The sequence below is a fragment of the Triticum aestivum genome, chromosome 5B (genome assembly GCF_018294505.1).
Source record: "Triticum aestivum cultivar Chinese Spring chromosome 5B, IWGSC CS RefSeq v2.1, whole genome shotgun sequence".
In the NCBI taxonomy this organism is placed as follows: domain Eukaryota; kingdom Viridiplantae; phylum Streptophyta; class Magnoliopsida; order Poales; family Poaceae; genus Triticum; species Triticum aestivum.
In genome coordinates, this window is record NC_057807.1 from 135,791,130 (window position 1) to 135,863,218 (window position 72,089).

The 72,089-nt window shown below is 44.9% G+C and overlaps 2 protein-coding genes across 4 annotated transcripts; both read left to right on the plus strand.

The window, feature by feature from the left end:
* Nucleotides 1–29,264: 29,264 nt before the first annotated feature.
* Nucleotides 29,265–39,134, plus strand: LOC123110821 (rRNA-processing protein FYV7). 3 transcript variants are annotated; one of them, XM_044531438.1, is made up of 4 exons: nucleotides 29,265–29,605; nucleotides 30,244–30,347; nucleotides 30,559–30,842; nucleotides 38,540–39,134. In XM_044531438.1, exons 1-4 carry the CDS (start codon nucleotides 29,413–29,415, stop codon nucleotides 38,637–38,639), a joined length of 681 nt encoding a protein of 226 aa, XP_044387373.1. In that variant the 5' UTR covers nucleotides 29,265–29,412; the 3' UTR covers nucleotides 38,640–39,134. The 3 variants fall into 3 exon arrangements, with proteins under 3 accessions (XP_044387373.1, XP_044387374.1, XP_044387375.1); XM_044531439.1 differs by lacking the exon at nucleotides 38,540–39,134 and adding an exon at nucleotides 35,942–36,209 and having other exon boundaries at nucleotides 29,266–29,605; XM_044531440.1 differs by lacking the exon at nucleotides 38,540–39,134 and having other exon boundaries at nucleotides 29,266–29,605; nucleotides 30,559–30,974.
* LOC123110822 (putative glutaredoxin-C14) lies at nucleotides 36,866–38,512 on the plus strand. The gene has a single exon (XM_044531441.1). It carries the CDS (start codon nucleotides 37,781–37,783, stop codon nucleotides 38,090–38,092), a length of 312 nt encoding a protein of 103 aa, XP_044387376.1. The 5' UTR covers nucleotides 36,866–37,780; the 3' UTR covers nucleotides 38,093–38,512.
* Nucleotides 39,135–72,089: the final 32,955 nt, after the last annotated feature.

A 72,089-nucleotide genomic window follows, 5' to 3' on the forward strand; every position in this document is an offset into this window, starting at 1 on the left:
ATATGTGAAAAGCTCGTAGGCATTGGATCAGTGATGGATAATTATGTCAGATTGATTCCTCATTTAATAGTTATAACATAGGGTGACACAGAACTAGCTCCAGTTTATCAATGTAATGTAGGCATGTATTCCGAATATAGTCATACGTGCTTATGGAAAAGAACTTGCATGACATCTTTTGTCCTACCCTCCCGTGGCAGTGGGGTCCTAATGGAAACTAAGGGATATTAAGGCCTCCTCTTAATAGAGTACCGGACCAAAGCATTAGTACTTAGTGAATACATGAACTCCTCAAACTACGGTCATCACCGAGAAGTATCCCGATTATTGTCACTTCGGGGTTGTCGGATCATAACACATAATAGGTGACTATAGACTTGCAAGATAGGATCAAGAACTCACATATATTCATGAAAAGATAATAGGTTCAGATCTGAAATCATGGCACTCAGGCCCTAGTGACAAGCATTAAGCATAGCAAAGTCATAGCAACATCAATCTCAGAACATAGTGGATACTAGGGATCAAACCCTAACAAAACTAACTTGATTACATGGTAAATCATATCCAACCCATCACCGTCCAGCAAGCCTACGATGGAATTACTCACGCACGGCGGTGAGCATCATGAAATTGGTGATGGAGGATGGTTGATGATGACGACAGCGACAAATCCCCCTCTCCGGAGCCCCGAACGGACTCCAGATCAGCCCTCCCGAGAGAGATTAGGGCTTGACGGCGGCTCCGTATCGTAAAATGCGATGAAACTTTCTCTCTGATTTTTTTCTCCATGAAAGTAAATATATGGAGTTGGAGTTGAGGTCGGTGGACCTCCAGGGGGCCCACGAGGCAGGGGGGCGTGCCCCCACCCTTGTGGACAGGGTGTGGGCCCCCTGACACTATTTCTTTTGCCAGTATTTTTTATTAATTCTGAAAAGTTGCTCTGTGGATTTTCAGGTCATTCTGAGAATTTTTATTTCTGCACAAAAATAACACAATGGCCGTTCTGCTGAAAACAATGTTAGTCCGGGTTAGTTCCATTCAAATCATGCAAGTTAGAGTCCAAAACAAGGGCAAAAGTGTTTGGAAAAGTAGATACGATGGAGACGTATCAGATGGCAACACATCATTGGATAATAATATGAAGCATAAAGCACCATGTTCAAGTAGAGAGTACAAGGGGTTGCGGGAGAGTGTACCGCTAAATATTGATGGGGGAAGGTGATGGAGATGTTGGTGAAGATGATGGCGGTGTTGGTGTAGATCACGGTGATGATGATGGTTCCCGGCGGCGTTCCGGTGCCACCAGAAGCAAGGGGGAGAGAGCCCCCTTCTTCCTCTTCTTCTTCCTTGACCTTCTCCCTAGATGGGAGAAGGGTTTCTCCTCTAGTCCATGGTCTCCATGGCGTGGGAGGGGCAAGAGCCCCTCCGAGATTGGATCTGTCTCTCTGTCTCTCTCTGTTTCTGCGTTTTTGGTATTCTGCCCGTTCACAGTTTCTTATATATCCAGAGATCCGTAACTCCGATTGGATTGAAACCTTCGCCACGATTCCCCCCCCCCCCCCGAAAATTAGCTTTATTACGGCCAAAGAAGAGCAGCAACCGCTTTATAGGGTGCCCACGAGGGTCAGGGGCGCGCCCCCTGCCTCGTGGCCCCCTCGGGCACCGTCTCGCGTTGATTCTTCTTCCCAAATATCACAAATATTCCAAAAATATTCTCTGTCTGTTTTTATCCTGTTTGGACTCCGTTTGGTATGGGTTTTCTGCGAAACATAAAACATGCAACAAACAGGAACTGGCACTGGGCACTGGATCAATATGTTAGTCCCAAAAAAATATAAAAAGTTGCCAAAAGTATATGAAAGTTGAATAATATTGGCATGGAACAATCAAAAATTATAGATACGACAGAGATGCTTGCTCGTCCTCGAGCAGGTAAATGATAAAAAAGATAATTTTTGATGTGGAATGCTACCTAGCATAATCTTGATCATATATCTAATCATGGCATGAATATTAATACACAAGTGATTCAAAGCAATAGTCTATCATTTGACATTAAGACGATAATACTTCAAGCGTACTAATAAAGCAATCATGTCTTTTCAAAACAACATGGCCAAAGAAAGTTATCCCTACAAAATCATATAGTCTGGCTATGCTCCATCTTCACCACACAAAATATTCAAATCATGCACAACCCTGATGACAAGCCAAACAATTGTTTCATACTTTTGACGTTCTCAAACCTTTTCAACTTTCACACAATACATAAACGTGAGCCATGGACATAGCACTATAGGTGGAATAGAATATGATGGTGGAGGTTGTGTGGAGAAGACAAAAAGGAGAAAGTCTCACATCGACACGGCTAATCAACGGGCTATGGAGATGCCCATCAATTGATGTCAATGTGAGGAGTAGAGATTGCCATGCAATGGATGCACTAAGAGCTATAAGTGTATGAAAGCTCAAACTGGAAACTAAGTGGGTGTGCATCCAACTTGCTTGCTCATGAAGACCTCGGGCATTTGAGGAAGCCCATCATCGGAATATGCAAGCCAAGTTCTATAATGAAAATTCCCACTAGTATATAAAAGTGATAACTCAAGAGACTCTCTGTATGAAGAATATGGTGCTACTTTGAAGCACAAGTGTGGTAAAAGGACAGTAACATTGCCCCCCTTTTTTGCGGGCTTCTTTGGCCCCCCTTTTTTTATTTAGGCTTCTTTGGCCTCTCTTTTTTCAGGGGGCAATGCTCTAATGATGATGATCATCACACTTCTATTTACTTACAACTCAATATTACAACTTGATACTAGAACAAAGATATGACTCTATATGAATGCCTCCGGCGGTGTATCGGGATGTGCAATGATCTAGCATAGCAAAGATATCAAAAAACGGACAAGCCATGAAAACATCATGCTAGCTATCTTACGATCATGCAAAGTAATATGACAATGAATGCTCAAGTCATGTATATGATGATGATGGAAGTTGCATGGCAATATATCTCGAAATGGCTATGGAAATGCCATAATAGGTAGGTATGGTGGCTGTTTTGAGGAAGATATAAGGAGGCTTATGTGTGATAGAGCGTATCGTATCACGGGGTTTGGATGCACCGGCGAAGTTTGCACCAACTCTCGAGGTGAGAAAGGGTAATGCACGGTACCGAAGAGGCTAGCAATGATGGAAGGGTGAGAGTGCGTATAATCCATGGACTCAACATTAGTCATAAAGAACTCACATACTTATTACAAAAATCTATTAGTCATCTAAACAAAGTACTATGTGCATGCTCCTAGGGGGATAGATTGGTAGGAAAAGACCAACGCTCATCCCCGACCGCCACTCATAAGGAAGAGAATCAATAGATACCTCATGCTCCAACTTCGTTACATAACGGTTCACCATATGTGCATGCTTCGGGAATCACAAACCTCAACACAAGTATTTCTACTAATCCACAGTCTCCCACTAGCATGACTCTAATATCACCACCTTTATATCGCAAAACTATTGCAAGGAATCAAACATATCATATTCAGCGATCTACAAGTTTATGTAGGATTTTATGACTAACCATGTGAATGACCAATTCCTGTCATCTCTCTAAATAGATATAAGTGAAGCAAGAGAGTTTAATTCTTTCTACAAAAGATATACCCACGCTCTAACAAATATAAGTGAAGCAAAATAGCATTCTACAAATGGCGGTTTTCTATGTGAAGAGAAACAAGCAATCCAAACTTCAAATGATGTAAGTGAAGCACATGAAGCCTTCTATAAAGCCATACTCAAAATATTTAAGTGAAGTGCAATGAGCATTCTATAAATCAACCAAGGACTGTCCCATACCAGCATGGTGCATAAAAGAAAAGTGAAAACTAAATGCAAAAGACGCTCCAAGATTTGCACATATCGCATGAACGAAACGAATCCGAAAACATACCGATACTTGTTGAAGAAAGAGGGGATGCCTTCCGGGGCATCCCCAAGGTTAGACGCTTGAGTCTCCTTGAATATTTACTTGGGGTGCCTTGGGCATCCCCAAGCTTGAGCTCTCGCCTCTCCTCCTTTTCCTCATATCAAGACCTCCTCGATCAAACACTTCATCCACACAAAACTTCAACAGAAAACTCGGTAAGATCCGTTAGTATAATAAAGCAAATCACTACTCTAGGTACTATTGAAAACCAATTCATATTTTGTTTTTGCATTGTGTCTACTGTAATATAGCTTTTCCATGGCTTAATCCACTGATAGAAATTGATAGTTTCATCAAAACAAGTAAACTATGCATCAAAAACAGAGTCTGTCAAAAATAGAACAGGCTGTAGAAATCTGAACATTCACCATACTTCTGGTACCCCAAAAATTATAGAAAATTAGTAAAAATAAAAAATTTGTATAGAAAGACAGTGCCAAAAGTTTCAGAACCATTTGACGTTCCACTAAAAAATGTAAAATCGTGCACTACAGCCAAAGTTTCTGTCCTGCACCGTACAAACCAACAAGCATTGTAAACATCCTCAAGGCAAAACTTGGCACATTATTTTTATAATGAAATGGAATGGTACAAGGGGATAATTATTTTTGACAAAAAGTTTCTGTAATCAAGATTCACAAAGTTTCTGTGATCATGAACAAAGTTCAAGGAGCTCCCCCACTTCAACAATGCTTGTCTCTTTCACTTTCGCTTTCCTTTTTGAAAAGTTTTGGGTTCCCCTCTTTATTTTTATTTTTTTAAACTATATAAAAGCACTCAACAGAAATAAATGACTCTCTAAAACTTCCGGGTTGTCTCCCTGGCAACGCTTTCTTTAAAGCCATTAAGCTAGGCATATAGTGCTCAAGTAATGGATCCACCTGGATCCCAAGGTATATCAAAGCCAATTTTAATTAACAATGATTTGTGATTTAGTAGTGAGCACAAAGTAACATATATCAAGCAATTACAAAGTCTAACTCTCTTCCTATGCATTGGCATGTCATAAAAGAACAATTCATGCACACCAAGTAAAGGCCAATGCATAGTATAAGCAGTTTCTTGCAATTTTATCATATTGGAAACATAGAGAGGTGGTGATATAGTTCCTCTCTCATAATAATTGCAAGTAGGAGCAGCAAGCACATCCATATCACATTCATCAAAATTATCATGTGCAATGGTAAAAGGCAACCCATCAATACAATCCTTAATAAGCACAAACTTCTCCGATATAGTGTAGTCGGGAGAATTCAAAAAGATAAAAGGACTATCATGCGTGGGTGCAATAGCAACAATTTCATGTTTATCATAAGGAACTATAGCAAGTTCATCTCCATAAGCATAATTCATATTGGCATCTTGGCCACAAGCATAGCAAACATCATCAAAAAGGGATATTTCAAGAGAATCAACGGGATCATAACAATCATCATAGCAATCATCCTTCGGTAAGCACAAAGGGGAATTAAACAATGTATGAGTTGAAGAGTTACTCTCATTAGAAGGTGGGCATGGGTAGCTAATCCGCTCTTCCTCCTTTTGTTCTTCGCTCTCCTCATCATCTTTTTCATCCAATGAGCTCACAGTTTCGTCAATTTCTTCTTCCATAGATTCCTGCAAAATATTAGTCTCTTCTTGGACAGTGGAGACTTCCTCAATAAATACATCAATATAGGAATTGAATTCATAATTCTCATAGCAATATTTAAGTATAGCAAAAATTTCAGGTCTCTAAACAGCATCATCAAGATTTTCACACTCTTTAAACAAAGATTCAATTTCATAAGCACCCATAAAAGTAACAATTTCTTCAATTTGTTCCACATCATAGTAATCATATATACCATTAGCATAAGAAGCTAAGGTTTCATTATCATTAAATTTGCATGAAAAGGGAAGGTGTGGATCCTTCATCCTAGAGCAACAAGTATAATCATATCTCAAGCATAGTTGCCTAGCATACCGATACAACATATAAATTTGATCCCATGATAGTTTCCCTTTTCGTGTCAAGCGATCATCCCTAAAGTATTCACGTTGATCCAACGTGTCTCCCATAACATAATTGAATGGGGTTTTCTCAGGATTATCAAAGTAGTACATAATATCTTTCACATAATGAGCATCGAGGGTTTTAGGAGGTTCCCCATCTCCATGAGTAGCAGGTGCACCTAATTTTTTTGGTATTTCGTGTTCCATATCCATAACTAAAGATAGAGAACAACTTAGAACAGCAAATAAAAATTACTTAGTGATAAAGCAGACAAGCACACACGAGAATATTCACCCCACGCTATGACTCCCCGGCAACGGCGCCAAAAAAGGTCTTGATAACCCACAAGTATACGGGATCAATTGTAGCCTCTTTCGATAAGTAAGATTGTCGAACCCAATGAGGAGCTAAAGGTAGAAAAAATATTTCCTCAAGTTCTATCGACCACTGATACAACTCACGCACGCTTAGCGTTCACTTTACCTAAAACAAGTATAAAACTAGAAGGGCTTTGTAGGTGTTGTTGGATACGTTTGCAAGATAATAAAGAGCACGTAAATATAAACTAGGGGCTGTTTAGATAAATAAGCCATAAAGTAAATATAGCGAGTGTGAAAAAGTGGTGGTAGGAGTTGTGAAATTGTCCCTAAGCAATTGACTACCTTACTAGACTGATAGCAAGTTTTATGTGGGAGAGGCATAAGCTAACATACTTTCTCTTCTTGGATCATATGCACTTATGATTGGAACTCTAGCAAGCATCCGCAAATACTAAAGATCATTAAGGTAAAACCCAACCATAGCATTAAAGTATCAATTCCCCTTTATCCCATACGCCACAACCCCCTTACTCGGGTTTATGCTTCTGTCACTCAAGCAACCCACTATAAGCGAATCATGAACGTATTGCAAGACCCTACAGCGGGAATCCCTCATGCTTGCGTGACACGGAGAGCACCATAGGACAGCAACCCTAACCATAAGCAAATTAAACCAATCATAGCAATTCATCAATCAGAAGTAGGACAACGAAAATCTACTCAGACATCATAGGATGGTAACACATCATTGGATAATAATATGAAGCATAAAACACCATGTTCAAGTAGAGGGTACAACGGGTTGCGGGAGAGTGGTCCGCTGAATATAGATGAGGGAAGGTGATGGAGATGTTGGTGAAGATGATGGCGGTGTTGGTGCAGACCGTGGTGATGATGATGGCCCCCGGCGGTGTTCCGGTGCCACCGGAAGCAAGGGGGAGAGAGCCCCCCTTCTTCTTCTTCTTTCTTGACCTTCTCCCTAGATGGGAGAAGGGTTTCCTCTCTGGTCCATGGTCTCCATGGCGTGGGAGGGGCGAGAGCCCCTCCGAGATTGGATCTGTCTCTCTGTCTCTCTCTGTTTCTGCATTTTTGGTATTCTACCCTTTCACCGTTTCTTATATATCCGGAGATCCATAACTCTGATTGGATTGAAACCTTCGCCACGGATTTTTTTTCCCAAAAATTAGCTTTCTTGCGGCCAAAGAAGAGTAGCAACCGCCTTACGGGGTGCCCACGAGGGTCAAGGGCGCGCCTGCCCCCTAGGGCGCGCCCCCTGCCTTGTGGCCCCCTTGGGCACCGTCTCGCATTGATTCTTCTTCCCAAATATCACAAATATTCCAAAAATATTCTTTGTCCTTTTTATCCCGTTTGGACTCTGTTTGATATGGGTTTTCTGCGAAACATAAAACATGCAACAAACAGGAACTAGCATTGGGCACTGGATCTATATGTTAGTCCTAAAAATAATATAAAAAGTTGCCAAAAGTGTATGAAAGTTTAATAATATTGGCATGGAACAATCAAAAATTATAGATACGACGGAGACGTATCAGGGGCTGAAAGGACATTTGTCCCGACGACCCTCTGAGTGGATCTTTGTGGTGGAGCGATAGGGCATGTTGAGACCACCTAGGCGAGAGGTGTGCCTGGTCCATGGTTGGTGTCTGCGGTTATTTCAAATTTAACATGCTTAACGAGATCTTGGTATTTGATCTGAGTTGGGTCGTTGACCTTATACGCACTAACCTGCACGTGGGACAAGATATGGGCAACCAATGTCGTGGTATCAGCCGAAGCCTTCTTGACGTCAGCGACTGAGCGGCGCGCACCGGATTGGACTGGAATGCTTGCTCTTGTATTAGGGAGGCTAGGTCTACTTCCGGCCGCGTTCGCAATGCGCAAGTGTGCAACGGGCGATGGGCCCAGACCCCTGCGCACTTAGGATTTAGACCAGCGTGCGAACCTCTCTGTTGAGCCTAGGTAGGACTGTGACGTGTTGATCTCCCGAGGTCGGACGTGACCCAGGAATGTGTGCTCGGCCAGAGGGATCGAGCGTGTCGGGTAATGTGGTGCACCGCTGCATTGAAGATTGACCTATTCGAATAGTCGTGTCCATGGTAACAGGACGACCCGGAGTTGTACTTCGACCTTATGACAACTAGAACCAGATACTTAATAAAACACACCCTTTCAAGTGTGAGATACAACCCGGTGATCGCTCTCTCATAGGGCGACGAGGATAGGATCGCCAGGTAGGATTATGCTATGCGATGATACTTGGTGAACTTACCAACTACTCTCTTCTACATGCTTCAAGATGGAGGCTGCCGGAAGTGTAGTCTTCGATAGGACTTGCTATCCCCCTCTTACTGGCATTCTGTAGTTCAGTCCACCGATATTACCCCTTTATACAGATACCAATGCATATGTAGTGTAGATCCTTGCTTGCGAGTATTTTGGATGAGTACTCACAGTTGCTTCGCTCCCTCTTTTCCCCCTTTCCATTCTTCTCGGACGTTGCAACCAGATGTTAGAGCCCAGGAGCCAGAGGCCATCGTCGACGATGACCCCTACTACACCGAGGGTGCCTACTACTATGTGCAGGTCGTCGACGACCAGGAGTAGTTTAGGAGGATCCCAGGCAGGAGGCATGCGCCTCTTTTGATCTGTATCCCTATTTGTGCTAGCCATCTTATGGCACCTTGATTAACTTATGTCTGTACTCGGATATTGTTGCTTCCGCTGACTCGTTTATGACCGAGCTTATGTATTCGAGCCCTCGAGGCCCCTGGCTTGTAATATGAAGCTTGTATGATCTTATTTGTTTTTATAGTTGTGTTGTGATATCTTCTCGTGAGTCCCTGATCTTGATCGTACACGTTTGCGTGTATGATTAGTGTATGATTGAATCGGGGACGTCACATAGGGACACGATATTTGTTTATGTATGCACACATGTATTTAAGTTTCCTATCAATACAATTCTAGCATGAATAATAAACCTTTATCATGAATAAGGAAATATAAAATAACAACTTTATTATTGCCACTAGGGCATATTTCCTTCAAAAAACGGCAGCCATCCTCCTCACATCTTCCGTGTTCCCCATTTCTCCCATCGCCAGCTCCCTCCCTCCATAGCCGGCGGTCCTAGGTCAGGCTGCCCCTTCCCTTTGTCACCATAGCCAGCGCGAGCCGCAACCACTGATCTTCCTCCCCTTCATGTCGAATCTGGCCGCAGATGGCCGAGGAGGCCCTCGAGCTCGGCATGCTTGTGCCAGCTCCAAGTTCCATCGGAGGAGGACACAGAGGCATGGGACTCGCATGCCTCTCCTCTACCCCGCTCCTTCTTCGCATCCAGTCATCAAAGTGCTCGAGGAGTCGTTCGAGCTTGGCATGCTCGCTGGCGACGTCAGGCCCCTCCCTCCCCCTGATGCCCTCACCGTCGCTGCCATGAGCCTCTCCATCCTCTCCCGCACGATCGTCTGGATCCAGGTAAGTCTCTCTCTCCAAACCCACCACCTGCTCCTCCCGGTAAATTTGCTGCATCACCTCACCGAGAAATCGCCATGAATATTCCCTTTCAAGACTCTACATAATCTGTTATGTTATAAGGCTTTGTTAGATAAGCTGATTTAACTGAGTATTATTCTGCTTTAGATTGCTCCATCTTCTGGTTGTGAGTGGATCCAAGAGTTAACATGGTACGGTATCTTTTCGAAAGATGATGTATTTCTTCATAAAATAAAGGATGCTGGAGAAGTTATTATATAAGAGGATTTCAGTCTCATGTGATTCTCAAGAGTTAAAATGGAACAAGAAGTGCATGCATCTCGTGCCTACACTAACTAATCAGGTAGCACATGCAAAATTTTAAGCATGCCACATTCAGATATGAATTTGAATAACAAAACTAGCTATTCTATATAGTAGACAGTTTCTAAGATTTCTGCATCAGAGGCTTGTAGCTTCAATTCTTCAATCAGCCAGTTGTTAATTTGTTGTTTTATAAATAATTCAGTAAGAGATTTTTTCCTAGTTGGCCCGGATTATGTGCTGATGATATGGTCGCACAGCAGTACGTGGGTATCCATCTTATCTACGGTCTGCGGGTCATCCACATGACCAAAACAAAGGGTACGAAAGCAGTGAAACCGATATATCTGTTGAAGGCGATCCCACCGGTCCTATTTATTAAGTTGCAATGGCGAGTATCTTTGGACCCCAAAGAGTTGTATAAGTTGGAAAATGGAGATTTGCCTGTGGCATTGGCCGTTGGGCAGCTAGCTATTGCATTTGAAGGCTCCACAGAAAGAACCCGCATGTACTATTACGACAGGTGGCTTCGAATCCAGTTTGTTAGTCGTTTGCATCTCGGTTATATGTGTTGTCTATGTGCTCATGAAACTAAAAAGTCTTCAAAAGGCAGTCTTCCTATGAAATTTGAAATACATAAAGTAACATGTTACATTATTTTACTTGTGTATTAGTTCTTCCAAACATATAGCTTTTAAATACTTATATTTAGTAGAAATTATTCACTCAATTCTGCAAATTTTCAGAAAAAGTGTGGTATCAGAAAAGAACGAATAGGGGAAGAGTCAACATGGGTGTTGTCCCGGTTTTATCCCATCCTGGAGGTATAATTCTTTTATCCGATTAATGATAGCAACAAATGTTTGACATTATTCATACTGTTATGAAATGAACTTTTTTGCATACAACAGTTTTAAATGTCTTAGAGATTCCAAGATAATTTATCTCCACCATTCTTTCGATGTTCCCAAGTTACCTTTTTTATGCATTATTCTCCATTAGTTCTAATTTACCTGTCATCTCACCTCATTTTGTCAACTACTCGTTTGCCGTATGTGTGGAGCCCTCATGGTTGGTCTGTTGGTTTGAGTTATTTTGTCCCCAATCTTTGGTCCCATCATCCATTTGCTCGGCCTACTAACTTCTTGATTAGGTTACTGTGTTTGTCTTGGCTACCACTTCAGCACAAACATTTACCTGGTGGTGGTCAAATTCAACAATGTTAGCAATCACTCTCTGGCTGACTGAAACTTAACCTCCCTATGAACCATACCTGCTCTTAGTTGCAAGCTTTGTTGGTCGAGCAAGTGCAAAAAACCTATCAACAAATAATCTCATGCTTAATCCAATGGAACATAAATAATCTAGCGAGATCCAAGTATGGAAGGAAGCAATTCAACATTATCACCTTTTTTTGCATTGCACGCCACAAAAGCATAATCCTATTTCTTTATATTCACCCTTTCCTTTAATACTCGAAACTAAAAATAAAATTCCATGAATGCTTTGTTCAAGAACAACTACGATTGATCCTTGAGAAATGTGCAAGTATACATATGCCAGACTACACTTACTATTTCATATTACCATATTCTTCATTAAGGAAAAATTCCCTACATAAGCTTGACCCATCCAAATGACTAACAAACATGTAGCCATGGCCAATACTGCATGAATTTGTCCAGAACTTCTCAGCGCAAACTCATCTATTTCACACTTCTCCTCTGTTCTTCTCTGGACTCTATAAATTAAAATATCACACATGCATATGCAAAGGCAGTGGAAGCAAATAGAACTTACATTGGAAGGAGGCGACAATGAATCCGCAGCACGCTCCAGAAGCAACTACAAGGAGATGGAGCAGACAACTGGCAGCTTGGACCGATGGACGACGACGAAACAAGTAGAGGCCTACAGATGGCAAAATGCAGCAGTCAGGGAGCGGGTAAATCCAAAACATAGCAAATAATGGTGATGGAGACACCTCAGCCAAACGGTTCCATGGCAAGTCAACCCAAAGTGCAGCAGCAACAAAGAACCAGCAGAGCTGCAGCAGAAAAGAGAGAGGCAAAAATGAAAGCAAGAAGAAACCCGAAACAGTGCAAAGGAAACGGGGTACTAAAAGCCTAGCCTATTCAAAGCTTTCTGGGTATGTACGACATGTGCGATAAACGCCAAGATCAGAGACGTTTCTTAGATCCACTACGTGTACGATGAATCTCTACTACACACATGATCAACCAAGAAAAAATGTGTGAGATTAAGAACAACAGCGCACACAGTTCCTTCTTATTAAATGTTTGCGAAAGTCACCTCATAACACGCGCTTGGCAATTATGGACTGTTTATGATGTCATGTGCATCGTAAACATTTGCTTGTAGAAGAACGCGCGCGATAGGCCTTCATCGGATGCGGGTACGATGGATGAATCATGTGGGATATATTCCAGCTTCACATACAGTTTTTGTTGGGGAACATAGTAATTTCAAAAAAATTCCTACGCACACGCAAGATCATGGTGATGGCATAGCAACGAGAGGGAAGAGTGTTCGTCCACGTACCCTCGTAGACCGTAAGCGGAAGCATTAGCACAACGCGGTTGATGTAGTCGTACATCTTCACGATCCGACCGATCCAAGAACCGAACGTACGGGGCCTCCGAGTTCAGCACACGTTCAGCTCGATGACGATCTCCGGCCTCCGATCCAGCCAAGCTCCGAAGATGAGTTCCGTCAGCACGACGGCGTGGTGACGATGATGATGTTCTACCGGCGCAGGGCTTCGCCTAAACTCCGCAATGATATGACCGAGGTGGAATATGGTGGAGGGGGGCACCGCACACGGCTAAGGAACGATCCGTAGATCAACTTGTGTCTATGGGGTGCCCCCCGCCCCCGTATATAAAGGAGCCAGGGGGGAGGAGGCGGCCGGCCAAGGAGGGCGCGCCAAGGGGGGAGTCCTACTCCCACCGGGAGTAGGACTCCCTTCTTTCCAAGTAGGAGTAGGAGAAGGGGGGAAAGAGGAGGAAGAGGGGAAGGAAAGGGGGGCGCCGCCCCCCTACCCTTGTCCTATTCGGACTAGGAGGGGGAGGGGCGCGCGGCCCCCTCCTAGCTCCTTCCCTCTTCTCCCTCGTGGCCCATGTAGGCCCAATAACCCCCCGGGGGGTTCCGGTAACCTCCCGGTACTCCGGTAAAATGCCGATTTCACCCGGAACCATTCCGATGTCCAAACATAGGCTTCCAATATATTAATCTTTATGTCTCGACCATTTCAAGACTCCTCGTCATGTCCGTGATCACATCCGGGACTCCAAACAAACTTTGGTACATCAAAACTTGTAAACTCATAATGAAACTGTCATCGTAACGTTAAGCGTGCGGACCCTACGGGTTCGAGAATTATGTAGACATGACCTAGAACCATTCTCGGTCAATAACCAATAGCGGGACCTGGATGCCCATATTGATTCCTACATATTCTACGAAGATCTTTATCAGTCAAACCGCATAACAACATACGTTGTTCCCTTTTGTCATCGGTATGTTACTTGCCCGAGATTTGATCGTCGGTATCCAATACCTAGTTCAATCTCGTTACCAGCAAGTCTCTTTACTCGTTCCGTAATACATCATCTCATAACTAATTCATTAGTTACAATGCTTGCAAGGCTTAGGTGATGAGTATTACCGAGAGGGCCCAGAGATACCTCTCCGACAATCGGAGTGACAAAACCTAATCTCGAATTATGCCAACCCAACATGTACCTTCGGAAACACCTGTAGAGCACCTTTATAATCACCCAGTTACATTGTGACGTTTGGTAGCACACAAAGTGTTCTTCCGGTAAACGGGAGTTGCACAATCTCATAGTTGCAGGAACTTTGTATAAGTCATGAAGAAAGCAATAGCAGTATACTAAACGATCAAGTGCTAGGCTAACGGAATGGGTCATGTCAATCACATCATTCTCCTAATGATGTGATCTCACTAATCAAATGACAACACATGTCTATGGTTAGGAAACATAACCATCTTTGATTAATGAGCTAGTCAAGTAGAGGCATACTAGTGACTTATATGTTTGTCTATGTATTCACACATGTATCATGTTTCCGGTTAATACAATTCTAGCATGAATAATAAACATTTATCATGATATGAGGAAATAAATAATAACTTTATTATTGCCTCTAGGGCATATTTCCTTCAGTCTCCCACTTGCACTAGAGTCAATAATCTAGATTACATAGTAATGATTCTAACACCCATGGAGTCTTGGTGCTGATCATGTTTTGCTCGTGAGAGAGGCTTAGTCAACGGGTCTGCAACATTCAGATCCGTATGTATCTTGCAAATCTCTATGTCTCCCACTTGGACTTGGTCCCGAATGGAATTGAAGCATCTCTTGATGTGCTTGGTCCTCTTGTGAAATCTGGATTCCTTTGCCAAGGCAATTGCACCAGTATTGTCACAGAAGATCTTCATTGGTCCCGATGCACTAGGTATGACACCTAGATCGGAAATGAACTCCTTCATCCAGACTCCTTCATTCGCTGCTTCAGAAGCAACTATGTACTCCACTTCACATGTAGATCCCGCCACGACGCTTTGTTTAGAACTGCACCAACTTACAGCTCCACCATTTAATAAAAACACGTATCTGGTTTGCGATTTAGAATCGTCCGGATCAGTGTCAAAGCTTGCATCGACGTAACCATTTACGACTAGCTCTTTGTCACCTCCATATACGAGAAACATATCCTTAGTCCTTTTCAGGTATTTTAGGATGTTCTTGACCGTTGTCCAGTGATCCACTCCTGGATTACTTTGGTACCTTCCTGCCAAGCTTATTGCTAAGCATACGTCAGGTCTGGTACACAGCATTGCATACATGATAGAGCCTATGGCTGAAGCATAGGGAACATTTTTCATTTTCTCTCTATCTTCTGCTGTGGTCGGGCATTGAGTTTGACTCAACTTCACACCTTGTAGCACAGGCAAGAATCCTTTCTTTGCCTGATCCATTTTGACTTTTTCAAAATTTTGTCAAGGTATGTGCTTTGCGAAAGTCCTATTAAGCGTCTTGATCTATCTCTATAGATCTTGATGCCCAATATATAAGCAGCTTCACCGAGGTCTTTCATTGAAAAACTTTTATTCAAGTATCCCTTTATGCTATCCAGAAATTCTATATCATTTCCAATTAATAATATGTCATCTACATATAAAATTAGAAATGCTACAGAGCTCCCACTCACTTTCTTGTAGATACAGGCTTCTCCAAAAGTCTGTATAAAACCATATGCTTTGATCACACTATCAAAGCGTTTATTCCAACTCCGAGATGCTTGCACCAGTCCATAAATGGAACGCTGGAGCTTGCACACTTTGTCAGCACCTTTTGGATCAACAAAACCTTCCGGTTGCATCATATACAACTCTTCTTCTAGAAATCCATTCAAGAATGCAGTCTTGACATCCATTTGCCAAATTTCATAATTATGAAATGCAGCAACAGCTAACATGATTCGGACAGACTTAAGCATTGCTACGGGTGAGAAAGTCTCATTGTAGTCAACCCCTTGAACTTGTCGAAAACCTTTTGCAACAAGTCGAGCTTTATAGACAGTTACATTACCATCAGCGTCAGTCTTCTTCTTAAAGATCCATTTATTCTCAATGGCTTGCCGATCATCGGGCAAGTCAACCAAAGTCCATACTTTGTTTTCATACATGGATCCCATCTCAGATTTCATGGCCTCTAGCCATTTTGCGGAATCTGGGCTCATCATCGCTTCCTCATAGTTCGTAGGTTCATCATGGTCAAGTAACATGACTTCCAGAATAGGATTACCGTACCACTCTGGTGCGGATCTTACTCTGGTAGACCTACGAGGTTCAGCAGAAACTTGATCTGAAGTTTCATGATCAATATCATTAGCTTCCTCACTAATTGGTGTAGTCGTCACAGGAACCGGTTCTCGTGATGAACTACTTTCCAATAAGGGAGTAGATACAGTTATCTCATCAAGTTCTACTTTCCTCCCACTCACTTCTTTCAAGAGAAACTCCTTCTCCAGAAAGGATCCATTCTTAGCAACAAATGTCTTGCCTTCGGATCTGTGATAGAAGGTGTACCCAACAGTCTCTTTTGGGTATCCTATGAAGACACATTTCTTCGATTTGGGTTCGAGCTTATCTGGTTGAAGTTTCTTCACATAAGCATCGCAGCCCCAAACTTTAAGAAACGACAACTTTGGTTTCTTGCCAAACCACAGTTCATAAGGCGTCGTCTCAACGGATTTTGATGGTGCCCTATTTAACGTGAATGCGACTGTCTCTAAAGCATAACCCCAAAACGATAGCGGTAAATCAGTAAGAGACATCATAGATCGCACCATATCAAGTAAAGTACGATTACGACGTTCGGACACACCATTTCGTTGTGGTGTTCCGGGTGGCGTGAGTTGCGAAACTATTCCGCATTGCTTCAAATGTAAACCAAACTCGTAACTCAAATATTCTCCTCCACGATCAGATCGTAGAAACTTTATTTTCTTGTTACGATGATTTTCCACTTCACTCTGAAATTCTTTGAACTTTTCAAATGTTTCAGACTTGTGCTTCATTAAGTAGATATACCCATATCTGCTCAAATCATCTGTGAAGGTGAGAAAATAACGATATCCGCCACGAGCCTCAACATTCATCGGACCACATACATCTGTATGTATGATTTCCAACAAATCTGTTGCTCTCTCCATAGTACCGGAGAACGGTGTTTTACTCATCTTGCCCATAAGGCACGGTTCGCAAGTACCAAGTGATTCATAATCAAGTGATTCCAGAAGTCCATCAGTATGGAGTTTCTTCATGAGCTTTACATCGATATGACCTAAACGGCAGTGCCACAAATATGTTGCACTATCATTATCAACTCTGCATCTTTTGGCTTCAACATTATGAATATGTGTATCACTACTATCGAGATTCAATAAAAATAGACCACTCTTCAAGGGTGCATGACCATAAAAGATATTACTCATATAAATAGAACAACCATTATTCTCTGATTTAAATGAATAACCGTCTCGCATTAAACAAGATCCAGATATAATGTTCATGCTCAACGCTGGCACCAAATAACAATTATTTAGGTCTAAAACTAATCCCGAAGGTAGATGTAGAGGTAGCGTGCCGACCGCGATCACATCGACTTTGGAACTGTTTCCCACGCGCATCGTCACCTCGTCCTTGGCCAGTGCTCGCTTATTCCGTAGTCCCTGTTTCGAGTTGCAAATATTAGCAATAGAACCAGTATCAAATACCCAGGTGCTACTACGAGCTCTAGTTAGGTACACATCAATAACATGTATATCACATATACCTTTGTTCACTTTGCCATCCTTCTTATCCGCCAAATATTTGGGGCAGTTCCGCTTCCAGTGACCAGTCTGCTTGCAGTAGAAGCACTCAGTTTCAGGCTTAGGTCCAAACTTGGGTTTCTTCTCTTGAGCAGCAACTTTCTTGCCGTTCTTTTTGAAGTTCCCTTTCTTCTTCCCTTTGCCCTTTTTCTTGAAACTAGTGGTCTTGTTGACCATCAACACTTGATGCTCCTTCTTGATTTCTACCTCCGCAGCTTTTAGCATTGCGAAGAGCTCGGGGATAGTCTTGTTCATCCCTTGCATATTATAGTTCATCACAAAGCTCTTGTAGCTTGGTGGCAGTGATTGGAGAATTCTGTCAATGACACTATCATCAGGAAGATTAACTCCCAGTTGAATCAAGTGATTATTATACCCAGACATTCTGAGTATGTGTTCACTGACAGAACTATTCTCCTCCATCTTGCAGCTATAGAACTTATTGGAGACTTCATATCTCTCAATCCGGGCATTTGCTTGAAATATTAACTTCAACTCCTGGAACATCTCATATGCTCCATGACGTTCAAAACGTCGTTGAAGACCCGGTTCTAAGCCGTAAAGCATGGCACACTGAACTATAGAGTAGTCATCAGCTTTGCTCTGCCAGACGTTCTTAACGTCGTCAGTTGCATCAGCAGCAGGCCTGGCACCCAGTGGTGCTTCCAGGACGTAACTCTTCTGTGCAGCAATGAGGATAATCCTCAGGTTACGGACCCAGTCCGTGTAATTGCTACCATCATCTTTCAACTTTGCTTTCTCAAGGAACGCATTAAAATTCAATGAAACAACAACACGAGCCATCTATCTACAAACAAACATAGACAAGCAAGATACTATCAGGTACTAAGTTCATGATAAATTTAAGTTCAATTAATCATATTACTTAAGAACTCCCACTTAGACAGACATCTCTCTAGTCATCTAAGTGATCACGTGATCCAAATCAACTAAACCATAACCGATCATCACGTGAGATGGAGTAGTTTTCAATGGTGAACATCACTATGTTGATCATATCTACTATATGATTCACGCTCGACCTTTCGGTCTCCGTGTTCCAAGGCCATATCTGCATATGCTAGGCTCGTCAAGTTTAACCTGAGTATTCCGCGTGTGCAAAACTGGCTTGCACCCGTTGTAGATGGACGTAGGGCTTATCACACCCGATCATCACGTGGTGTCTGGGCACGACGAACTTTGGCAACGGTGCATACTCAGGGAGAACACTTCTTGATAATTTTAGTGAGAGATCATCTTAAAATGCTACCATCAATCAAAGCAAGATAAGATGCATAAAGGATAAACATCACATGCAATCAATATAAGTGATATGATATGGCCATCATCATCTTGTGCTTGTGATCTCCATCTCCGAAGCACCGTCGTGATCACCATCGTCACCGGCGCGACACCTTGATCTACATGCCCTGCAAAAACAAGTTAGACGTCCTCTACTTTGTTGTTGAAAATTTTACGTGGCTGCTACGGGCTTAGCAAGAACCGTTCTTACCTACGCATCAAAACCACAACGATAGTTCGTCAAGTTGGTGCTGTTTTAACCTTCGCAAGGACCGGGCGTAGCCACACTCGATTCAGCTAAAGTGAGAGAGACAGACACCCGCCAGCCACCTTTAAGCACGAGTGCTCGTAACGGTGAAACCAGTCTCGCGTGAGCGTACGCGTAATGTCGGTCCGGGCAGCTTCATCTCACAATACCGCCGAACCAAAGTATGACATGCTGGTAAGCAGTATGACTTGTATCGCCCACAACTCACTTGTGTTCTACTCGTGCATATAACATCAACGCATAAAACCTAGGCTCGGATGCCACTGTTAGGGGAACGTAGTAATTTCAAAAATTTTCCTACGCACACGCAAGATCATGGTGATGGCATAGCAACGAGAGGGAAGAGTGTTCGTCCACGTACCCTCGTAGACCGTAAGCGGAAGCGTTAGCACAACGCGGTTGATGTAGTCGTACGTCTTCACGATCCGACCGATCCAAGCACCGAACATACGGGGCCTCCGAGTTCAGCACACGTTCAGCTCGATGACGATCTCCGGCCTCCGATCCAGACGAGCTCCGGAGATGAGTTCCGTCAGCACGACGGCGTGGTGACGATGATGATGTTCTACCGGCGCAGGGCTTCGCCTAAACTCCGCGACGATATGACCGAGGTGGAATATGGTGGAGGGGGGCACCGCACACGGCTAAGGAACGATCCGTAGATCAACTTGTGTCTATGGGGTGCCCCCCCCGCCCCCGTATATAAAGGAGCCAGGGGGGAGGAGGCGGCCGGCCAAGGAGGGCGCGCCAAGGGAGTAGGACTCCCTTCTTTCCAAGTAGGAGTAGGAGAAGGGGGGAAAAGAGGAGGAAGAGGGGAAGGAAAGGGGGGGCGCCGCCCCCCTTCCCTTGTCCTATTCGGACTAGGAGGGGGAGGGGCGTGCGGCCCCCTCCTGGCTCCTTCCCTCTTCTCCCTCGTGGCCCATGTAGGCCCAATAACCCCCCGGGGGGTTCCGATAACCTCCCGGTACTCCGGTAAAATGCCGATTTCACCCGGAACCATTCCGATGTCCAAACATAGGCTTCCAATATGTCTCGACCATTTCGAGACTCCTCGTCATGTCCGTGATCACATCTAGGACTCCGAACAAACTTCGGTACATCAAAACTTGTAAACTCATAATGAAACTGTCATCGTAACGTTAAGCGTGTGGACCCTACGGGTTCGAGAATTATGTAGACATGACCTAGAACCATTCTCGGTCAATAACCAATAGCGGGACCTGGATGCCCATATTGATTCCTACATATTCTACGAAGATCTTTATCGGTCAAACCGCATAACAACATACGTTGTTCCCTTTTGTCATCGGTATGTTACTTGCCCGAGATTTGATCGTCGGTATCCAATAACTAGTTCAATCTCGTTACCGGCAAGTCTCTTTACTCGTTTCGTAATACATCATCTCATGACTAACTCATTAGTTACAATGCTTGCAAGGCTTAGGTGATGAGTATTACCGAGAGGGCCCAGAGATACCTCTCCGACAATCGGAGTGACAAAACCTAATCTCGAATTATGCCAACCCAACATGTACCTTCGAAAACACCTGTAGAGCACCTTTATAATCACCAAGTTACGTTGTGACGTTTGGTAGCACACAAAGTGTTCTTCCGGTAAACGGGAGTTGCACAATCTCATAGTTGCAGGAACTTTGTATAAGTCATGAAGAAAGCAATAGCAGTATACTAAATGATCAAGTGCTAGGCTAACGGAATGGGTCATGTCAATCACATCATTCTCCTAATGATGTGATCTCACTAATCAAATGACAACACATGTCTATGGTTAGGAAACATAACCATCTTTGATTAATGAGCTAGTCAAGTAGAGGCATACTAGTGACTTATATGTTTGTCTATGTATTCACACATGTATCATGTTTCCGGTTAATACAATTCTAGCATGAATAATAAACATTTATCATGATATGAGGAAATAAATAATAACTTTATTATTGCCTCTAGGGCATATTTCCTTCAGTTTTATAGGGACAACTGTATTCCCTCTTACATCAAATCACATACAGTCGAGGAAATGTAAATGTGTGTGATTGTCTGTTTATCGTACACGTTCTATAATCATGAACTGTTTGTGATGGAGCACGCATTGTAAACATAGCACAACAGAATGCCGACTGCGATGGTAATGCGATCATAAACTAGTAGCAAGGATGGAGTGTTTGGGATATTGGAGATATCAGAAACAGTTGTCTGAAGACTCGCGTTTGGGATAGACGCCGGCATCGCATACGCTTAGTTATGCAAAGCATATGCATTCCCACACCCTATCCCCGACGGTTTCTGGGTCGTGTGGGAAGGACCCCCCTATCGCACACACTCACCTAGCGACGGTTTAAAATGCAGTCGCGGAAAGGGGTTAAAACCCGTTTGTATAGCAGCTCGCTGTACCAGTGGGCCTTCGAGGCTCATCCTTGTTGTCACTTTGGGAACGACCCTGCTTGTCTCCTTGGGTATTGCTTTGTCGGCCTACTTGAGTACCCAAGAATTTCGATTGGTGTGGTTGGCGGGCTTGCCTGAAGTGCCACGAGTCTAGCAATGCCTATCTAGTATTCTATCCAGAGCGCTTGGGCCGTCCTTGTTCCCTTAAAGGGCTTCTTTTTGGGTCTGGCTCGCAAGCCGCTGAACCCTGCATTGACTATTGGGTCCTCGGCGTCGCTGCCACTATGTTTATTTCGACGCTTGTTTCTATTGCACCTAGATTTGTTGTTCCTGTCGCGTGCCTCCAATGTGCCAGATTCACTCCTGTGGGAGCCATGGGCCAGCTAGATGTTCTCACCCGCGCAAAATCGGGTCATCAGGGAAGTGAGGGCCGCCATGGTTCTCGGCTTATCCTGCCCGAGCTGACGGGCAAGCCATTCATCTCAGATGTTATGCTAGAATGCTGCAATTGCCTCGACATCGGGACATTTAACGATCTGGTTCTTTTTAGTTAAGAACTGATTCCAGAATTTCTGAGCTGATTCACCCTCCTTCTGGACTACATGGTGCTACCTCTTGAGCACTGTGTTAGTTTTCCCTTGAAGAGGAAAGGGTGATGCAGCAAAGTAGCGTAAGTATTTCCCTCAGTTTTTGAGAACCAAGGTACTCAATCCAGTAGGAGGCTCCACGCAAGTCCCTCGTACCTACACAAACAAACAAGAACCTCGCAACCAACGCGATAAAGGGGTTGTCAATCCCTTCACGGCCACTTGCGAAAGTGAGATCTGATAGAGATAATAAGATAAGAGAAATATTTTTGGTATTTTTATGATATAGATTGGAAACTAAAGATTGCAAAATAAAGTAGATCGGAAACTTATATGATGGAAGATAGACCCGGGGGCTATAGGTTTCACTAGTGGCTTCTCTCAAGATAACATAAGTATTACGGTGGGTGAACAAATTATTGTCGAGCAATTGATAGAAAAGTGCATAGTTATGAGAATATCTAGGCATGATCATGTATATAGGCATCACGTCCGCAACAAGTAGACCGACTCCTACCTGCATCTACTACTATTACTCCACACATCGACCACAATTCAACATGCATCTAGAGTATTAAGTTCATAAGAACAGAGTGACGCATTAGGCAAGATGACATGATGTAGAGGGATAAACTCAAACAATATGATATAAACCCCATCTTTTTATCCTCGATGGCAACAATACAATGCGTGCCTTGCTGCCCCTGCTATCACTGGAAAAGGACACCGCAAGATTGAACCCAAAACTGAGCACTTCTCCCATTGCAAGAAAGATCAATCTAGTAGGCCAAACCAAACTGATAATTCGAAGAGACTTGCAAAGATAACCAATCATACATAAAAGAATTCAGAGGAGATTCAAATATTTCTCATAGATAAACTTGATCATAAACCCACAATTCATCGGGTCTCGACAAACACACCGCAATAAGATTTACAACGAATAGATCTCCAAGAAAATCAAGGAGAACATTGTATTGAGATTCAAAGAGAGAGAAGAACCCATCTAGCTAATAACTATGGCCCCGAAGGTCTGTGGTAAACTACTCACAACTCATCGGAGAGGCCTTGGCGATGATGTAGAAGCCCTCCATGATCGATTCCCCCTCCGGCAGAGCGCCGGAAAAGGCCCCAAGATGGGATCTCACGAGTACAGAAGGTTGCAGCGGTGGAAATAGGGTTTCGTGGTGCTCTTGGATGTTTTCAGGGTACGGAGGTATATATAGGCGAAGGAGGTCGGTCAGGGGAGCCACGAAGGGCCCACGAGGGTGGGGGCGCGCCCACCCCCCTAGGGCACGCCCTACACCCTCGTGGCCTCCTTGGCTGCTTCTTGACATCCACTCTAAGTCTCATGGATTGCGTTTGTTCCAAAAAGATCGCTCCCCAAGGTTTCATTCCGTTTGGACTTCGTTTGATATTTCTTTTCTTCGAAACACTGAAATAGGCAAAAAACAGCAATTCGGGCTGGGCCTCCGGTTAGTAGGTTAGTCCCAAAAATGATATAAAAGTGTAAAGTAAAGCCCATAAACATCCAAAATAGGTAATATAATAGCATGGAAGAATCAAAATTTATAGATACGTTGGTGACGTATCACATGGCTAAGGTCATTGGCATCCGAAGGCCGAACATAGGTGCCTTGAAAATTTTCCCTAAAGGCCTCTTCAAGCTCCTCCCAGCTTCCGATGGAACTTCTAGGGAGGCCGTGGAGCTAATACCTCGCCAGCCCTTTGAGCATGAGGCATTGATACTTTATGGCACGGAGGTCAAACACCTCGGGCCATGTGAATGTGGAGGAGGAAATCCTTGATTTAGACAGTCGGGTCGGTCATTCCGTCTCATTGGTCGATATTTATGGGTTTAAACCCTTCTGGGAACTAATGCTCCATGACCTTATATGTGAAGCACACCGGGTGTGCGGGCCCTCGATATCGAGCGTCTTTTCAGGTGTTGGCCATTGTCCTGGCCCATAGCTGTTCCCGAGATCTTTCGTGCATGTCTAACTAAGCATTATAGCCCTCTGGGCCAGTCGGTACCCGATCTTGCGATCCATAAATTGATTAGGAAGGGGCTCTACTGGCCTTTATTTTGTCGTGCAGATCGAAGGGCTTGGGGTGTTCGATTGAAGTCTTGCCGTGGGGGTGGGTTTTAGTAGGGAGCTCTTTATGTGTCCCTATGGGCCGATCCCTCCCTCTAGGTGGGCGGTCAGCCTAGCCTGCGTGGCCGTGTGCGAGCGATTTGTTATCTGCTGCCTCATCGTGTCAGGCAACATACATATCTTTTAAAACAATTTGGGGGCCACACCTCGGGCTTCAAGGTCCACTTCGATTGCAAGGATTTTCATCCATTTATCATTGAGCGTGTTCTCGTGAGTGTACACCTCCTACTGCTTCTTCTTCATGCTCCACACGGTTATGATTAGTTGCCGCTAGAACCATGCCTGTTTGGATGGGTTTATGGGTACAATGAAGTCTTTGGGTCCGAGGCTTACATCATCTTCGGACTCGGGAGGTAATCCTTGTCCGACCTGTCGTTGAAGGTGCCCATGTCCTCGAGGTTTTCCTCCGTGGGTGTTCTAGCGGGCCCGTTCTGTTGGGTGGGCGAGGCTTGAACATCCTTGCCCAGGTTCTCGATGGCGTCGGGGGCAACGCTATTGTTAGCAGCGCCTGAGGTGTTGGTCGTGCTTCCGCTTTTGTTGTGACCCTTGGATCACCTTTTAGGGTGGCGGCGCTTAGGGTTTTCATTGGGTTTCTCCTTAGACTTGTCTTTCAGAGTGGCGACCATGTAGATGTCACAGGTAGACGTTGCAGCCCAATTCCCTGTATGGGGTATGGCCGCAGACAGACTGGTTCCTGAGGTATCACGGACGTCTTCGTCCATGTCGGTAGCCTCATCAGAGCAGTAGTCAAGCGCGTCGGTCAAGTCTTCGACCGTGGCGACTAGGTGGGTGGTGGGTGGGATAAAAATTTCCCTATCGTCGGCTTTACATCGATATGACTATAGATGACAGATGAGATCGCCAGGTTTTGTATTTGGTTCGGCACCTCGTTTATATGTGATAGCTCCTTCGTGTCCACGACCTAGCTATAGGCCAGATTGATCTAGTATACTTTGTCCGGGCTACTCGACATAACACTGCCCTCTTGCTCGTTCGAGGCTGATTCCTGGCCAGCGGGAGTAGTGACTGCGTCGGCCATGGATGACGCAAATGCTGCCGCTGGGTCCAAAGGCGAGCTCGGCTCAAGGCCAATGTCTGAGGACCCATCGTGTAATCTGGATGCGACAATCATTGGATCTATCTCTGGGATCAGCTATAGGGGGAGGGGGGATCCGAGGATCCTGTCGTAAGTCGGCCCCGGGGCGGCGGTGCCGGAGGGGTCTTCACACTGATCCGAGGTCCATCCCGAAAGGATCAGGTCTTCTTGGGCATCCGCGGTGTACTCTAAGCTCCCGAACGTGATGACTTGATTTGGAGCGAAGCTTACGACATGGCCTAGATGGCCGGTCGAATCGACATGCAGTGCAATGCTGTCGAAGGTGAAAAGCTGGCCGGGGACAAAGATGTCACCACAATTAATGCTGCTATCGACCTGCAGACGAGCCATTGACCCTTGATGATCAAACAACGAGCTCTCAATGAAAGCACCAATGTCGGTGTCAAAATCGGCAGACCTCGGGTAGGGGGCCTGAGCTGTTAGATCGGATTGATGGGTAACAAGAGAGAGAACACACAACGTTTATCCAGGTTTGGCCCTCTCTATGGAGGTAAAACCCTACGTCCTGCTTTTGCTTATATTATGAGAGTATCAAAGTACATAGTTGATCTACCACAAGATCGTGAATTGTGGTCTAAACCCTAGGGTTATGATGATGAATGCCTCAATATGTGGATGTCCCTCTATAGACTAAACCCTCTGGCTTATATAGGCACCAGGGGTATCTAGGGTTACGCATGGTCGGTTGCCTTTCAGGGATTACATGCCGAATCTACAAATATACTTGAAGTACACGCCAAGTCCGTGATTAATGTCGGTTGAAGCCCTCTAAAGTCTCTCCTCCTCGATGAGCCGGTAGTCCGGCCCATGCATTAGTCCAGCCGGGCTAGGATCCCCTAGTATAGGACACCGTCAATTGGGGAATGAGCTGTCGGAGCTACTTTCGCAGCCATTTGGAGGAGGGCGAGTCCCCCACCGGCATCGCTTAGAAGAAGTCAAGGAGGCCACCCTGGCAAGAACATCCCCCACCATGATATTCGGGTGGGAGTCAACATTGTGTTCTCCACCTCGCTTTCATCAACTTTGTGCATTGCCGAAATGGTGGTGGTGTTGTGTGTGTGTGTGTTGGGGGGGGGGGGGCGTCGTAGTTGTTGCACGTCGAGTGGCAACTCTTGTGGAAAGTGGTCATCTGGTGTCCAGCGTGCGTAGGATAGAGAGATTTGGGTGATTTCATCGTGGGGACTCCCTCTTCTTCGTGGTACACACCTCGACGACACCACCTTTTATTCCATGATGTCAAGGTCTCAGGTAGAGGCCAGAAGAACAGAAAGGTGGACCTGCGCCACAGGGGGCCAGTGCAACACACGATAACCACCCCAGCCACTTCCCCTCTGTGATAACGTAGATCTTCTTCCCTCTTTTGTTCATTCATGTTCTTTTTTCCTTTTTTTCCTTTTACATTTATTTTTTGTTTTCTTTTTCCTTTTCTCTTATTCGATGAAAAAAGTTCACCGGATTTTATGAACGTTTTTTCAAATTCGATGAACTTCAAAAAAGATGAACTTTTTTCTAGTTCCATGAAACTTTATCAAACTGATGAACATTTTTCAATTTGATAAACAATTTTCTAATTTGATGAACATTTTTCAAAATCGCTGAACTTTTTTTTAATTCATTGAACTTTTGTTTTGAAATTCGATGAGCTTTCTTTGAAATTAGTGAACTTTTTTCAAAGTCGATGAACCTTTTTCAGAATTAATGAACTTTTCCCAAATTCAATGAACTTAATTCATGAACTTTTTTTGAAGTTTGTGAATATTTTTAAAATCCATGAACATTTTTGACATTCATGATTCTTTTTAAAAAATTAAACGTTAATACTTAACCAGTCAACTAGTCAACTGTGACCGACCAATTATTGAACAAAGCATGCGCATAGGTGTTCGTCGGCGGTCGATTCGCTTCTGTACCCCAAGCTCATCCCATGCGGCCCCGAGGAGGAAATGACTATCTAGCTTGCATCCCGCCACTCCCGGGATGAGGATGCCCGACGACCGCGCTCAGACTCCTTCCGCCAGGAATCCGTTGCGTACGCCCAAATGGCACATGGATCCATCGCGAGGTGTGTCACCGCTGCCTCATTGGAGGAGGTGCGGTCCACTTGGCGTTCGAACACGGTGCTGGATGCGCAATCGCTTCGTGGCGGACATATGGTGCAAGGCCGCCCCTCGGCACTGCAACTTCGTCACGGTGGACGTCGCTGACTCCTCCCAAAACGGATCCATCATCGATCTCACGTCCACTGGCACCATGAAGGTTTTGGACTTTGACGAGTAAGAGTAGGACATGGGAGACGACGGGGCCTCGACTCCCATGAGCCGGTCTGTGTCCCGTGTCCTACTCTACCTCGCTGGCAACCGTACCAAACATTTAGGCGGGCATAGCAGGCTGCTAGACATGGCCACGGCGGAGCCGGACGGGCTCGGCTTTAGATTAAGTTTTACGTACATGTAATAATATGGATATGGATTTGAGGATGTGCAATGCGTCTGTGGGCGTTTGAGCGGTCGGATTTGCTGTATCCGACTAAAGATGCTCTAAGTGGGATTATTTTAAGGCAAACATGCAACTACCAACCTCATACAGTGCAGAAAATACGAAATAGGAGAAGACTAGAAACGGGAGGAGGTGGGAAACGAAGGTGTCGTGAATGGGCGGACAACAGCCGACTCCATTTAAGGTCACATTTTTTTGAGAAGACAGAAGATTCACAAATAAAAATCATAAAAGAAACTCTTTTTTGAGGGATACATTTTTTAGCATAATGGCGAAACTTTATTGATTATCTAGAATAGAGATACAAAGATTGTATGGAGGATTTGCAAACCAAACATGTCTACACATTCCTATGAAAGTCGCGTCTCTAACTAAGTTATGTGCATTTCTGAATATGGACACATATAAATTCTGACGCCATGTGTTGAACTTCCCTGATGATCATAGAATAGTCTCCTCGTGTAAAGCCTTCATGATTAATTTCTTTTAACACTTCTTGACAGTCTAACGCTATAAATACTTTTGTTAAATGCAGATCCTTAGCCATAGCAAAAGCTTCACGCCATGCACATGACTCCAGCGTTGCAGGGTCGACCATACTTTGGATGACAACCGCCGATGCCCCCATAAACAATCATGGTTCATCTCTAGCAACTACTACAACAGCTCCAGTATTTGACAATTTGTCCACAGCCCCATCCACATTAATTTTTGCAAGTCCTTATGGTGGGGGGTCCATGGCAGCTTCGCTGCCCGGCCGTGCTTAACTCCCTGTTTCTTCTCAGGTAGCAGAGATCGTATTCATCAAGGTACCTTGTTATAAACATGTGAGTTGACAGTGTCGATTGAAACTCCTCGTGAATAGCCCGTCGTCTAGCCCACCATATAACCTAGAGCGTGACAAGTATCTCGACAAATTGCTCTTGGGAAAGAGTGCTACTGAGCGTGAACAACCAAAGTTTGGGGTTCGTGGTTTCATCTCCATATAAAGGCAGAACTGAGTCACCTTCCTTTAAAGCCCAAACACTCTCAGTCATCCGGTAGTCAAGCAAAGAATGACACCATGAATCAATTGCAGCATCATATGAGGCACGCCAAAGACACTACATGCTTCACACCTGACACTACATGAACGACTGAAAAATAGATGGATGTGTTGCCCTTTGTTCTATGAGTGGATGGCTGGATGTGAAGTATCGTACATAAATCGTGAGATAAACATCGTCGGCATAGCGTGACTCTTCTTCATACATGCCCCTGCCCCTGCCCCGTAGAGAGGGAGGACCTTGCCAATCTCCATGCAAAAATCCCAAGTTTTGAGGGATACATTTTTTTTAGGCATAGTTTTGAGGGATACATAAATGAAACTAAGCATACAGGGCCGGATAGGCTACTGTAGCCGGCCCAAAAACTATGGGAAAATTCTTCTTCTTCTTCCCCTGGGCAGTTGGGGGTTCCTGGATCGAACGCCTAGGGTTTGAACGAGCACACGAGCCACCAGCCCACCACCACCACCACCACCACTATCACCCACCATGAAACGGCCGCCACCACGCGATGAAGCGGCGGCGGCGGGCAGCAGCGGAGGAGGGTTCAACAAGGGAAAGGGGAGGTGGGGCGGGAAGAAGCGGAACGAGCAGCGGCTGGGAGGCAGCGGCGGGGCGCTCTCCCTCGCGGCCTTCGCCAACGCCAAGTCCAGGAACACCGGCTACAACCCGGCACTCATCAGTGAGTAACTGCTGCCTTCGTGCCCTGACGCGGGTGCAGAAACCACACGCGACCGGTCTGTCTGTCTGTCTGTTGCGTGTAATGTTTTGCTATAATTTCTCGCCAAGTTGTTTCCTCTACCGGATTGCTGGATAAGATTTTGTCTTGCTTGTCCCCAAATGCTTGAGGGTTTTGAGCGACTAGTAATCTCGTATACCATCTCTGTGTTACCCTGTTGGAATTAGGACTAAATTTGTTGTTTTAGGACTTCGAGCATAGGAACACAATCTTCTCATTTTGTCCCCTTGGTTTGCTATGTGCTCACATTTGATGAAAGCTCATCGTAATTTGAGGTCAACCGAGGGTCAGCTACATGATTTAGTCATTTAGAAACATTGATGAAATTGGAGAAAGAAAGTCGTTCAGACATGAAGATGTATTGACCTTACTAGAACAGTATTTCCTCATCTAAGTTCTTGTTCTCGTGGACAGTTTTCTCATGGGAAATTTACTATCACAGTTGTTCATATTCAATTTGGTGTGTCCATTTCAAATCATATGCCTATATGATATGTGCTGCTTTGCCATCTGGTTATTGCAGTAATGTTCGATGTTATAAGCAGAACTGATTTGGTATTAATCATTACTCTCATTTGCAGAGAAGCAGAAGGAGTTCTACAGGAATGCTAAATTGATTAGCAAGTACAAGAAGTCGAAGAAGCACCAAAATCAGTCAAACTATCCTCCACTTCCAACCCCTGAGGTAATTCTCCTCGGTACCAACCACCAAGGCTGTTTTATGTTTTAAGTGATAATTTGACCAAAGTGGATAGCGGAAGTTTTGATGGGATTATATATTCCTTTATTTTTGACAATGAAAACATGAATAACTTTTTGAGGATAAGGCTACTTATCTTGTTTGTTCTACAAGTGTACAGGTAGTTTTTGTGTCTTGATGCAATTTACATTTACAGGAAGGAGGTGCTGATGCATCGGATGTGCCAAAACCACATGATAAGAGGAAGAAGCGCACTTCACAAAGCTTGAATGTGGAGTACGAGAAGAAACGTGTAGAGGATGAGAAGGCAAAGAAGGAGCGGGATGCGATGATACAGGCCAAGAAGGAGGAGCGAGAGAAGTCTGAAGCGAAGAGAAAGGAGCTTAGGGAGAAGATGTTCAAGAGGACACGATCCGGGCAGCCTGTGATGAAATACAGGATCGAGCATCTCTTGGAGACTGCACTAGAAAGCTCAAACAAGTGAGTTCTGATATGTTCTAAGACTAATGCCACACTAATTAAAACAAATCAGTCCAGTGCAGTGATAAGTTTGTATTAGTTGACTTCTGTTGCATCAGTTTATACATCTTGGCAATGCATATTTGGATTTCATTGGAATCTCTAGTCAAGATACTGGTGCTTGGCCCACACTATGTTTCTGTCAGGGCTTCTGGATTGGAGAGTGTAGCCATGTCTAATGGGAGCTTGAGGGTCGGAGAGCACCGTGGGTAGCCTAACCTGAGGCAAAGTTTTAAAAAGCGCTAGGCGCTAATTATGCGTTTTTCTACTGCCTTGCTTTTCTGCCCAAAGCTTACGCTAATGTGCAATTAAGCACCAGGCGTTTTGCTATCGCCTAGAGCCTAGGCGCGCCTTTTTTAACTACAATTCTTAGGGATGACACTAAAATCTGTATTGGTAGCTTGAGATCCAGCCTTGCATAGGTCAGCCAAGGTCTCAAGAGATATGGCCTGATGAGGTAGTGTCAGACCCAGATGAGTCTGAAGAACAATATTCAGAGAACAGGGGAGAATTTCTACTCAAACTAGCTCGATTTATGGTTCAATCAGAGGAATCCAGTACAAAGCAAGAGGAACCTAAGGCCGGCCAGGAACACTGGCGGCGGAGGGGGATAAACCCTAGCAATTCTCATGCCCTAAATCGAGCTGGAGCCCTGGCTTTATAGCCTTACAAGTTGGTGAAAGTAGAAAGTAAAAACGAAAAGCAGTGGAACACTGTAGGTCCTTGCCGGAAAGTGAACATCGACTCGGGAGTTGCCGGTAGCCGTCCGATGCCACTTGGACGCGATCCGGAGCCTCTCTTCACGCGAAGCGGTACGAGCGAAGATGGAGCGTCAGATGGGCGATGGACGGCCAGGGTTGCTTCGCGCCAACGGCTGGGGATTTAAATTAGCTGGACTGCTGCTGCATCTTCAGTTGGGTCCTGACAACTCTCCCCGACCGACTTCAGACCAGTCCTCAGGGCTGAAACGCAGGAAAAACTTTTTGTATGAATGTTGCATCCTCCCAAGTAGCATCTTTCTCATCCATGTTACACCATTTGACAAGCCAGCGCACCACTGGTATTTGGATATCTCCTTGAGTTCTGGGGACAAGTTTCCTCTCTAGGAGCTTCTCAGGTTCCAAGAGAATAGTGCCATCGGCATTGATGAGTGGAAGTTTGGGGTTTGGAATGGCCTGTGGCCCCAGGTGCTTTTTCAATTGGCTGACATGGAATGTGGGATGGAGTTTGCAGTCATCCGGTAACAGCAGTTTGTAAGCCACTGGGCCAATTTTCTCTGTTATTCGGAAGGGGCCATAATACTTAGAGTGGAGTTTGAGACATCGATGGATGCTCAAGGTAGTGTGTCTGTAAGGCTGAAGTTTGAGATACACCATGTCACCCACTTCTAAAGTTCTTTCTGATCTCTTTTTATCTGCATAGTGTTTCATTCGAGTTTGAGCCTTCAACAGATTAGCCTTGATGTGAGCTGCTGTTTGTTCTGCAGTGAGTACTGATGAAAATTCCTGTACTTGCTCAGTTGGGTAAAGGGCTGCTTCAGAGATCATGTTGGGAGGTCTGTTATACAGTGCTTCGAAAGGAGTGATTTGCAGAGCTGTATGGTAACTAGTGTTGTACCACCATTCAGCTAGAGAGAGCCAGTTCATCCACTTCTTGGGTTGTAGGAAGGCCATGCATCTCAAATAATTTTCCAAACATTGGTTAACCCTTTCAGTTTGGCCATCAGGCTGAGGGTGGTAAGAAGTGCTCATGTGCAGTTTAACACCCAGTTTCGTGAAGAGTGCCTGCCAAAGATTGCTGGTGAAGATGGTATCCCTGTCAGTAACTATAACTGAAGGTAGTCCATGTAACTTGAAGATGTGATCAGTGAATGCTTTGGCCACAGTACTGACTGTGATGGGGTGTTGCATTGGAATAAAATGCCCATATTTGGTGAATCTGTCCACAACAACCAAAATCATGTTTTTGTTTTGAGAAGTTGGTAGGCCCTCGACAAAATCCATGCTAATGTGACACCAAGCAAAGTCTGGGACAGGGAGAGGTTGGTTGTAGCAGTCCAGGATACTTGCAGTGCTCAGGTTTGTTGATTTGGCATGTGGGTCATTGCTTAATATAATCCATTGGACTGTTTCATGCCAGTCCAGTGAAAGAGGAGTTTAACTCTCTGGTAGGTGGCTCTGTGTCCAGAATGGCCCCCTAGTTCAGAGTTGTGTAAGGCAGACACTAACTGATTTTTGAGGTTGGAATCCTTGCCTATGACAATTCTGTTTTTGTATCTCAGAATTCCCTGTTGGAGAGCATAGTTAGGAACAGCAGTTGCAGAAGTAGCTAGCTGTACTATAAGGTCCTTGCACCTTTGGTCCTGGGTATAGCTGGAAATAACCTTAGATATCCAGGCAAGTCTCACTTGTGAAGCAACCAGGGATTGTAATCTGTATTTCACTCTTGAGAGAGCATCAACAACTTTATTGTTCTTTCCTTGCTTGTACTCAATCTTGAAATTGTAGCCCAATAGCTTTACCAGTAACTTGTGCTGAATTCCTTCAGTTAGCTTTTGCTCTTGTATATACTTCAAACTCTCCTGATCAGTTCTTATAACCAAGGAAGAGGCAGCAAAATAATGTTTCCAATGTTTCAAAGCTTCAATGATGGCCATGGCCTCTTTATCATATGTTGAAAGGGCAGCAACTTTAGGGCCAATGGTTTTGCTGAAGTAGGAGATTGGTCTGCCCTCCTGCATGAGCACAACACCAATTCCATAAGCACAAGCATCTGTCTCCAGGATAAAAGGCTGAGAGAAATCAGGCAAGGCCAGGACAGGAGCTTGGGTCATCTTATGTTTTAATATGTTGAAGGCTTCCTGTTGCTCAGTTTCCCATTTGAAATTGTCCTTTTTCAAGGACTAAAACAGGGGCTTGCAGATGAACCCATAGTTTTGGATGAACCTCCTGTAGTAACCAGTGAGACCAAGGAAACTTCTCAACTGAGTTACATTTTCTGGAGTGGGCCGCTGGGAGATTGCCTCAATTTTGGTAGGATCAGTAGCTACTCCATCACCCCTTATAATATGGCCCAAGTACTCCACTTGAGGTTGTGCAAAGGTACACTTGCTCATTTTTGCATATAGTTGATGGGACTGCAAAGCTTCAAGGACTTGCTGTAGATGTATCAAGTGTTCTTTCATGTTTCTGTTGTATATCAAGATATCATGTTTCTGGTTTTGACATCGGCGACTCGTGTTTCCCCGGGGATTCTGAGATCTTACCCTGCTGCAGTTCAACTATTTGCTGCACATTGACTAGGTAATCGATCTCGTGCCTCTGGATGATTCGGAGCCGCTATTCATGGTAGATAATCCTGACAGTGGACAGAGCGGGTCCTCGGATGCGTCGGCCGGAAGCGTTGGCCCTGTCACATGCACTTTCATGTGGGAGCTTGTCGTGAAGGACAGTGCGCCGCCTAGGCCGGCCATCTTCAACAGGTTGCAGTTCAGTGACGATTAAGATGACTACCTCATTGCCTCGCAGCAGACTCGGGCCATTATGCCTAGTGCTTCTAACAGCGAGCAGGTTCAGTCGCAGCAGACTGACAGGATGATCACCGAGGACCCGGCATTTATCTTGGACTGCTCCCATCGTAGCCCATCCTGGGACAGGCGTTCCTCAGTGGATCCATTGCTAGGCTGCATCGCGTCTGCCTACGGTAAGTCGGTAATGAGTTTGGACGCTTTCCTGAACTCTGTTTCCAAGGAAAGCGAGCAGGCTCTCCTCACACTCCCCCCGACGACCCTAGCGTGTGAAGGATAAGAATAATCTGAACGTTAACAGCAGAGGCATGGGCTCCTTCAGTGGAATGATCGATCGCCTTGATCCAAAAGAAATCAAGTTAAATGAGAGACGCTTTACATGGTCAACGAAAGAGAAGATGTTACACTTTGTAAGCTGGACAGGGTTTTTTGTTCCCCTGCATGGGATGGCCTCTTCCCGGCATGCACCATACACGCTATTTCAACAATGATCTCTGGCCATTATCCCATGCTGCTTGTTGGGGAGCAGAATTACAGGACCAACAGGATTTTTCTCGCTTCAAATATTTTTGGCTTCAGCTTCCGGACCTTGAGCAGGTCGTGGCCAACGTGTGGGGGATCTTATGCTCTCTGAAATCTTCACATTAAACTCACTAGAACTGTGAAGGCGATCAGGAGATGGAGCAATGAGACGATTGGTAACCTGTGGTTACAGTTTGCGGTGGCCACCGAAATCATCCATTGGTTGGATCTTGCGTAGGAGGAGCGCATGCCGTCTCATCAGGAACTTGATTTTAGGAAGGCTCTCGAGGCTCGGGTTGTTAGAGCATCTACAGCCGCATCTTGCAAATCCGGCCTCTCAAACGCCGGGCGCGTCAGCGGACCGTGACTGGTCACCTCTCATTTGGCTGCCTCCGCAGCCGTCTTCCTCATATCTTAACCTTCATATCCATGCGACCCATGCAACATAAAACTAGCAATTAGGTAAATCAAGACACTTAGCAACAATTCGGGCATAATTCATATACTAGCAGTCACCGGACAACCAAAAGATCACAGTTCATCGCTGGACAGAAATAAATTACTATTTCAACAAAGATTGTGATATGTTAGGATCTGATGGTATTGGTTGTTGTTAGGGTTTCAGCCAGGTAATCAGCAAGCTAGCTAGGCTTATCAAACAATAAAGAGCCAAGGAATAAGATCCTCATAGGTGTTGGCACCTCAAGGCTGGCATATGTGCATCAGCTATGTACAGTAGCTAGGTTAGGCCTTTGTGATCCACATGTCATTTAGCAAAAGAATCAGAATCAAGTACACACAGTACTGTTAAAATGTACTACTAGGCGCTTCCACACCTCCAGTTTCATTTCAAAAGTATTTGCCAGTACATCTTTCACATATTCAGGTGTACATAAAATGCGGTCTTTCTGTCAGCGTGCCACACATGTAAACTTCGGAGTTTCTCTTTTTGGGCAAGTTGAGGTGCATGCTAGATTCATCTGAAGAGCTGCACTACACATTCTTCTTGCAGGAGCCAAGGCTAGCCCTTGAGAGGGTGAGGAGCCAAGAATTGATGAAGAACCATAAGATCCTTGAGTAGCTAGCTATGGAGGTTGCTACTACATAACACTAGCCTTTTCTTTCCAGGTGAAGAGTATCAAGGCAAATCTAGAGGATAAAGGATATCTCTATCAAGACATATATTCCATTCTTAAGTGCTGGGATGTTTGCGTCATGTGTTAAAACTGCAGTTTTTTTTTGGAAAAAACACCCTGGTAATATATATCTGACTTTCTGTAGATGCTTGTACCACCATACATGTAGCAACTGTGTGGTGCCACATGCAACACCTCTCTCTCCCTCTCTCCGTACTTTCCTTGCTTCGGCAGAGCTTTTTAGTAGGATCGATTCGGTGAGGATGTCAAAGAAAAAGCAAGGATGGCACCGTCGTCGGTATCGCGGCGCCTCATATCTGATACGGCCAGACCGATGACGGTGATGGGCGTTTCTCAAAGCCCAAGCAGCTAAATCTTGAGAGAATCACCGGTTAACCAGAAACAAGGTGAGCCTGAGGTTTCCTTACAAGCAAAATATTGGCTGTACCATATCAGCATTCTGCGTCATTGTTGATACGGTTCTTGTTGTCGCACATCATCGACATGTTTTCGCCATTGCAAGCTTCTGTTCATCTATACTTTCGTGAAACTGACAGGAAAACTGCCTTTCAATTAAGTAGAAACGAGTCCCTGAAAAAAAGGGCAATTAAGTAGAAAAGAGTGATCTAGTTTGTTAAGTAAAATCCTTTTTTTAGTGCTCTTTGTTAAGTAAAAACCGACAAAGACCAAGTTGTTCATCTGTTTGGAAACACATGAATTGCTTTTCTGCTTTCCTTTTTGAAAACTCAAACGAGGAGAGAAATCTTGAAATAAAGGGGGGGGGGGGGGGGGGGGGGGGGCAATCTGACCTGGAATTTCGTACTGAAATTTCAGCCCATTGGCCTGGGCGCTTTGAGATAATATGCATGAGTACACTATCGATGATGAGATCCATATTCCTATCTTCTTCCTTCCGGATTTCTACATGATGCACTGGTGGAACTTAATCTGCGGCCTGTGCATTTTATCACCCATTACCCATAGTTGCATGAGTCAATCAGTTATAAGATTGACCACCCCTTCCAAGTCTTAATTAGTTCTCCTGAAGATTAGTTGCCTGCATGTAGTACGTGCAAGCTTAACAAACAGCTAATAGATAGATGGATTTCAAAAGCAGGACCTCTCCATAGGCATATATACGAGATTCCCTCTAGCTAGGTCAACACTTAGAAAATCGATCGGATTATTCCAGTCGCGTGTTTGGGTCCATGTTGATTAGAACCAACACGGCTCCACGCGTGCATTATCTAATCTCATCTCCTCTTGGATACCAACCAAAATATGCTTTTGAACAAACCAATGGCGCCAATACCAAGCATGCTAGCTAGGAGCTTTCATTTGTTTTTTCTAGAAAAATCCAAAATGCTCTTTGTACAATGTTAAAGATGGCTGCTAGATCACACTGGTCTGTTCCAAACACTTCCTGATCTTACTTGCACTGGATATTCCAACCCCATGCATGAAGGACACCCTGCTAGCTAGTGCATAGAAAGAAACACTACCCTTTTGTAGCTCTATAAAAGGAAGCCACCCCTCTGCTAGCAAACCATCCAGGTTTCCTCTTTGGCACAACACAAGGCAGCAACAACTAGCTACTAGCTACTCAAAGGCTCCATCACATTTCAAAGTCCTCTTCAAACTTCAAAGCAAAGCAGGCTTAGAGATCCGTGCACGTACACACATAATCCATTAGAAGAACTTATTTTAGAAGGCAGATGGATCGCGTGATGAAGCTGGCGTCGGAGAGAGCGGTGGTGATCTTCACCCTGAGCTCCTGCTGCATGTGCCACACCGTGGCGCGGCTCTTCTGCGACCTGGGTGTCAATGCACTGGTGCACGAGCTCGACCAAGACCCTAGGGGAAAGGAGATGGAGAGAGCTCTCCTCAAGATGCTCGGGAAAGGCCCGTCTGTTCCAGTGGTGTTCATCGGCGGGAAGCTTGTCGGCGGGACAAACAGGGTCATGTCCATGCATCTCAGCGGCGAGCTTGTCCCAATGCTGAGGAATGCAGGTGCCCTCTGGCTATAGAGGAATGCAGGTGCCACTTGGGAAAATAAAATTTTGTCAAAGAGTGTCAAGTATATGCATTTTCTTAGAATAACTTAACTAATGGCCTGGTTAGCGTCGATCGAACAGGTTTTTTCAATCCTGTTCCGACAATAGCAAGGCTTATAGCTCGCTAGGAGCGAGTTTTATGTACGAGCGACGTTCGTGTTGTAATCCCAGCGCTATTTGTGCAGGTGTACAATCTTTTCTCAAAGAACCTGCACAACCTTTTCTCAAAGAACTAGTTGATAAATAAATGTATAAACAGTTCATTATCAAATGATATGTGCACATCTCTAACCTAAAAATTGTGTATGGTTGCATTGCGTATTGTCATCGTCTCCTGTTTGTTTTACTATAATAATTATTATTTTCTGTCACCTATGCATCGGCACCTCCCGTGATCTGGCCGGCACGGTGGTGGTCCAGCGGCTGTTCGGGGGATGCAGCATCAAAGGTCCAGCGGCTGTTCGGGGGATGCAGCATCAACGGCGGCCACGCGAATAGATATGTGGTGGAGCGGGAATAGTACGGCTTTGACTTGCCACGTCTAGGCGCCATCGGCCTCTACTACAATGGCTCTGTGGCACGTGCATGCGTACGAGGTGTTGAAGCTCCCGTGATGACGTTCGACTCTCTCTGAGGTGCGGTATTTCGTGTTTGCAAAAGGATGGCTGATGATGTGTGGCGACCCCCGGAAATTAATTGCACTAAGCTGAATGTGGATGCAAGTTTTTTGGCTGATTGTCTCCAAGGAAGTACAGGGGTAGGTGTGCGCGATCATGAAGGCAAACTCATTCGTGCCCAGGCACTATGGTATGAACATGCAGCCAATTCTTTTGTTACGGAGGCGTTGGCTAGAGATGAAGTCCGACTTGCAGGTAATATGGGTCTCCGGAACATTATCATCGTTGAAACTGAAGCTTTGGCTATTACGAAGCTCTGGAATACCAATAATTTTGGGCGTTCAGAAATTGCTGTTGTGCTTCAGGAAATTAAAGAGCTTTCAGAGAATTTTCAGTTCTTTGTTTTGTCTTATGTTCCTAGAAAGGCTAATGAGCTTGCACATCTATGTGCAAGGCAAACTAATCCTCATAGAAAGCGTTGTATCTGGATAAATTTTAGGGTCCCGATAACTGCCACACGTGTGGTGTATCGGGTAATTGTGCCACACGCCTCGTGTGGCATGGACAGGAACCAGTCCGCACGACCGCGTCCGGGCGCGCAAAGGCATGACCCGCACGTTCGGTGTGTGGCAACCCCGCCCGCACGTCCGGGCCAGAGGACCCAGCAGCCCGCACGATCCAGCCGTCACGGCCTCTGATCGATCCCCAATCCCGACTGCCGCCATCTTCTCCCACCTCCCGAACCCCTACCTCCATCGCCGGCCTTCTCTGGTTGCCATGGCAACCAGAGTAGACCCGTAGGGCCTTCCCACCGCAAACCACACCCCTTATCTCCCCCCTCCCCCCACCCCCGACTCCAACAACGCCCTCCAAAGACGATCAGCTAAAAGCAGGTGAATCTCCCGATCTCCCTACTGCTTCTCATCCTTCTTCTGGGCAGAAAATTGCAAAATTACCGACGAAGTTGGCAACTAGATCCGTCCTACAGGGTTAAAACACTACATGGGTTGTGTGTCTTCACAGTTGCCAAGCAGAATACACTAGATCTGCCATGTACTACGCTAGAGATAACCGTAAGTTCTCAGTAGATTGATGCACGTAGTTGGTAAATGAATGGATGTGTAGGAATCCATAAAAAGGGAGAGAAAATTGAGAAATTTGGAATAATGGGGGGTGTGAAAATTAATTGCCACCGGTGTCTAACGTCAGTTGCCACCTATCATTGTCGTCAACTACCACCATGTCAACTTATTGCTTGCCATCCTATTGTAGTGGCTGATGCCATCGAATCAAATGGATAGCTAGCACCCAGATTTTAGAAAAGATAGTGGATGTGCATGTCCTACTAGCCATGATATGTTGGTTGCCTACGCATGAAAATGTGATAACACTGACGTGTTAACTTCTACATGCAAGCAGCACAAGGATACATTTTTTGTGGATTGTTGATGCGTTCTTGTTCATGCAGTGATTGAGAGCACATTGGCAGAAACGAGACGCGGAAAAGAATGAATCACGAAGATGGCGCTGATACTTGGGGTTCTCAAAGACCAGAAACGCCCCCTTGGGATGCATCAGGGTACAGTCAACTCATTTCTGCAGGGCCGTTGCTGCCGCTACTAGAACAATATGCAGGCATTGGTATGATGCGTGATAACAAAGAAAAGAACAGTTGTCATGTTCGCGACGATGAAGATGACATTCTACTTATGTCCTACACTGTCATTTTTTCGCAGGTTCTTATGACCAAAACACACTCAGGGGGGCTCCGTGGCAAGTTCAATCACAGGGCGCTAACACTGACAAATGTACGGGCAACCAACTTCAACTAGCTAATATGGCTAATCAAGGTAACGCATACGAAACAGAACACATACTGGTCTGGACATGAAAAATAAACTTGCAAAGGTTGGCAAAAGACTCACGAGTTATGTCGAGGGGAAATGCAGAGCCTTCATGCAACATGTGGCATCAGGCAGCACCCATGTACCTGCCGTCGACGTCATACACAGGTGAGTCCATGAAAAGTGAAGTTGCGGACGGTGAATTAGCAAAAGGAGCATAGTTGACAACTGCAGTTGCCATGACTGGACAACTGCAATTGCCATGAATAAATAACTGCAGTTGTCATCCCTGGACAACTGTTGTTACCCTCCCTGGACAACTGTAGTTGCCATGGAGGAACAACTGCAGTTGCCATGCCAGGACAACTGTAGTTGCCATGCCAACACAAACTGCAGTTGCCATGTATTGACCAACTACTACGATGCTTACAGGTTATTACGGTGGTGGTACCCCGACAAACGTCTCGTGGCAAGCTTCACAGATTGCAGATAGAGCACGTCAATTTGGTGTGACAAACCACACAAGATGGGCACATGCAGCACAACAAGGTAAGGAAAAAATTGAACCACAAAAGAGCACTACATTTGTTTTTGTGGCAAATAGCACGTGACAAAAAAGAAGATTTGTATCAGTGATGATGGACAAAATCAAGCATAAAACGCTAACAAGTGGTTGTGTGCAATGAGTCATATATTGTATTCGGTAATTTGCCAACTGCTAAAAGCATGTGTGCAGCACTAATGGTTGATCGCATTTGCCTAGTGAGCGCAAGCCTAGAATGCAAAGTTTTGATGCTAGAACACACTGGTTGCCATGTATTGGTAGCAGTATTTGCCATGTATGCAGGACTGCAGCTGCCATGCATATAGAATCCAAGTTTTCATACTAAAAAGGAGCTGGTTGTCGTGCATTGGCAAACAATAGTTGCCATGTTTGTTGGACTGTAGCTGCCATGACTGGACAACTACAGCTGCCATGCATGTCCACACGCAGACTCACGGCTTGCTGTTTGAATGACGTCATGCCAAATCACTTGAAGTTGATGTGATCCATTACGATAAACATGTTATTCAAGCAAAATCTTACGCTCGTACCTGTTTTTCTATTACAGGGCCTACAACTACAGTGAACAGCGGTGCGACGACATCTACTGCGGGGAGCTCTGAGCGCACGAAAGACGCGTTCCACCAGCCAACCGACAATCATGCCGCAAACAATGCCGAGTCAGAGTCGGAAATTGCAATCATTCCAGCAATGCCGACAGGCACCCCTTTGAACACAAGCACTGGCAACACTCAAGTAGATGAAACTGCCGCCAATACTGAAGTGAATGATGAAACTGATGACGAAGCACAAGGGGATGAAGATGATGGGCAATCAGAGATCGTGGTACCTCAGCCACCGTATGTTGGGCAGAGATTTGAATCGTTTGCAGAAGCAAAGGAATTCTACCAAACATATGCAAAGTTCCATGGGTTTGCGGTCAACACCGAATACCATAGGAAAATTAAGAAAACTAACGAGTACAACAGAGGTGAGATGAGGTGCCACAAGGCACGAAGGAACAAGAAGGGGAAATGTGTTGCGCCTGTCGTTCCGGAACGAAAGAGAGGTATCATTCTCAAGACGGGATGCCCTGTTCGGTGTAAGCTAAACGTAGATGGAAGCACAGTGGGTGGTCACTGAATATTTTGACGAGCACAACCACAAACTCATAAAGAAGTTCAACCTGGTAAAATTTCTGACCGCCCACAGAGGATTCACCCTCCTCGAAAGGAAATTCATAAAGCTGCTACATGATTGTAACGTCGGTCCGTCAAGAATGGTCCAGATACTATCACTCATCCACAGCAAAAATGGGACTCTGAGTAGCATGCCCTACATAACAGCTGACATCACAAACCTAAAGGCAAAGTACCATAGAGAGAGCAAGTTGGCTGACATAGAGGCCACAATGGCCTACTTCGATGAGAAAGCGAAGGAAGATCCAGATTTCTTCTACAGGATAAGGTTGGACGATGAGGACCGTGTGAGGAACATGTATTGGGTGGATGGTGCTGCAAGGAGAGCCTACATACATTTCCGAGATTGCATTTCATTCGGCGCGACGTATCTCACTAATATGTACAAGATGCCATGCGCTCCATTCATAGGAATAAATAACCACAATCAGTCGTTGCAGTTCGGATGCGGGCTCGTTCGGAACGAAGACACGAATGGGTACGTTTGGCTGTTCAAGACCTTCTTGGAGTGCATGGATGGACTTGCTCCGATGAACATAATAACAGACCAGGATTTTAGCATGCGTGCAGGCATAGAGGAGGTCTTTCCGTTGGCAGTGCACAGGCACTGCAGGTGGCACATTATAAAGAAGGCTGAGGAGACGCTAGGACCGTTCTTTGCTGACCGTCCAGAGCTGCACAAGGCATTCGAGCTGTGCGTGGACCACAACTTGACGGTGGAGGAGTTTGAAAGGAGCTGGATGGCCATGGTTGAAACATATCAAGTCCAAGACAGCGAGACTCTTGCTCACCTGTGGGAGAAGCGAATGTACTGGGTGCCGGCCTACTTCATGCAGTGTTTCTTCCCGTTTTTGCAAACTACGCAGCGCAGCGAGGGGTTCAATGCTGTTTTGAAGCGGTACGTGAGCCCTGACAACTCATTGCTACAGTTTGCCAAGCAGTACACATCTTTGCAACAAAAAATACTGGGATCTGAGCTACAGCAAGAAGCGAACACCGCGCTAAAGTAGCCAAAATTGCTAATGTATTTACCGATGGAGAGGCAAATGAGTAAGATATACACCAACAAGATCTTTAACAAGTAAGTCAGTTGTGTTACAGTCTTATTTGCACAAATCACGAAGGCAGTAGGTGCCATATAGAATGCAATGCAGTTGCCATGATATGTGGTTGCCATGTTTAATGAAATACTGTTTGCCATGCTTACTCAGCTGCAGTTGCCATGTTCAATGAAAATTCTGTTTGCCATGCTTACTCGGATGCAGTTTCCATGTTCAATGAAATGCAGTTGCCATGTTTAATGCACTGTACTTCCATTGGGCATGTTGGTATGCAAATGCCAATGTCAACTCAAAATGTTATGTTGTTGCCATATCTACTAAAATGCAATTGCCATGTTTACTAAAATGCAACTACCATGTTTGCTGAAATGCAATTTACCATGTTTACTCAACTGTAGTTGCCATGTTTAATAAAATGCAGTTGCCATGTTTTATGCAATGTGCTTCCATTGGGACTGTTGGTGTGGAAATGACGATGGCCAGTTGAAAATGTTATGCAGTTGCCATGTCTAATGTACTACAGTTGCCATGTCTAATGTACTACAGTTGCCATGTCTTATGTACTATATTTGCCATGTTCAAGGTACTATATTTGCCATGTTCAATGTACTATATTTGCCATGTTCAAACAAAATGTATTTCTATTTCCATGACAACGTAAGGTGCTACAAAAAAAGAGTGCACGATAGTTTAACAGAAAACACACAAAACTTGCAGATTCCAGGAAGAAATAAAGCGTGCCAGCATGTTGACGGCTTTCCAGGTGGACGAACATACGTTCAAGGTGTGTTCTATTTTGGGCATGTCAGATTCAGAACCTGAAGACTTGGACAAAGGAAGGAACTACTTCGTGAAAGCCTCGATCGGCCAAGGCGAATACTACTGCCAATGTTGGAAGTTTGAACGGGACGGCATTGTGTGCTGTCACATACTAAAAGTAATGGACATGAACGATGTGACACTGATGGCCCGCCATTCCATAAGGCGGCGATGGACTTGGGACGCTGATGACGCGTTGGCGCCGCAGACAACAAGCACAGTTCTGGCTGTGCATGACGAGAGACCTGAGTCAATCATGGAAGCCGTGAGGCACGTTGTGCTGACAAAGAACTATGCTGAGCTAATTGATGAAGCGTGCAAGAGTGATGAGACAGCGAGAGTCACAGAAAAACACAGGAAGGCCCTGAAAAGAGAGCTTGATGAGATCAAGAAGAGGAAAGCTGAGGAAGCCTTACACAGGTTTCCCAGCACATCAAGTGTGCCTTCGTCCACGGGGCCATCATCTGAAAACTCGGAGATAAGATCTGGAACAGCAAGCACACAAACCCAGGTCAGGAACCTACCCCGTTCCATCACAAAGGGGCGTCCAAATGAGATAAGGTACAAATCAGGATTGGAGATTCAAGCAAAACACAAGAAAACGAAGAAAGGGACGTGCAATCCGTAAACAAAATTGGGGCGCTGTGACATGTTCCTTGGGGACATTTTGTTTTGTAACCTAGATGTTGTGAATTTTTTCTAGAAATGGGAGACTGACTCTTGAGGGGTTTCAGAAGTTGTAGGAAAATGCATTGAATGGGTAACTGCAGTTGCCATGTTGTGTGTACTTGATCTGCCATGTTATATGTGATTAATCTGCCATGCTATTTTGTACTAAATATGCCATGATATTTTATAATGAATCTATCATGGTAAATATACTGGGTCTGCCATGTTAATTATACTCAATCTGCCATGTCAAGTATACTGGATCTGCCATCTTGTTTATGCTGAATCTGCCCTGTTAGCTGTACTGAAAAATGCCATGTTATTTGTAATGACTCTACATCGCCTATATTTCCATGATAATTCGACATGCTTTAGTCACACATGCTGTGTTGTGTGCAATCTATGGGAAACAAAGTTGAAAAAGCGTAACGTGCATCAACCGCAGAAAAGGTTACAACTACATGATCAAAACTACCATGGTAGCCGGTGCAGTTAGCAATGAAAAAGAAGAAGCAAAACAACCAAATGAAAAACAACGATGACTTTTAATAACCATGTCTGATGAACTACAGTTGCCATGTTTTAGAACATAGTGCACGCATTCGAAGCAGCAACCTAGTGGTGCAAACGATGAAACCATAATAATAATGATAAACATAAAATGTATCTACTATCACGCCTAAAATAGGTTCACATCCACACAAAATATTACACAAAATATTCAAATGTCGCTCACGAACCACCACTACGTACTAGGCTACTCGGGGTTGCAGTCATAGTATAGCACACGGACATAGTTTTTGAGAAGAACAAAAGGTAGTACCTTACATTCCTCGGCAACAGAATGTAAGGTATGCGTCCGGTGTGTAACGCCACGTGATCACTTGTACTTCTTGATGACTTTCTTGACAGCTGCCTCCACGAACTCGCGTGCACTGGACCGCTTGTTGAAATCTTCATTCGTCAACCAGTTCCATGTGTAAATTTTCTGGAGCTCAACGATCGTTGCAGCTGTGACAGCGGGAACAAGTCTACCTTCCCACTTTGCAAAGTATTCCAACGTGTGAAAGCCACAGTCCATCCCGCACAATAAAAAGAGTCAGGTGAACTCGCAAAAAGGACAGACATAGCAATGATAAACTTCAATTCAGATGTAACAACAAAGAGGGGTGGGATTGATGTAAATGGCACATGAAGGAGGGGGTAGGAAATTACGTGTTCCCTAGATTCGTAGTCGCCACGTACTCAATTGGGAAATGCCTGATCTGGACCTTTGAGTTTTCGTAGTGACGGTTCCATGTCTCTTTGACCTTGTTGATGGAGAATTCAGCATGCGAAGTAAGGTGTGTATCAGCTGCCGAACGCATTGAATCAAGCACCTCAAAGCGTTGGTTCTTCAGGTCAAGACAGATCGCATAGTGGTGACCACACTTGTCGTGTGGGTCGTGTGGTGCAAGCTCCTGGAACATGGGGAACAGGACCTGCATGTAAAAGTGAAGGAAATGAGAAGCAGATTTCACATGAAGAACAACAGAGGGACAAAAAAAGTAGAATCACGTAGAATGTTTAGTTATAGTGGGTAGTTGAAAGAAAGTTGCCGTCCATGTATGAACAAAATTTGCCGTGCATTTTACTTTGAAGTTGCCACATAGTTTGCATGGGATGCAAAAATCAAAAAGTCAGTTTGCATGGCAGCTGATGCCACATGAAACATCTGCCACATAAACAGAGTGCAGATAATGGCAAAAAACCATACCATGTGAAAAAAGTGCAAACAGGGAAGGAGTACTCACATATTTCTTCAGTGTGAGCTTGAATTCACCGTGCTGAGCAAAATTCTTCCTCAGGATTTTGTGGTGGAAGTCACCATCCCATATTTTGCAGGTCACACTATAATGCATGATTATTTTGTCGGGAGACATATCCATATGCTTGTTGATGTAGTCAATACCGCATGTAACTACATTCGTCGACATTTTACCGTTTGGCCTCACGGACTCGGCAAGATCACCCAGGTCGACGTACGTCGCTTCGCATTGAATGACCTTGGTTCTGTCCAAACATGAGCTGTATGAAAATGATATAACATGAAAGAATCATGTCTACTAAGTAAAAAAATAAAGAACTAAAACATAAGCAGATCATGTCTAGAAAGTACGAAGAAGATGAATGGTAAAAAAAGAGCAAAGCAAAATGAGAGATTATGTGGTGTGGTCATTTACGCTTTCAGCTCCTTCATGTGCTTGCTGCTGGCCCTCACATTTCCAAATCACTTGACAATATCGTATAGCTGGGTCTGTTCCTTTGTGGCCCTGAATTCGGGCTCGTAATCTTCCGCGGGAGGTGGGTGAACTACCCTCTGCTGCCTCATAGAACCAGGGGTGGCACTCCTAATGGTATCCTCAGATACCGTATCTACAGGCACATTGGAACTTGATCGCCCCTGAACTCGTGAGGACCTCCTCTGCAATGCTGCCTCCTCGATCCTGCCGTAAGCTTCATCAAGTGACGGTGAAATCTCCTCAGGGGTGCCTGCAAGGATAAAAAAAGTGGGTTAGGATACCTGGAAAACAAAACAAATGGAATGCGAAAAGATAGGGTGCATGATGTGAAATGTAGGTACAAAAAGTAGGGAGTTGCCATGTGTAGTGCACTGTAGTTGCCATGTGACAGCAACTACAGTTGCCATGTTGTGTCAACTCCAGTTGCCATGTGCTTGCCGAATGGAAAATGCAGCATGGAAACAAAAATACAGGTGACATGGTGCAGCAAATCCAGTTGCCATGTGTATTGCACTGTAGTTGCCATGTGACAACAACTACAATTGCCATGTTGAATCAACTTCAGTTGCCATGTGATTGCCGAATGTAAAAATGCAGCATGGCAACAAAAAAATGTAGGTGACATGGTGCAGCAAATCCAGTTGCCATGTCATCACATAACAGTTTCCATCACAAGTGAGAACCCACCAAAAAATGCTTGGGACAAAAGTCAGACTACACAGATGTATACAAGAAAATGATAAGCACATAAGAAATGTACCTTGGACGATCGGCTCTGCGAACTTGACAGCCTTCCTGCCCTCGACCATTGGCTGCGCCATCATTGCAGGCATGCCTCCCGGGAAAGCAAAGGCAACTGGCATAGGATCTGGCACCACTGGTTGATCTTGACTGATGCCAAGGCTGAAGCTCGATGGGGTGAAGGCCATTGGGTGCCGCTCATGCCTACTGGCCGGACCGCGAACAACTTGCGGGGCAGAATCCAAGGGTGAAAGGTCAACAAACATATCTGAATCGGCCGCTACAGAATGATCGGGCTTATTTGTAGGGAGGGGCGTGTTGTCAGCGGTATCAGCCGCAACTTTCTTGACAATCTTCTTGTTTGGGCTGTAGGGGACACCAACATTGATTGGGAGCCTGGAAGTGCGCAGATTTAAGCTGGGGATTTCCACTGCGGGTAAAGGCGTAGTCTGCTCCGGACGTTCACCTGCGTCACTCGTGCCCGGCTTGACACCTGCATCAGTTGTGCTCCGGTCTTCCGGTTTCTCCATCACATTGCTTTTGGCAGGTGGCGGGAACAGTGTGGACGCAGGAACATAACCAGACTCATCTCTGCTGCTTCTAGCTACAGCTGGTGCGTTGGGTATGTCTATTGACTGCTTGCGGGGGCTACGACACCTAGGTGGAAGACCAGCACACGAAACAGTCGCCTTAGCAGTATCTGCACCGACAGGAGCTGGAGCTGTTGTGCCAAGACTCTCACCTGTAGATGGCATATTATTATGAACTGCCGCCTCAGCCACTTCTGTCGTGGACACAGGAGTGCCACCACGCATGCGCTTGGAATCAATGTCAGATGAGCGGGAATCTTCCTTTCTTAGGTTGGTCTCAGGAGCGTCCACTTCAACGCTTGCTGATGGGGTGGCATGGCTCACAGCAGCATCCTTCATTGCCAGAAGAGTTGGCAATATTTCATCTGTCCTGGCAGATACTGACTCGTCACTCCCCGATGTACGGATGCCTGTTGTCCTAACCTGCACATCTGCAATCGGCGGAGATGGTCGGCCACTTGCGTCAGAGTTAGTGGGAACAGTTGACGGTGCAGCAGCAGTTTTGTTGACTGGCGCCTCATGAACATCTGAGTTGCCCCTTGTTGACAACTTTGAATGAAGGTGTTCGAGTGGGTCCCTAATGATATGCTTGGCCCCGCGTGTAGTAGTCTTCTTCACCCTGCAAAAAAGAAAGCACATGAAAAGGGTATTAAAAATGAACAAAAAATATTTGCCATGGTAGAAATCTAAAAAAATGAAAAATAGGTGGAAAAGCTGGTAGTTGCCATGTAAGGGGAATATGAGTTGCCATGTGGCATAGTTAGCAGTTGCCATGCAAATCCAGCAAGAGTTGCCATGCAAATCCAGCAAGAGTTGCCATGCTAGCCAACTTGAAGAATGATAAAAATGTCTGATCTGCCAGGAATGCAATTTCAAAACTAGGTATGGGATGAGCACACAAGCCAATGGAGAGATGGCAGTTGCCATGTAGGTACAATAAGAGTTGCCATTTGGCCTAGATAGCAGTTGCCATGTAAAAACAAGCAGGAGTTGCCATGCAGTTAAAAAAGGAAGGAAAATCATTTGAAAAACAGCAGTTGCCATGTGGGGATGATGATAGAAGCCCATGTGACAAGCTGAACGGATGCATTGAAAAATCAAAAATATAGCACTATGTGAATGAAAGCACATAGAAAACCTACTTCTTGACTGACTTTCTCAGGTCTGGCAACACGGCAGGATCCCCGGTGTTGGACGTCATCGTACGAGGAGATGACCTGGTGGAAGGGGTGTCACCAGCAATGGGGGCACCTTTGTTCAACCGAGCAGAAACACGGGTTGGCGTTGGTGCCTGTTTCTTCGTAACTGCTCGTCCACCAGCTGTCGCCTCACTGCACGTATAAGATGGAGGAAAAAAAGGTGGCAATTGTCAGACAGCAAACTCGTTGCCGCGCTTAGCAAAAACAAATGCAAAAAGGGATCAGTCTGTTCCAAAAATATAGACAAAACAAAAACTAAAATTAAAGTCGAACCTCCTCCTAGCAGCTATGGGATCGGTTCTAGACCTCTTGCCAGGAGAACCCTGCCCAACATCCTCTGGAGCCCTCCCCCTCTTTGATGGCAACACCCCCTCGCCTCTCGCAGCCGTATGTTCTTTGACTTTCTTCGGTGGGGGGACATCTGGTGCATCCTTGCCCTTCTTACCACCTGCACGAACTTCAACATGTTCATCATCATCGGTGTCCTATTGCACGTTCTCCATGTCATCGTCGTCATCCTTGCTGAGACCAGCGTCTCCATCTAGTTCATCTTGTGTGTCAGCAAGCTCTTGGGAACTATTGTAGTCATACCGGCCATGGCAACCAGTTGGCCGATGTGTCCATTCTGGGACAAATGTAGTGAACTGCCTTGCAACCGCATCGCTGTCAGAGCCATTAAGGGACGTCCACCCCTCAACCAACTTCCCGAGCAAGTCGGTCATTCCGGATGCAAACTGCCCAATCAGATGCTCAACAGGTGCCCTCGCCTGTGCATGAAACAAGAAGCAGCAATAACCAACCATATTACAGTCACTTGCACGACATCAAAAATAATCCAAGGCAACCATATATATATATCTTTGATTACCTCAGTAGGGCAAGACGGAGCTGAGTGCACGTCCATCCACTTTCCAAAGTTTTGAGCTCCCCCAAACACGCTGTAGTCTATAGCATGCTTGGCCATCAGCTGGAAAAAACCAAAAAAATAGCTAGGATGTAAGAGAGAGAATGATGAACACTGACTAGCAGTTCATGTGTTGCAAATACAACAAAAAAGAAGACGCGAACATAAGTTTCAGCACGAATGACAGAGTTGCCATGTGGAGTGAGACATGAATACCATACGCAGACAGTAATGGCTAACAAAGGTAGTCATCTCTTATTAACCACAGGCGGTTGCCACATGACGATTTTTTCATATGTTATGCCGCAAAAATTTGTAAGAATGCCGTGTAGAGAAAGAAACTAGAACTAACCTGCAGTTTTCCATATTTGGTATCAGTTACCCTATCTGCAGCAAGCACAGCCTTGATATCATCGATAGTCCATGCAGAAACAGCAAACTTGTGCATAGGCGGCGGGCCTCCTGTCCCAGTGAAATCCACGGTGGACAGATCAAGACAGTCGACGTACATGAGCTGATGTACAACAATTTTAAAAAGAAAGAAATATCAGTTGCCATCATGGTATTTTGCGAAAAAACAGGATAATATATGTTCCTACGATCATCAAGTTGAAGTGCATGAAAAGAGAAAAAGAAGAAGTTGCCATCTGTATGTGCTAGTTGCCATCATAGTGTGATGGCAGTTGCCATATTGTCATGATGGCAGTTGCCATATTGTCATTATGGAAGTTGCCATCTTGTTATGATCAGGTTGCCATGCATGAATAAAAGGTGTTAAAAAGAGTGTTCACAAAAAGGACTGGTAAAAAAATACCATTAAATTCAGTCGACAACCCTTCCGGTACATCTTGCTTGAAAATGCATCATGCAGGAAGTCGGCAATGAACTTACACCAATTCATGTTCTTCACATCTTTCAGTTTCGCCTGCACCGCACAATTTTCAGGACAACGAGTTGCTGCATCAGAAATCAAATGGAAAAAACATCAAAAAACACTGGGCAGTGACTAGCTTGCACATGACATCAGAGCCAAAAGATTGAAGGAAAATAATGTAGTAAAGATAGATCATTCACCAGGATGGGGAAGCATTTGTTGCTTGGGCGAAGAGAAGTGGTCGGCGCGAAAACAGCTGAGATGAGGTACATGAGTAGTTTCATCTTAAAAACCTCGCCATGGGTTGTCATGGCCTACAACGAATCTGCCAGTACAGACGTGTTCGACATGGATTCCAACCCAGGAAACAAACGGGGGAACAACGCTTCCTCGATCTTGTTATTGACCTCATACGGGACTTTGATTTGTCCATGGGGCACACCCAAAGTGCAGAACACGGATTCCTCGTTCAACGACAGTCTTCCACGTCCCGGAATCACAAATTCCTGGGAGACGGGGTCGTAAATCTCACCAAGCCAGTCGCATACAGGGTTGACTGGATTCGTGCACCGGACATTCATCAGAGCCTGCATGCCCATCTCAGCAACATCTCCCTTCTGATCATCGGTAAATCTGTCAGTCAATGAAGTTAGTCATTCCTGGGAGGCCCTGTTGCGAGTACGTTTCTTCTTCTGCAAAAAACAGACAAATGATCAGTTGTTGCCATGTTTTCACTGTCATGAAATTTTAGTTCATGACAGACGACTGCAAGCTTGAGGTGGCAACCAATAACATATGTAGGAGGAGGAGGGTGTGTGGACAGTTACCTCGTCGCCCTCTTTTCTCCGTCCAGTTGCCCGATTCTGCTATGGTGGATCCATGAAATCATCATCATCATTTTTATGATCGCCGCGAGCCATTCTGCTGAGGTAAGAACAGACCAAATTGTCACAGTGGAAATGAAAATGCAGGAAGTAAGCAGTTGCCACCTAACAGAATGTCCTTGCCGCATGGGCTCGAGTGAAAATGTCAACTAGTGAATGCAGAAAATCACATGAACACGCACGCACCCCCCTATGATTGTCGAAAACATAAATGTGGCAATTAAGCACATTGGTTACATTTAAAAAAATGTACAGATCGTAAATGCACTTAAAAACAAAATGTTGAAGTTGCCATGTTAGCACAAGATAGTACGAAAGAAAGTCACAAAATCCTCCACTGCACAAACCCAAGATGTGGCAGCTCACACCCTATCCTCATACAACAATGACTTGCCATGTGTTCAATGGCAAAAATGTGCTAGGTTGAAATTGCCATGTTAAAATGCAACACAAAATTCAAAAAAGCGATGAAAAACATCTAATGAACAACCTGAAATTGCCACAGTGTGTTCAGATATCACAAGTCATCATGGTAAAACACGAAAATTGCATCTGCCGTACAATGAATTTGCCACATTATACTGACTGTAACATGGCAACAGACATGCTGTGTTCAGACAAATACTTGCCACATGGAAAACAAATATATGGCATTTGACACAATTGATGTGCAAATTAGTTGCCATGTTATGCAGCCAATTTGCCACATTATCCTATCTACAACATGGCAACAGCCACAGTGTGTTCACAGTCTATTTGCCACAAGAATATACTATCCATGTGGTAACAGACATAGTTGATGTGCAGATTAGTTGCCATCCAGTGCAATTGGTTGCTGAAACTGCAGTGACTACCGATTTACTACACTTGACCATTCCTACAGTGTGGCAACTATCACAATCATTCAGGAAAAATTAGTTGCCACATGGAAAAGCATGTTTGTGGAAACTATCATAGTCATTCAGGAAATTAGTTGCCACATGGAAAAGCATGTTTGTGGCAACTATCACAGTCATTCGAGAAATTAGTTGCCGCATGGGAAAGCATGTTTGTGGCAACTATCACAGTCATTCAGGAAATTAGTTGCCATACAGTCATGATAGTTACTCAAACTACCACGTTTTCCTTCATACTGCAGTTTGAAAAACAACTAGCTAGATCTAGGGTTCAATGGCAACTATAATGACTTGAAATTCATCCCCAAAATTCTCCCCGAACTGATCGCAAATACCAATTCGAAGCAATGCGCAACTATTAGACCGGAAAACAATGGCCCAATCCCAAGGCACAACCAGTGTGTGTCTCCGGACAGGCAGAACCACACCGGCGAGACCGCCACTGCGGCGGCGATGAAACTGCCTAGTGCCACCGAAAACGGCAAGCACAGGACTCCGCCGCCGGCGTGAACGCCGGGGCATCGCCAAATCGTCTGAATCTCTACGAATCTCGAGCGAAGCATCGAACACGGAGGGAAGGGGAGAAAATGCAGGCAAGGATTGTGAGAGTGGGAGCGAGCATTACCTTCAATCTGTAGGCGCTCCAGCGAAGTCGCTCCGGTCTGGCGAGCACCACCGACGGCCGCGAACACCATCGACTCTTCCGCCTCCGCCGTCGCCTTCTCCCCTCGTCTTCTCCTCCAATCGTCTGAAATGCGAAGTGGGTTGTGCGAGTAACTGTGGGGATGAGTAAATGGAACCGTGAGGGGGAGGGGGGCGAAGTGCGCAACGTGTTTGACGTCAACCACAGTCGGCGCGTGGCGTGCGGGTGCATAGCAGTTCCACCGCACGCCCCCGAGTGGCAACCGCTGGCCGGGGGGGCAACCAACATGCGGGCGAAGTATGTCACACACCACACACGCGCCTTGTCCTACGTGGCACAAAAAATCGGCCAGATTGTGCCAAGATTCGTGCATATAGTACTGGACGGTGATGGATGCGTGTGGTCGAGATGGTCAACGCCCACACGAACGGTTTGAATTTTAATTTCCCGTGATCACAGTGTGCGGGTGTGCCCCTCCATGCAGCATCATCTTGTTGGGCAAGGGGTGACGATAATACACGGCGACGTGGCGGGGTTTGACGGTGCGCTCAGAGTACCATGCCTAGAGTTATCAAGTATGAGTGAACAAACACATTAAAATGCGGCTATAATTAATTACTAGATAAAACAGAGGGACAGAGAAGGGCGAAGGAAATCACAATTTTCTTGTCGGCCCCTCCCCCTTGTGCTCACTGGTGCGGTTGTACCCCGCCATGTAGGCGTCCACGACCGAAGGGGCGTCGTCGTCGGAACTAGATCCGTTGGAGGGCTAGGCGAGGTCGGAGTCGACATGGGAGGAGGAGATGATGCGGGTCATCATACGGACCGTGCTCTCATGTGCCTTGGCCAGCCGGGCAGCCTTCTCCTTGGCCGTCAGCTCCGCCACAACCTCGCGCTCCGACTGCTCAATGGCAAGCCGGAGTGCTTTGGTGTTTTTGCGGCGGAGCCGGCCGACACATGTCGGTCTCCGCCGTCATGAGGGAGCGTTGGAGCACCATTGCGAGGAGTTGGTCCTTTGAATCCACCGGCACACGGGCAGGCACGGTGCGCGGCCAGCGCCTCCCGGTCGCCGCCCTCTCCCTCGCCCGCTACCGCTCGTGGTGTGCGGCCCGCACCTCGCATTATGGCGTCGTCATCCACATCAGTTATGAGCCCAAATTATGTGATTTTTTAGTCTTTATTTTGTGCCTATACGGTAGGCTTTATGGAATTTTACTGCGTTCACGCATTGCTTTTGTCAATTTTCCCTAGGATACGTCTTTGGAAGTAAATGACGCATTAAGGAAAGAACTCCAGGAAATGGTGATGAAATCATGTCAATTAAAGTGATTATTATCTACCATAATAGAATGAAGCAGTTGGGAGGAAGTTGGAGGCCGCGCAGAACCTCCAGAGAGCAAGCTGGCCTTTGGTAGGAGCATTGTGCTCGTACCAGTGGTTGTACCAAGCGCCGCCGGATCCTCATGGTCAGCTACTTCCACCTTGCGAGATCGGATCAGAGATCAGGCGCACATAGACACCAAACTCATCCAGAACGTAGAACCCTAGCCTCCCAAAGGCATCCAGAGGTGGAATTGGCAATCATGAGATCACCATATTCACCACCATGTACAAGGGGCGCCACATCATCACCCTTCATCACCCATCATCATCATCCATCTCATTGTAATAACGAACCCTTGTGGATCACTACGTGTATCACTTGTTTGATCCATCCATGTTTACCACCGTCGTCCGTGTGACAATTGTTGTTCCTATGTACATGTACGAGTAGAACCCCTAGTTCTCGGGATATGGATGAACCTTGATATGTAAAGGAGCTGAAACGTTAATAAGGATATGAAATCCTCTGTTGAATGCGTGAATGTTGTGAAGGGGCCCCACTCAGCAATTTCGCCGTAAGGCCACGAAGAGAATTACTTTCATTGTAAAGGTTAGGAAGTGGTTGTAATTCAAGGTGACAGTAAAAGCCCTCACTCCTAGTATTTGCAATTGATAGGGGAATTACGGAGAACACATAGAGAGATCGTGTCCAAGGGGAAACGCTTAATTACCATAGTGATGACCTACAAGGGGAAACTATGGTAGTGGCATGTGTGGTACGAAGTCTACCTGAAGTAGAATGTATTTTATACCTGGATCCGCCCAACATAAACTTCAAGAATGGCTCAAGTATCTAGATAGTACTATGTTGTAGCATAAGTCGCGATAGAAACACCAATGGAAATCCAGATGTCATGACAACGCCTTAATCCTATGCTAGTTCATGTGTTACTTTCCTCGTTGCTCTCATATTTCTTTACATGTTATTTAATTTACTGCACAATTTACTCGAAACCACTATTTATTACCTCCCTCACTTTGCTTTGAGTCTACAATTACTTGCAGGTATAATTACGTAAGTCTTTACAAGAGATAAACTCAATTCTTGTACTCCATATGGGATCGATACTCTTAGTTATAAAAGCTACAACGGAACCCTGTGCACTTGCAGGACATTAGTCGATGTCGACGCATGCACGAGGACCTGACGGTGACCGGGGACGCCATTCGGAGCTGGTAGAGCATGTAGAGAGGGGCGCGGGGCGATGGACTAGAGCTATGCGGAGCGCCCGGAGCTACATGAAGGACGCGAGGGGCCGACGATGTCGCCCGCACTACGTCGTCGGGCGACTGGGGACGGTGTGAAGTGAGTGCTTTCGTTGTCGCCCTAGTCTAGCCTCAACAATCATAGCACAATGCAGAGGGCGATCTACTGTAAGTGCATCTAGTGCCCCTTAGTGATTTTGGTGTATTGAAGACTTATAGGTTAAGGGACTGATGCGTTTGTGAGTGTACACGGGTCTATAAGTCTATGAGGAGTTTGATATTTATAGAGAAAGTCAACCCCTAAAAATGAAGTTCTTCAACTGAAGACTTTGGATCTCTGAAGACTTTTTGAAGACTTTGAAAGTGAAGAAATTGGTGTGACCTTGAAGACTAGGCAATCATTCGAGGAACATGAAGCGTGAAGACTTGTTTTCGTAGTTTCATTTTCTCTTTCTTGAGTCATAGGAAACACCGTACTGTTAAAGGCGACCGAGGAAATACTAAGGAAAAATTTCCATGTGATGCTCAGCTCAAAATCCTACACCTACCAATCCCTTCGAGTGAAGCCATTGGAAATCTCATACAGTTCAGTCATATTCTTCAGTGACAGAGACGAAGTTCTTCTGGTCTCTGAGGAATTTGTTCTGACTGAGGAGTTAGGAATTCACCAGTGCGAATTGCCTACACAGTGAGGAACATGACAGCCCTGAGGATTTTGATAGTCAAAATTCCGACCGTTGCTGTGCTATGCGCCAGCGGTTCCAAAATATCTACCCACCTAACGGTCATATCAGACAAGGGCATTTATGTCTTATCATGTCAGGCTGCTCCCCAGGCTATAAATACCTGCCCCCTTCAACCACTATCTGGTTGGCTGCTCCGAGAGAAACTGACACTTTTCAATTGTGAGCATCCCATCCTCCGAGGACTTTGAGCGAAAATCATCAAGTGAGGAAAACCCCAAAACCCAACACCTACAAACCCAAAGTGATTGAGCATCACTGAAGAGATTGATCCTGCGTGGATCTGTCTGACGCTTGTTTCGTTTGAAGACTGCGCTTCTTCCAGACGGTTAGGCGTCAAGGTCTAGAGCATCCAAGAGGAATTGTGGATTGCCGAGTGACCGAGTTTATGAAGGTTCGGAAGTCACCTGAAGACTTACCATGAGTGATTGGGTGAGGACTGTGTGACCTTAGCTCAAGGAGAATACGGTGAGGACTGTGTGTCCGGGACTGGGTGTCCTCGAGTTTAAATACTCAGCCGCTCCAACCAGATGTACAACTGAGACAACAGTTGGAACTGGTCTACCAAATCATTGTCTTCACCAAGCCTACTGGTTCTATTTCCTCAACTCTTTCATTTCCTCATGACTGTTGTTGTGTGCCTGTTCATATCTATTTGAAGACTTTGACTGAAGACTTTATCAATTTCCTCAGATCAATTTCTTTAGTCTGTCCGTCTTCTTTCTTGTGTTATCCTGTGTTTACGCTTTCTATACTCTATGCTTGTCTTCATTTCATCATGATGACTATGCTTGTGTTCTGCTATGTTTACTTTTGAGTACTTATCCGGCTACTAGTAGTTCTTCATTTAGGAATTTCCTCACCAGAAAATTCCTCAGTGAAGAATTCATAAAAATCGCCTATTCACCCCCCCTCTAGTCGATATAACGCACTTTCAATTGGTATCAGAGCAAGGTACTCCCTTGTTCTGTGTGATTATGGTTTAATCGCCTGGAGTTTTAGTTATGTCGACTGTAGGATTGAGGAACGTATCCTGCCCCATCTTTGACGGTCATGAGTATCCTCGGTGGAAGGCCATGATGAAGAAGCGCCTCATGGCTATGGACAGCAAACTGTGGACTGTCACTGAGATTGGTCTTACCGATCTATGCAAGATGGCGGAGGCTGATGACATTCGCAAGTACACTCTACTGAAGCTCACGGTGAAGGATGTCATCTGCTCCTGTCTGTCCCGAAATCAGTTCAGGAACGTCATGCACCTCAATCACGCGAAGCTAATCTGGGACCGGCTTTCTGAGGTCTATGAAGGTCATCGTACTCGTCATGATACTTGGTTTGAGGATTACAATGATTCTCTCAAAGAGATGACTTTCGCACCTGAATTGTCATCCTCTTCACCATGCCTCATGGCGGAGGGTGCCAAGGTAACTGAATGCTACCTTTCCGAATCTAGTGATGATGAATCAGGTGATGAATTTGGCCCTAGCTATGTCAAACTTGATTCCCTTGCCACTAAATAGCAAAGAGCTTTGGAAAAAGTTCAATACATGCTTAATAAGAGCGATGATATGTTGGGTGAAGAAATGGATCAGTCAAAAGCATTGGCTGAGAGTCTTCAGAGACTTCAGTCCAAGTTTGACGCCCTTCAAGATCATCATAATACTCTCTTGTCTGATCACGAGAAGATTTCTTCTGAATCTCTTCAAAGAAAGCAAGATCTTGAAAAGCTAAGAGTGGATTATGAAGATCTTCAGAAGGAGCGCGATTCATTACTTGCTCAACAAATCAGCGCTACCCAGGAAGAATTTGTTCCTCCATGTCTGAAGTGCATTGAACGTGAAACTGCTAATTCTTCACCTGAATGTTCAAATGCTTCTAATGCTACAAATTCTTCATATGTCTCTGCTGTCACTAATTCCTCATCTGAGGACAATGCAAGTATCACTGATGATGCAGGGCTGAAGGAATTGTACATGACAGGCATGTACAAAAGCCTCAAAGGGCATCAGACTCTTTGTGATGTGCTCAAAAAGCAGATCCTCAACAGAAACCCTAGGAAAGAGGGTATTGCCTTTGAGAGGAAACTCAATGCTGATGGAACATATTGGAAGCCTGAGCAGTACCCCAAAACCTCATGGGTTGCTGCAAAGGGACCTCCAGTTGATCCATCCAACTTATCTGGCTTTACATGTGAATCTCCTCATTCTTCTGATGAGTCATTTGACTCTAACTATAAACTGTTCAAAAATCAGAATGGTGAAGTATTTGCTAGATATGTTGGGACTAACTGCAGGAACGGTTCCCCTATGAAGAAAATCTGGGTTCCCAAAAGTTGCCTTGAAAGTCTTCAGGTGAATGTCCTCATGACACCACCTGTGAAGAAAAGGAACTCCAGATCAAATTCTTCATATGAACCAAATTCTTCATATGGATCCAAGTCCTCAGTGGACCAAATTCCTCACGTGGATCAAATTCCTCAAAAGGATCAAAGTCCTCATATGATCATCATCGTGCTAACCCTTCTGTTTCGCAGGGTAGAGCTAAGGGCTATGAATATGTGCATTATTCTTCAAATCATTATGTTCATAAGTCCTCGAAGAATTTCTCTGCTTATTCATATGCTTACCCTAACCCCTCTTATGTGAAACAAAGTGGACTGGCGTCCATGCCACCTTTCTCATATTGTGCTCGCAGAGTGATGAATTCTTTGCCACCCCTCCAGATGTGGGTGGTGAAGAAAAAGAACTAATCTCTTATGCAGGGTCAGGTCTCCAGTCGTGCTCAAAACGACTGAAGAATTTGCTGGAGACCTGAACAGTGCCTGATAGGACGCAGGCTAATCATGATGAAATGATCCTTCATTTCTCTCGTCCTCATACTGATTATCTGTTCTAATTGCTTGATGAAATTGACCTGATGATATTGATATCATATTCTTCACTGATGAAGTATATGAGTTTGTAAGCTGCACTAATTCATCTGCAGGATGATCAACCCAAAGCAAATGAGTGGGTCCTCGATAGTGGATGTACAAATCACATGACTGGTGACAAGAATCTATTGATGGATGCTCCCTTATCACCGTCACATCTGAAGCATATCATCTTCGCTGACAAAGGCAAAAGTCAGGTATTGGGTCTAGGTAAGGTTGCGATCTCTAAGGACATACACATCGACAAAGTCATGCTTGTCGAGTCCTTAGGATACAACCTCATGTTTGTCTCAATGCTTTGTGATCTTGATATGGTTGTTGTCTTTGGCAAGTATCGTTGTGTTGTGATCTTGGAAGCTGACAATTCCAAAGTCTTCGAAGGCTTTAGGAGAGGAGACTTGTACATTGTTGATTTCTCTACAGGACCACAACCTGCCGTGTGCTTACTTGCAAAAGCTTCAGAAGGCTGGCTATGGCATCGACGACTTGGTCATGCTGGCATGAGGAATCTGCACACGCTCGCGAAGAAGAAGCATGTCATTGGCATTGAGAATGTCAAATTCCTCAAGGATCACTTATGCGGAGCCTGTGAAGCTGGGAAGATGACAAAGGCCAAGCATCCAGCAAAGACTATCATGACTACCACTCGACCATTTGAATTGCTTCACATGGATCTCTTCGGTCCTAATCATTATTCTGCTGTGACAAATGATGCATCTCTATATGGCTTTGTTATTGTTGATGATTATTCTCGTTACACATGGGTACACATTGTCACTTACAAACATGAAGTGCAGGAAGTCTTCAAACGATTTTCCTCGAGGGCTTCAACCAACTTTGGTGTGAAGATCAAGCACATCAGGAGTGACAATGGAACTGAGTTCAAGAATTCCGGTCTTGATGACTATCTTGATGAACTTGGTATTACTCATGAGTTATCTGCTCCTTATACTCCTCAACAGAATGGCGTTGTGGAGCGCAAGAACAGAACTCTTGTTGAGATGGCTCGCACTATGCTTGATGAATACAAGACGCCTCGTCGTTTCTGGAGTGAGGCAATTGATACTGCTTGCCACATCATCAACAGAGTATATCTTCACAAATTCTTCAAGAAGACTGCCTATGAACTCCTCACTGACAAGAAACCCAATGTAAGTTACTTCAAAGTCTTCGGTGCTAAATGTTGGATTAGAGATCCTCATCACAATTCTAAGTTTGCACCGAAAGCACATGAGGGTTTCATGCTTGGTTATGAAAAGGACTCGCACACCTACAAAGTCTTCAACAACGTTCTTCACAAGGTTGTTGAAACTGTGGATGTGCGGTTCGATGAAACTAATGGCTCGCAAAGAGAGCACCTACCTTCTGTGATAGATGAACCAGCACCTGAGGATTCTATCAAGTTCAAAGCCACTGAGGATGTCATTCCTACTGAAGAATCTGCTGAAGAATTCATTCCAGAACGTGATGAACGTCGAGCTGGCGCACCTGAAGAAAATGGTGCTGAGGAAAATGCTCCTGAAGAAAATGCAGATCAAATTCCTCGAAGACAACCCGCTCATCCTCGTATTGCAAATGAAGTGCAAATCGAGAAGATCATCGATGACATTGAAGCACCAGGTCCTCTCACACGCTCAAAAGCTTCACATTTATCTAACTTTTGTGGGCACTTTGCGTTTGTCTCTATCACAGAGCCCACTAAGGTAGATGAAGCATTTCTGGAGCCTGAGTGGATTCAAGCTATGCAAGAAGAATTACATCAGTTCGAGCTCAACAACGTCTGGGAACTGGTCAAACGTCCAGATCCTCGCAAGCACAACATTATTGGCACAAAGTGGATCTACCGCAACAAGCAAGATGAAAATGGCCTTGTGGTGAGGAATAAGGCACGGCTTGTAGCTCAAGGCTACACACAGGTTGAAGGAATTGACTTCGATGAAACTTTTGCACCTGTTGCTAGACTTGAGGCTATTCGCATATTACTTGCCTATGCTAACCATCATGATATTATCTTACAACAAATGGATGTGAAAAGTGCATTCCTCAATGGTAAGCTTGAGGAAGAAGTATATGTTGCTCAACCCCCAGGTTTTGAAGATCCAAAGAATCCCGACAAAGTCTTCAAGCTCAACAAGGCCCTGTATGGCCTCAAGCAAGCCCCTCGGGCGTGGTATGATACCTTGAAGGAATTCTTCATGAAGAAAGGCTTCAAACCCGGTTCACTCGACCCAACTCTTTTCACTAAGTCTTATGATGGTGAATTGTTTGTGTGCCAAATATATGTTGATGATATCATTTTCGGCTGTACTGACCAACGATATAGTGATGAATTTGCCTATATGATGAGTGAAGAATATCAAATGTCTATGATGGGAGAGTTGAAATTCTTTTTAGGTCTTCAAATTCGTCAACAGCGCAATGGAATATTCATATCTCAGGAGAAATACCTCAAGGACGTATTGAGGAAATTCGGCATGCAAGATTGCAAAGGGGTCAAAATTCCAATGCCCACAAATGGCCATCTATGCACTGATGAAAATGGTAAAGACTTCGATCAAAAGGTATACCGCTCCATGATTGGCTCTTTATTGTACCTATGTGCATCTAGGCCGGATATTATGCTTAGTGTTTGCATGTGTGCCCGATTTCGAGCTACACCGAAGGAATCACACCATAAGATTGTGAAGCATATTCTTCGATACTTAGCTCACACACCAACACTTGGATTATGGTATCCCAATGGCTCCACTTTTGATCTCATTGGATATTCAGACTCTGACTATGCTAGCGATCGCGTGGACCGCAAGTCAATATCTGGTACATGTCATTTCCTCGGACGATCTTTGGTCGGTTGGTCCTCCAAGAAACAGAACTACGTATCTCTCTCCACCGCAGAAGCTGGGTACATTGCTGCTGGATCGTGCTGTGCTCAACTACTATGGATGAAGCAAACACTCAAGGACTATGGCGTCAACGTGAAGAATGTGCCTCTCTACTGTGACAATGAGAGTGCCATGAAGATTGCTCATAACCCTGTTCAGCACTCGAAGACCAAGCACATCCAAATTCGTCATCATTTTCTTCGTGGTCATGTGTTGAAGGGCGACATCTCCAGACACGTCAGCACTGAAGATCAATTGGCCGATATCTTCACAAAGCCCTTGGATGAGAAGAGATTTAGCAAGTTGCGGTGTGAGCTAAATATCCTAGAATCTTTGAATGTTCTCTGAAATGGACACACCTCCTAACACTTATGTTGACTGATGACTTAGATGCGCAACACACGAAGTAACGTTTTTCTTCAATCAATGAAGACTAACCCTCTAAGTGTGAAGAAATTAATGAAGAAATTGATTCTCAGAGCCCTACGACAATTGTACGCGGTGTCTGAAATCAGCTTTCTTATACGGTGGGTTACGCCACCAACCAAAGTTGAAAATCTTCAATTTGAGTTTTTCTTCGTTTTTGAAATTCCTCAGTTTTTCAAATTCTTCAACTTTGCATTGTCTTCACTCTTTCCGGTGTTGTTCTTCATTCGAATATATATATATATATATATATATATATATATATATATTCGAATGAAGAACAACACCGGAAAGAGTGAAGACAATGCAAAGTTGAAGAATTTGAAAAACTGAGGAATTTCAAAAACTGAGGAATTTGAAGAATTTGAACTGAGTTTTATGTCCTCTACAACATTCACTTATTGTTATTTCTTCAAGTTGATTTCTTATGCTAAGTGAATGTGATCGGACCCTTCCCCCTCTATGCTAAACTCAACCCAGTCTATTCACAAATTCCTGATATGCGTTCTATTTGAAACTCGTTCAAATTCTTCACTGTGTCCTTGACAGCTGAAAAAATTGCGAACGAAACTTTTCACTTATCTTATCTGAATTTTCGGCTTTGCCGCTCAAACCGTTACGCTTCTCACGAAAATACTTATCTATTCACCCACGATCCTAGACGATCGCCACCTCTCAGTACATGGGTGAAACATGTCAAGCGAATGAGAAGAGGCCAGGGGCATGTTCGTCCGATTTCCTCGGTTGAACAGTTTTTCACTCCCTCTATAAATACCCCTGTCTCTTCCTCACTTCACTTTCACCTCGCTTGCGCGCTCTCCCCGCTCGAGCTTCCCAAAACCCTAGCGCCACCACTACTTCATCATCGCCGGTGAGGAAGAGCTTCACTGCCTCGACCTCGTCGCTGTCGTACTCGCGCCGGTTGCGGATTTCTTCACTCCACTGCCGCTGTAGCTGTCTTCCTCTGCCGAGTTAGGGCATGGAAGATCTGACCTGACGAACTTCACATCTGTTCTTCCCAGTTCGTTGTGTTCTTCACTTCGGGTAATTAAAAGTTACTTTTAACTGCTCGCTTTGATTCTCAAGTTTTCCTGAAAATCCTCAAAAGTGTTTATTCTTCAATTCTTCACACACATAAACACCTCACATGTCATCTGCTCTTGATTCGTTTCTCTAAGCAATGATTTTCTTCAAGATTCCTCAGTTGTGTGGATTTTCAATCTACACAACTCTGGAACCTAAGACAAAGAACGCTTAGTGAAATTCCTCAAGACTCATCTGGTCAAATTCCTCAAACTTGTTCTTATTGAAAAATCTTCTGAGAACACATATGACCTCTCCAAATTCCTCGCAACTATACTCTGTTCATAGGTACTCATGTCCACTGCTGAATTACTAGGTTGTCATCAACTTAACTCATTTTCAGCGTTCCTGGAAGAAAAGTTGCATACCTCTTCAGAAACTTTAGTTGTTCATATTCCTCAGCTGAAGGAAATGGGTGACAAAAGGCCACGGAAGGGAGGAAAGAAGCCTGAGGTCATGACTGCTTTTGAGATCCCTGAGGGCATTTACAAAGACTATTGCACACCTGATGAGGCCACGTTCGGAAAGGAGAACAAGAATCAGCGCAAGGTGCGCATACAAAGGATAGAGAGGAGATGGCCACGAGAATGGAGGGAGTACCGATATGTCACTCCCAAGTACATGAAGAAATTCGCACTCAACCCTCCATGCCCAAGACCTCCATTGGCACCAGGCCAGTTGGCAGATCCCACTAGCCTCAAGCGCGGTGAGGATTATCCTGATGAATGGGCAAAGCGCCAAGCCAAACTGGCTAAGCAAGCAAAGGAAGCAGTGAAGAAATTCAACGCAGACTCTGCTGCTGCTGCCTCTGCTGAGGCCTCTGCTAGTCAGCCAAGGAAGGCAATGCACAAGAAGCCTGCACATAAATCCAGTGCTTCACCTTCAATGCCCTCACGGCCAAGCTCCTCTGCTATGCCATCAAGGCCAGATTCCTCAAGGCCCTCACGGCAAATTCCTCAGACTACTCCTTCAAAGTCCTCAGCTCCTCCGTCAAAGTCTTTAGCTGCTCCGACAAAGTCCTCGGCACCTGTGCATCTCGCCACGTGCCAAAGGACTCAAGGCTTCTCTATTGCCTCAGGAGAATCTGCAAGCTCCTCAGCTGCTCGAAATTCCTCAGCTGGTCCCTCTCTGCTGAAGAAAAAGGCCACTGCTGGACGAGGCACTCGACCCAAGTCCTCACAAGAAGCAGGTCGCCTTCCATGTACCCTCTGATGATGATGAGGCTGATGATGAAGAACTTGCCGAAATCATAAGAGACAGGCAAGCCAGGGCCGCTAGAGCCAAAGGCAGCAATGTGCCGCTGATGCTGGATCCAAAGTTCATCCTTGACTACATTGACCTGTGGCACAAGGATCCTAACACGTCTTTGCCGAAGATGAACCTCACTCCTGGTCAAAGTCATGTTCTTACTGCCTTCATTGAAGAAGAAAATGGAAATTTGAACAAGGCAGAAGTTTGAAGAAAGCGCAGTACAAGAAACAGCGCTACCTCAAGGACAATGTCCTCACTCTCACTCCTGATCAGCTCCTTGCCTTGCAAGTTGAAATCAAACAGCTGAGTGATGAATTTGGTTGATACCATGCTGATTGGAAGGGCGCCAAGGTGCGTTTCGTCAATCTGACGAAGAAATTCACTTCAAGTGCTGCTCCACCTGTGCACATTGAAGCTACTCAGGCTGAAGCATCTGCTCAGCCTACTGAAGAAAATGCTAGCACCGCTGATGACAATCAGGCTGCTGAAGAAAATGAGAGTGCCAGGGCTGATGAAGAAATTCCAGCCACTGAAGATATTGCCAGGGCATCCACTAGTGGTGCGCTGAAGAAAGTGAACAAGTCAGGGCAACTGCATCAGTTGTGCCCGATGAAAAAGAACCAAAGTCCTCTGCACCTCCTGCGCCTACACCAACTCCAACCCTTCCATCTGCATCAGATGCGAAGAAGACCAAGGCTGCAGAACGTGCAGCTGTGAAGAAAAGGAAGGCATCAACTTCTTCACATTCTTCAACTCCGAAGAAGATGAAGATTCTGATCAGTTCAATTGACAATCCGATTGATGCCGTTCCAGTCTCATCAATGCCATCAAAGGACCTTGTTCCATTTGGTGAAGATTATGTGATTCCTGATGAATCTGATGAAGAATCTCCTTCTGCTGCTACGTCAGAGCAGTTGGACGAAGAAATTGAAGTGGATAAGATCCCTTCAACCCCAGTCATTTCCTCACCTTTGCCTCAGTTTACTGCTGAAGAGGCAGGTGTTGAAGAAATTGAAGAGGAGGATGTGGACATTGGCTGTACCACTCCTGTGCTCAATGATGAATTTTGGGACAGTCAACATCCCAACTCTCCAATGTTCACTCCCCTTCAAGCCATTCCTCAGTCCCCTGCCGCCACTGAAGTGCAAATGGGATCTGAAGAACCTCATGCAACCCCAAGTGTTCATGAAGAAATTCCAGCCACTAGTGCTGAAGAAATTGTCAATGAAGAATTGACGACCCAGGCTGAAGCTGCAGAAGAGCCTGAAATTCCTCAGCCTGAGGAACCTGAGATTGCGATTCCTGAAGTAGTGCTGCAATTGACTGACACTCCTCAGCCCAAGCCAAAGGATCCTTTCTCCAAGAAGCAAAAATTCAAGGCTGATGATTTCTTTGGCGAGCACGTATTCTTCACGGAATTCAACCCCTATGACAATGCTCGTCTTAGAAGGAAGCGTTTCTGGACTGCCAGCCAGGCCAACTTCTATTCCTCAGTGCTCTTCAACAAGGACAAAGTCTTCGATCATGAGCATATTCCTCATGTGGACATGGAATCCATGCCTTGCTTCTCTCAAGTCCTCAGCATGATTCATGACGCTGGCTTGCTCAATTTCTGCTCTGACATAGTTGATTGGAATGAAGAACTTATTCTTCAGTTCTACGCAACTTTGCATATCACAGGCGATGCTGCTGACGTCAACTCATGGGTGTTGGACTGGATGACTGAAAACACTCATTACAAGGCACCAGCCTCTGAATTGCTTCATGCCCTACCAATCAGTCCTCCACCTGACGGTGCTCGTTGTCTGTATGATGAGCCTGAACTCACTGATCACTATATGCAAGTGCTCATGAAGCCGCTGAAGCCGGGACAAGCTCCAAGGACCAAATTCCTCGTGAAGGAATTGCTCTATGTGCCAAGAACAATCTACCGCATTCTGACGAAGACCATGAGTCCCATCAAAGGCCATGACTCATCCGATGAAGAAATTATCGGAATGATGAAGAACATGCTTTTCAACATCATGCATGGCATTCCCATAAATTATCATGATTTCTTCATGAGGACTCTGGCGAATGTTGCACTTTCTCCATTTGAGCTGAAGCCTTACGCGCCGTGGATCATGAGATTCCTCTGAACAAGGTCTTCACTCAACTACAAGGCTGATTTTCAGAATCACCTCAGCTACTTGCCCCCTATTGAAGTCCTCAAGCGGACAATTTCCTCATCTGATGAGAAGGGCAAGTCACCAGCCGTTATCGATGAAGGCATTCGTCCATTGGATGGTCAGTTCCGCAAAGCTGCATCTTACTCCACCAATGATGACTCTGCCACTCATGATACTGCTGCCAATGCTACCAAGACAAGTCCTCAAGCTACTGCTCCTCGTGTGCTGACTGATCGTGAACTGCTGATAAGTCTTCACCAGAAGGTGGATCGCAACCACAAGTGGGTTAAGCGTCAGTTTGGTTCTATTCTTCACAACATGACTTCCACACATAATGCAGTGAAGAAAAACCACTACTACCTCCATGAAGTGTTTGATCGCACCTGGGCTATTCTGTCACATCTATATGGTGAAGAAGATCTGAAGCAAATGGGCTTCAAGGAAGACTTTGACTGGTCTGCTCCTCCACCGAAGAGATTCAAGAGGGTCAAGGTTCCTTCCGTGGTGGCCAGCTCATATTCTTCATCACGCTCCACGGACGAGCATGAAGACTTGGACGACACTGCAGCAGGCCCTACATCGACTCAAGACCCTGACAACGCTGGCGCTCCTCCATCTTCATGATATTCTTCAGGGGCGTTAGTCCTCAGTTTCAACCCTTTTGGTCATTCGATGACAAAGGGGGAGAAATTTGAGTTAGTCTTCAAGCGGGTCTATCTTATATGGGCGTTTTTTGCTAAGTTACAACTCTCGTTCTTCTGATGACTTTGCTGGATCGAGTTGTAATCTTAAACTCTATGGTGACCTGATACTTTTGTTGTGTTCTTCTGCATGCTTATTCCTCATTAATGTTAATGCACGCATGCTGAATTACATCAGTCACCATATTTCATCATGCATTTCAAATTCTTCATATTATATATCAAATGCGTGTATGAATTACAAGATATAGGGGGAGATCTCCATGATTATACTCTTCAAGTGTGCATTGCTTCAAAAGCAAATTCCTCACTATGCACATCTTCAGGGGGAGTTCTTCTATATCTTGCAATCAAATTCCTCAATATCAGTATTTACACTTCACATGTTTATCCCCGTTGAAAACTTAACCTATATTGTCATCAATCACCAAAAAGGGGGAGATTGTAAGTGCATCTAGTGCCCCTTAGTGATTTTGGTGTATTGAAGACTTATAGGTTAAGGGACTGATGCGTTTGTGAGTGTACACAGGTCTATAAGTCTATGAGGAGTTTGATATTTACAGAGAAAGTCGACCCCTAAAAATGAAGTTCTTCAACTGAAGACTTTGGATCTCTGAAGACTTTCTGAAGACTTTGAAAGTGAAGAAATTGGTGTGACCTTGAAGACTAGGCAATCATTCAAGGAACATGAAGCGTGAAGACTTGTTTTCGTAGTTTCATTTTCTCTTTCTTGAGTCATAGGAAACACCATACTGTTAAAGTGGGTTGAGGAAATACTAAGGAAAAATTTCCATGTGATGCTCAACTCAAAATCCTACACCTACCAATCCCTTCGAGTGAAGCCATTGGAAATCTCATACAGTTCAGTCATATTCTTCAGTGACAGAGACGAAGTTCTTCTGGTCTCTGAGGAATTTGTTCTGACTGAGGAGTTAGGAATTCACCAGTGTGAATTGCCTACATAGTGAGGAACATGATAGCCCTGAGGATTTTGATAGTCAAAATTCCGACCGTTGCTGTGCTATGCGCCAGCGGTTCCAAAATATCTACCCACCTAACGGTCATATCAGACAAGGGCATTTATGTCTTATCATGTCGGGCTGCTCCCTAGGCTATAAATAGCCGCCCCCTTCAACCACTAGCTGGTTGGCTGCTCCGAGAGAAACTGACACTTGTCAATTGTGAGCATCCCATCCTCCGAGGACTTTGAGCGAAAATCATCAAGTGAGGAAAACCCAAAAACCCAACACCTACAAACCCAAAGTGATTGAGCATCACTGAAGAGATTGATCCTGCGTGGATCCGACGCTTGTTTCCTTTGAAGACTGTGCTTCTTCCAGAGGGTTAGGCGTCAAGGTCTAGAGCATCCAAGAGGAATTGTGGATCGCCGAGTGACCGAGTTTGTGAAGGTTCGGAAGTCACCTGAAGACTTACCACGAGTGATTGGGCGAGGTCTGTGTGACCTTAGCTCAAGGAGAATACGGTGAGGACTGTGTGTCCGGGACTGGGTGTCCTCGAGTTTAAATACTCAGCCGCTCCAACCAGATGTACAACTGAGACAGCAGTTGGAACTGGTCTACCAAATCATTGTCTTCACCAAGCCTACTGGTTCTATTTCCTCAACTCTTTCATTTCCTCATGACTGTTGTTGTGTGCCTGTTCATATCTGTTTGAAGACTTTGACTGAAGACTTTCTCAATTTCCTCAGATCAATTTCTTCAGTCTGACCATCTTCTTTCTTGTGTTATCCTGTGTTTATGCTTTCTGTACTTTGTGCTTGTCTTCATTTCATCATGATGACTATGCTTGTGTTCTGCTATGTTTACTTCTGAGTACTTATTCCGCTGCTAGTAGTTCTTCATTTAGGAATTTCCTCACCGGCAAATTCCTCAGTGAAGAATTCATAAAAATCGCCTATTCACCCCCCTCTAGTCGATATAACGCACTTTCATCTACTCTACGCCGTGCAGAAACGCTTCTCAGTCATCGTCAACGTTGTATCCGTTACCAGATGCGGTGTTGCTGCCATTGCTGGCCATCGACCGAAAGAGGAGGGGACTAGGAGAGGATGAGATGACCCAGAGCTGCTGCTACCATTGTATTCAAGGCTTTGACTGGGATCAACTAGACAACCTCTAACTTCCAGCCAATGGGTGAAGAGGAAGATGATGAATCAGTGCACGATGACCCAGAGCCCTCTACCCGCCAAGGTCGAGATCAGTAATCCGCGGGCCGGCTTAGCATCTGTCAGTTGAGATACGTTACCAAAACTCTTATTCTTTTGGTCTGTCTGTTGCCTTGTAATAGGCTAGCTGAAAAACAATTATCTGGCATGCCATCGCGCATGTTGATCTGCATAACACTTATGAACCGTTTTGATCTTATTTGATGATCCACTATTTATTCTCATAACAATTATCAACTTTGCTTGATCATGTTGTCATAAACCCTGCATACAAACAGAGCACAAGTGCCTTGGTGGTTTACCCCAAGGCGGGTCATAATACCCCATAAAAAACCAGTGGTGACTGCATCGTCCATAACCAAGGCCGGTTTATCAAAACCTCATATAATCATAATAAAAATAAATATCATACCTGTGATATTTATGTATATTGCCGGCTTACCATGCCATATGAAGTAAGGGTAACAACCCAGACTCAGAGTGCAGTGCTCTATGCAATTTATTCATACTGCCGGCTTACAACGCCATAGACAACAAAGGGTAACATCCCATAACTTTAGAGTATAGGACTCCAAACATATGATTATCATACACTGTCGACTTAACATCCAAAGTCAGGCCGGGTTAACAAAACACCGGATATTATCAAATAAAGATCAAGGCATCATGCCCTGAATCAAGTTTCAACCATATATCAATATGGCACAAACATAAATCACCAAAAAAGATTCAAAGGCAACATAACACAAAAGACCAAGGCATTCAAAGGCTACCAAGCCTCAACATCAAGTGCTATTCAAAGGCTACACAACCACTGAGTTACTCCTTAATTCAAACCTGTAAGACAGGCCTTGTCGTGGAATTAACACGGCAGATGTCCTTAGTGTGAGGACTTAGTCGCGAGGCCAACGCATCTATGCGGTAGCTTGAGAGGGGTTGGGCGGAATCGAGAGACGCAACATACAAGACAAGGATTTAGACAGCTTCGGGCCCCGGGAAACATCACCCGGTAATAACCCTACATGTTGTTTGTGGCTAGGTCTCATTATGATCATGAGGGAGTCGCCGGTAAGCCGGCTCTTTGTGTCTAGCCCTGGATATTGTTTCTTCTTTCTCGTCCCACTTTGGGGAGCCTTGCCCCTCCTTATATAAGTTGAAGGGGCGGCTTACATGTAGAGTCCTAGTAGGATTAGAACTAACTTATTCTCTATTACAAGTCGGATACAAGTATGGGTCTTGCTTCC

Excerpts from the sequence above, each read along its gene's own strand:
- LOC123110821 (XM_044531438.1), top strand. The coding sequence starts at position 29,413 with ATGAAACGGCCGCCACCACGCGATGAAGCGGCGGCGGCGGGCAGCAGC. Across the intron at positions 29,606-30,243 it reads CTACAACCCGGCACTCATCA|AGAAGCAGAAGGAGTTCTAC; the intron begins GTGAGTAACTGC and ends TCTCATTTGCAG. Across the intron at positions 30,348-30,558 it reads CTCCACTTCCAACCCCTGAG|GAAGGAGGTGCTGATGCATC; the intron begins GTAATTCTCCTC and ends TTACATTTACAG.
- LOC123110822 (XM_044531441.1), top strand. The coding sequence starts at position 37,781 with ATGGATCGCGTGATGAAGCTGGCGTCGGAGAGAGCGGTGGTGATCTTC.